This window comes from Phallusia mammillata, chromosome 3 (genome assembly GCF_965637545.1).
Source record: "Phallusia mammillata chromosome 3, kaPhaMamm4.hap1.1, whole genome shotgun sequence".
Taxonomy (NCBI): domain Eukaryota; kingdom Metazoa; phylum Chordata; class Ascidiacea; order Phlebobranchia; family Ascidiidae; genus Phallusia; species Phallusia mammillata.
In genome coordinates this window covers 4332809-4401094 of record NC_137254.1, presented here as the reverse complement: position 1 = coordinate 4401094, position 68286 = coordinate 4332809, and the positions used below count along the sequence as shown (strand labels likewise).

General features: G+C 36.6%; 4 protein-coding genes and 1 non-coding gene across 5 annotated transcripts; 4 read left to right on the top strand and 1 right to left on the bottom strand.

Moving 5' to 3' along the window:
- Window positions 1-7672: 7672 nt before the first annotated feature.
- Window positions 7673-56643, top strand: LOC145219285 (zona pellucida sperm-binding protein 2-like). Its single transcript, XM_080086668.1, has 11 exons — window positions 7673-7884; window positions 8232-8407; window positions 8803-8936; window positions 9379-9424; window positions 9758-9923; window positions 10177-10334; window positions 11426-11597; window positions 54768-54838; window positions 55048-55237; window positions 55478-55586; window positions 56241-56643. Exons 3-11 carry the CDS (start codon window positions 8822-8824, stop codon window positions 56402-56404), a joined length of 1191 nt encoding a protein of 396 aa, XP_079942794.1. The 5' UTR covers window positions 7673-7884; window positions 8232-8407; window positions 8803-8821; the 3' UTR covers window positions 56405-56643.
- On the top strand, window positions 11721-13782 carry LOC145220165 (uromodulin-like 1). Its single transcript, XM_080087446.1, has 4 exons — window positions 11721-11793; window positions 11980-12169; window positions 12840-12942; window positions 13502-13782. Exons 2-4 carry the CDS (start codon window positions 12023-12025, stop codon window positions 13645-13647), a joined length of 396 nt encoding a protein of 131 aa, XP_079943572.1. The 5' UTR covers window positions 11721-11793; window positions 11980-12022; the 3' UTR covers window positions 13648-13782.
- Window positions 23470-25047, top strand: LOC145219127 (acetyl-CoA acetyltransferase A, mitochondrial-like). Its single transcript, XM_080086512.1, has 2 exons — window positions 23470-23584; window positions 24473-25047. The coding sequence occupies exons 1-2, from the start codon at window positions 23527-23529 to the stop codon at window positions 25033-25035; spliced, it is 621 nt and encodes a 206-aa protein (XP_079942638.1). The 5' UTR covers window positions 23470-23526; the 3' UTR covers window positions 25036-25047.
- Trnas-gga (transfer RNA serine (anticodon GGA)) lies at window positions 52031-52104 on the bottom strand. Its single transcript has one exon. It is a non-coding gene; the product is annotated as a tRNA-Ser (tRNA).
- A 3206-nt stretch (window positions 56644-59849) lies between the features above and the next one.
- Window positions 59850-66827, top strand: LOC145219284 (CUB and zona pellucida-like domain-containing protein 1). The gene is made up of 13 exons (XM_080086666.1): window positions 59850-59910; window positions 60811-60977; window positions 61113-61263; window positions 61585-61760; window positions 62155-62293; window positions 62794-62839; window positions 63539-63704; window positions 63869-64026; window positions 64717-64888; window positions 65015-65085; window positions 65190-65379; window positions 66067-66169; window positions 66682-66827. The coding sequence occupies exons 1-13, from the start codon at window positions 59850-59852 to the stop codon at window positions 66825-66827; spliced, it is 1746 nt and encodes a 581-aa protein (XP_079942792.1).
- The last annotated feature ends 1459 nt before the right edge of the window (window positions 66828-68286 follow it).

The following is a 68286-nucleotide window of genomic DNA, read 5'->3' as shown; positions in this document are numbered from 1 at the left end:
TGAAACTTCTGCACATCACTTGTTGTAACCATAGGTTTGGAATCATTTCTTTGTCTACGTTACAGTGCAGCTGAATGGAATTAATGCATTTCAAAAAAGTTTGTGCGTAATTTAGTGTGTGTGCAAATGTATGTAGTAAAGTCCTGGTAACGTTTTGTTGAATGACGATATAAAGACTCCCTTAAATCACTTGCTTCTTTTTGTAAGTTTATCGACCGTATTGTTTGGTCGCATGACTGTTGTACTGTAGCACTTTTATGTTTGCTGAGAACCAATGCTGGTGTGCAGATAAGTGGTGTTTGTATAAAAAAGAGGAACTAGACAGTGTTGCGTACATGACCAAGTAGGAAAGTTGCGTACGTGACCGGTGCAAATACAGTCGGCACAGATTTTCTACAAAACTTTTGACGTTACCTAACTGACTTATATTTTAATATTTTGGTTTCCAACAGAGTTTTAAACCCAAAATCAAGAGACATAGGTGTTGTGGTATTTGAGGAAATCGGCAGCTTGGCCCGCAACAAACTTGTGGTGTTGACTTATTGCGATTTTGCTTTGCCTTATAACACACTTCAACAACTTTAGAAATAAGCATACTTAGTGATACACCTATCAATTTTACTGCTATTTAGGTTCATTTGCTGACAGTTGCGTAAAGGCTTACTCAGCTGATTCAAATTAGCCCTTTCTAACAATTACTCTAGGTTCAGAAATACCCTGCTTTAAAAGAAAACGGATTCAGCCTCCATTTCTAAACACGTCAACTGCGCCACAAAAATATTATTTGAAAGACCCTGTGGTCAAGAGCCGATATTACCGCTATGAAAATAAAATATATTTCGTAGTTAGACACAAGGGAAGAGTGGTGTATCGTTGGATTAATTATTGATTAACTAACGTTTAAAACAATTCGTTGCAAACCTGCAGAAATCATTTTAAAAGCAGTGCAGTGTTAACATATGTGAAAACCAAACTACTTTAGAACAAGTTAGATATATAATAAAAATAAGTCGTAAACTCATGATAAAACATCTGTGTAACAAAAACTTTCCCATTGATATACTTGATGACGTCATAAAACTCTGTAAACAATACACAAAGCAATCAAAACAAATCACGCATTACTCTTAGTTTTATTTAAACACAACCAGACCTTTAGACCAGATGTTTATTAAAGCTACATTAGAACAGACGAATGTAGTATGCGTCTTTGTTACACCCACTAAGAAATAATGGAACGAAGGCAATCTATCCCGATCGGTGTAGTCAGCCAGGTACAAGGTTTTAATCATTAGGTCCAACCATACCTTACACTAACTGCCCGCAGCAAAAAAATTGTTCTCATTCTGCCCTTTCCAAGATATATGTCGTAATAGAAACACGTGCTTGTGTTTAAGTTGCAATTTTACCTTTTCCCAAACATAAATATGTCATCGGGTTTTCCATTTGAATGCGCGCAGCTATTTGAAATTCTTTCAAGGTTCTTATAAACTCAACAGGAAAATAAATTTAATCTTTGTGGAACACAACGCCGTTAGTGCGTGAAAAGTTTGATCAGTACAAAGTTTGCTTTCGGTTCTGTTTCAAAGGTGGGTCTCAGATTGTTTTGGCAGTTTGACACATTTTGCTTGGATTTTGTGTAATAAAGTATGACTGTGTTTTATTGCGAGAATATTTCTGGTTAGTTTTCATTTGTGGGTTTAAATACCATGGCATTCTAACCCGAAAAATTGCCAATATATATATATGCTAGCCGTAATACTTGGGTTTTACTGCATTATTTAATTCAAATCAAATCAATAACTGCAACTTATTACACGTTGTGTTTGCTAAAATAGCCCTACCTTTCGTTATTACAACACGCATGACATAAACCACGTTAGTAACAACTACCAAATACGGTCTAATTAAACTAATCACGCGATCACTCACCCTTTATGTTTGATGATTCCCCTATATCCCACTTTTTTGAAGCACCAACATTCTATGGCGAAAAGTTGATAAACAAGCAGTAGTCAAAACTTTGAAACGAAACGGTTTATATCCAATAGACAATTGTTACACTATAAATGTAGGGATACTCTACAAAGTATGCCAAAGTCCGGAGTTCAAGCAAAAACATGATTTTACATCGGCCAGAATTCAACGCCACTTTTCCTGTGCGTTGTGTTGCGTCATTTAGAACGTCACTAAACCCACGTAAGTTACCGCGTTGCTGTGGTTTACGTGGTGTGTATAGAATATTATCATCAAAAACCGAATAACAATACATAACAATACATATAAATGTATATGTTTACATGACGGGAGCTTCATACATAAATATATGTTGACCACACACAATGATCAAATCTATCAGAAACATTTCTTATTCGTGCAACTGACATACGTAGTAATATCCGTTGCAACAAATCTAATCTACACCTCACTTGGTACCACAGGTGTGCTCCAGACCGTACAATATTGGAAAGCGTATTTGAAACTAATAAATGGAATTCAACTAAAACGACAAACTCAGTTTGATATCAATGACACAGTCAGATTAACCGAGACAAACGAAACCCATTCAACGTGGAGACTTAAACAAAAGGAAATTGATAAAGCAATCGATAAAATTGGTAAGGTCATGTTAAAGAAAATAAATCCACACCTTATTTCCTACGCATTGCCATTTTAAGACAGTAAGTTTGTGGCGCATTAACTAAGTTTTGCACCCCAACAACATAAATCCTGTAAAGATGGGTTTATAATTGCAATTGCTTTGTTGATGATAAGATGGTTTTATTTCATGTACGAAAAGACTGAACTGAAGTCCTGAAACTCCACGGAATGTTGGCACAAGTAACGAACATTTCGTAGCACATAGCTTAAAGTCACTGCTCCTAGATGTCATTATTATGACGTAAGTCAGTGGTTGACTGAATCAAACCTCTAAATGAAACAAAAATTAAGGCTTAAACAAAAGTAAAGATAACACAAAGCGAAACGCAATAAGCGAGTACATTTCATAGAAGAAAAGAAAGAAGGTAGCTGTCTAGTTTGCTGCAGGCGCATGGTAAACACAAAGCCAACACAGAGAACCCGCAGTCAACCATATGTGATTAGACCAGTGGTTCTTAAACTTTTTCCAAGCTGCACCCTTTATTACTTCCTCTTGCATCCTCTTTACTTCCTTTTGTTGCTGAGCTGTGCTGTGTCGTCATTGGCGTCGCGTAGCAAGTCGCGCTTGATAAATAAATGTCAGGCAATATTGAGAAGTTTCACGTTTTCTACCGGAGTCCCGCTATACCCTAATATGACACGTTTGTTGCAGCAGGCGCAGATATTAGGTAGTTAATGGTATTACTGTTTGTCATTTTTCAAGGTAAAAATGCCAAGTCGACTATTAAAAGTGACTCTTTTTGTCAGCGCTCTGAGCATGCTGCACCGAGGTTAGTGACTTTTGTTCTGATTTCAACTTAAGTGGTAAGCATAACAAATTGTGGCAGTACGACAAGGTTAAACTTTATAGTGCTGTTTTCTAGAAGACCACAGGTGTGTGCTCACTAGAAACTCCATCGAAAAGACATAAAGATTATTTTGCAAATATCACAGATCCTAATGTTATAAAAAGGGACTACGGATCCTAAAGGTGACTAAGGGGACTTCTGAAGGGGACCAAAAGAGGAAAGCGATATGAAAGGTTGGAAATCACTGTTTTAGTATATAGCAGTCTAGAGAGAAACACTAGCACAAAAATGCAGGCACCACATTTATTAGATATTGTTTAGTATTTGTTTGAATATTTTCTGCATTGGTATTAATGCGACATCTTTGAGTGAGCTGCTTTGTTTGCTAATACCTTTATATCCATCTTTGCACTTCCATTATTTTTCACGTTTTTTAGTTCTACACCAACCAAATAGCATCCCATAAACCCCTACGTCACATAACAATAGCTTGTCAAACACAACAAAAAAATTGTGCGTTATATTTGCGAATATCAAACGATCAGTTCAAATATGATGGCTTAAACAGCCCATCTGGGCGAAATACACTATCGTGGCAACACTAGTACAGGATGTATGGGAGCACACGCTTGATATATTATTTGACTTTTAAATGGGGCTTGTATTATTTAGTTTCAGAAACATTGTGTGCAGTGCATAATGTAAATTCTCGTTCATATTATTCAACAATTTCCCCCAACTCTAAGTCCTGGGTCCGACGATATGTTTCAACTGGAGTTTCCTCTCGGTTAATTGCCCTCTTCCGTTGCGACGTTAAAACGAAAACGTTTGTTGTAGTTGTTTCAAAACTTTTTTCCTGGTGTCAGATATAACACGCTATTTTAATAACTGTCAACGGTTATTCTCATTCATTACGTTTAATTATTACGACACCGCATTTATGCCGTGAATGATTTTCAGCATCATAAATTCCAGTAGTAAAACTTTTGTTTGTGAGTAACAATAGACAGTTATTTGTTGAATAAGTAAAAACAAACGGTTATTTGTTGAGTAAGCAACAACAAACAAACTAATACTGCATGACATGCGACACACAACAATAAGTTGAGATTGGATCGAAGAATAATAAACTGTCGACCAGGTTAAGTTCAAATCGTAATTCATTTACAAGAACTAATAATGATTAACCGCACACCCTTTGTTTATATTTAGCAATGTTTCACTTCACAAAATTTAATTTGTATATACTTTGTCTACACGCACACTTTGTCTATATTTAACTATAATTATGTTTTAATTTTTTGTATGATAACACTCCAATAACGTACCGCTACTTTCGTTCACTTAATTAACTGCTGTCTCGCACCAGTGATTTTGACGTCGACGAGTCGCGCCTGGACATCTGTGATTTGCCGGAAAGATCATGTGACTTTTGAGCTGCCATACTTTGTGCTATATTTAGTGCAGTTCTTGCCTGGGCCTCGTGGTGTTTGGAGCGTTCGCTTTGTAGTTGTGAAACGTGGTCGTGTTGTAACTTATTGAAACTTTGGAGATAGCCAATGTTCTAGCCATTTTATATTTATTATTCATCTTTAGCAGTAAGACGTCAGTGCATGGGAAATGTAGTAAGTTAAGGGCGGTGATCCGCTATAATAGTGGATAGTGTTGGGTATGCTTACTTTGTTCAGTGAAAGTTAACTACCTCGTCTTTTCCTAAAATCTTAAGCCGAATCCGATTTCACCTCACTAATTTCGTTGCAAATATAGTTACAATTATACCAATTTTTCACTAGTGGGAAACTTATTGTTTTCGGAAAAAAAAGTTGCTTTACTAAAAATTTTCTACAGCAACATGTAAGATTGATTTCTACAGCAACATGTAAGATTGAATTTTTAATATTTTTACCTGAATCCAATGGTATCTTGGTGGCGTTGTAGACAATGACAAATGACATAAGAACTCAGGATGTTTCGATACCCCAAAATTATATTTCGCGACCCACAGTTTGACAAGCCCTGTTATAGACTGTCACATCGCGGGCTTACAGTTCCATTCCAGTTAAAGCAGAGACATATTTTGCAGCAGATTTACAGGTTGTATGTTGCGAGGCAAATGGGTTACGTATGAGTTAAAACATTAAAACAGGCTTTGAAATGTTCATCGGTTGTGCAAAGGTACATGCCTTAAGACTCTGTAGCATACTGGAAAGTTTTAGAACACACTCATTGTGTTGCAGTAAATCACTGATTGTGACGTACCTAGATCAAATGGTATCTCGGTGGCGTTGTGAATGGACCAAAATGTCTGCTTGGGCTGGAAAAGTCTCTGGCAGGTTCGACCGAACGTCAATTCACCAGTTTGATTGCTTCCTCTTGTATTTGAGCTGTAATTCTGTCTTCATTGGCGTCGCGTCGCAAATCGGCGCTTAATAAATAAATATCAGGCAATATTAAGAAGTTTCAGGTGTCCAACCGGAGTGCCGCTATACCCTAATGTGGCAAGTTTTTTTGCAGGAGGCGCAGATTTTAGGTAGTTAGTGTTATTACTGTTCATCATTTTCCAAGGTAAAAATGTCAAGTCGACTATTAAAAGCGGCGCTTTTTGTCAGCACGCTGAGTATGCTGCACCGAGGTTAGTGACTTTTGTGATTTTTGTTCTGATTTCAACTTAAGTGGTATACATGATAAATCAAATTGTGGAGGTACGATAAAATTAAACTTTATGCTGCTGTTTTCTGGGGGACCACGGGTGTAGGCTCACTAGAAACATCATCCAAAAGACATTGAGATTATGTTGTATTTATCACAGATCCTAATGTTACAAAAATGGGACTACGTATTTTGATGGTTACTTAAAGGGGGGCTACGGGTCGTGAGGGTGACTTAAAGTGATATAAAAAGAAAGCGATATAAAATGTTGGAAATCACTGTTCTAGTATCTAGCTGTCTAGACCAGTGGTTCTTAACCAGTGGGGAATTTCCCACTAGTGGGAAATTTATTGTTTTCGGAGGGAAATTATGTAAGCTTGAAAGAAGCAAACTCGGGCTCGAGGGTCGAATCCGGCTTTGAATTAACCGTTGAAAGTTGCTTTACTAAAAATTTTCTACAGCAACAAGTAAGATTGATTTCACTAAGGTTTACAAGACACATACAAATCCAAAGGCCGTTTGTTACATCACAAGACTAAAACGATCAATGACTTTGCTATTGTGCGCGAATAAAAGCCTTTTCTTTGTTGATTGTGATGCAATAAATGAATAATGCAAGCAGAGCAGACTCTTCAGTATTCCAAAAAGTTTAATCTCTCACAGAAGCACTATTTAAACTAAATGAGATTGCATTATACCTTTAGGGTCCAGACCAAATCGCTCCACAAAATTATTTTATTTAATTTTTCGCGTAACAGTAGCATAAAAATTTAGACGCCACATTTATTAGATATAGTTTGATAGTTTTTTAAAATATATTTCCTATTTTAGGCGAGCTGCTTTCTTTGCTAATACGTTTATATCAAAAAAATATATTAGTTGTGGCCAGTATATGTATCGTTTTCAACTTAATATAGATTTTCGTTTATTTTTAATCATTTTTAAGAAAGTAAACTGATGTTTAGATGATATCTTATAATAGCGCTTTCTTGCAGCTGAAACTGTTTCCTGGCGTAAAAAAACAGAGTGTCAATATCCATATTTGCACCTCTTTTATTTTTTATGTTTTTTAGTTGTACACCAACCAAGTAGCATTCCATAAATCCTTTATGTCATAAGTTATAACAATACGTCGGCACAATGAGAGATTTTGCGTTATATTTTCGAACATTACAACATATATTGTCATAAATTGAACACTTTGGAACATGTTGGCTTAAACAAACAAATTGGGCGAAAATGCGCCATCGTGGCAACGCTGGTACAGGATGTATGGGAGCATAAGCTTGTTATATTATTTTACTTTTTAAATGGTGCTCGTATCATTTAGTTTCAGACACACTATGTGTGCAGAATGTAACCGGTACCTCACATGATACAGCAATTTCCCGTAACTGTAACACATGGGCCAGACGATTTGTTTCAACTGGAGTTTCCTCTCGGTTGATTGCCCATTTCCGTTCGGGGCAGCTTGCTGCAAACAACTTTTGTAACGTAAAACTCTACAAACTTTGTCTAAAAAGTTTTTTTTAGAAATTCGTCCGTTTTTTTCCTCGTAGGTTCGAATCTCATTTCTCACATTTTTAAAATTCCTGTTCCTAACCTTATGCGCTAACCGTAAATAGAAAAATCTAGATTTACGAGGGATCCGACGACCAAGGTAAATTGGCTGGAACGTTGGAAGGTGGAAGCTTATCTTTTCCGGTTATCGTTGAAAGCTCATCTGCTTATATATCTTGTGTCACAAACCTCACAACGGAATCTGTGTCGTTTCGCATAAGTTCATGTAAGTCAGGTTTACGATTCCTTTATAACCGAAACTTAAAGCATGCGGATGAAACATGTTTTCGGTTCGGTATCAACAAAATGATGTCAAATCTATTATTTTGCAAACAAAAGAAACAACTAATTGAATAAAAGTATAATTTGCAAACAATTGTTTGATGTACAATAAAAGCGTAGTTTATAAGCACTTCTTAAACAGTGGTGATATTCCACTGGTTATCGGATCGACAACTAGATATAAGCCACACAAAATTGACAACTCGATGGTCAAAACAACTTTTTGGAACTATTTTTACTAGCTGCACTGCCTCAAGCTAACTATTGTGTGGGGTTTTGTGGGGTTTTTAGTTACTTCGTGCGGGGAAGATGTTGCTGATATACCGTACAATCTACTCTCTCCAATGTTTCCTAGTAACTACCCAAACTATGCTGGTTGTGTTTGGAGATTTCAAATGAATAGCAGCACAACCTTAGAGTTCCAATTCTCCATTTTTAACACTGAGCTAAACTACGACATTCTATACGTAAGTGTCTTAACTAATATACACCTAAAATTCCGGGAGATATTGTCGACGCAAATAATCGAATGGAAACGGTATGTTATTTTTACGAAATTTTCCGCAATACGCTTGAAATTAATACATGTTTAAGTTTGTTTGTTTTTAATGAATTTTTGAGTAACATATTTATTATAAACTGATTTTCCAGTGGGGAAAAGTTTGCTTCTAATATTGAAAAAGCAATAACTTTGCTTAAGGTGGTAGAAATAATATTTTTGACAAGCGCCTAATTTAATCATGAAAAACTTGCGGCCTTAAGGAGGTATGCGACCGTTTTTAGGACAACAAGTGTGCCCCCTGCGGCTAAATGTTAGCATTTCTAAACATACTGAAAATAAAAAATACTTTATTGTTTTCAGTTCAAGAACGAAGAAGGTAATGTGGACAAATTTGTTGGGTCGCTTGGGTCGTTTGACGGTGACAGCAACATATCTCACTGTCTTGTTTGTGAGCGACGGTGACACGCAATACCCAGGATTTAATGCGACAGTAGGTGAGGCAAATCTGCTTTCGGGCACAAAATTCTGACATGCAAATGATAAAAACACACTCGAACTCAGCCAGCATGAGTTATAGGTTAAGGGTGGTCTGAAAATGTAATTTCAATATTTGTTTTGTCAATAACATAGCACTAAAAAATTTGAGTTCAAGACGGGTTGTTTTGACATCAAGTTCTTATTTTTGGTTTGGTCTTACCAACTTATATCGTTTTGTTAGTTTGCTGATGCCAAGCTGAAACATTTTATATAATAAAAATACTAAATAAAATCCATTAAATTATTGTCACAATATAAAAGCAATGAAATGTTTGAAATAACAAATTTAATAAAAGCAATGAAATAACAAATTTAATATGTAGAAGTAAATTTTAATCCATAAAAAGCAGAATAGTGCTCGGACCTTAATATCACGGTTGAAAAATGCTTTTTGTATAGGAATACAACCATCTGTTGAATGTAGGACTGAAAATTTGACCATCAGGTAGGTTAATATTTTCTTTTTGATTCTTTTTGAAAATTATTGCTAATTGTTGAAAGTCTGTAATAACTAGAAGATTATTAAAAAAATATAGTATTTCAAGGATTTTGGTGCGCTGCCTGTTTTTGCCATAGGCTTGTAATCTCTTGTTTTTAGTTTTTTATTGATTCAGACATTTTACTTATCAGTTTGCAATGGGTGTTCTAATCGGTTTTCGCGATAAATAGAGCAACATAGTATAAATGTTTGGAAAATTTAGTGCAAACATAGTATAAATGTTTGGAAGTTGTCTAGACTTTTATAATGTACAAAAACTTAACAGTCCAATATTCGCAGAGTAACAGCTGATCAACAGAACACATTAGATTACGAATTTGGCGAAACACTTTACATGGCATTAGACCGGGAAACCCGCCTTTCTCAACTCAATAACAGCTGCAAGGTCACGGGGTCAGACCCAGTGTTTACGTTTGACATTGACCAATGCAAAGGTGTTTTTAAGGTAAAATTGGATTTTTGTTCTGAACACATAGACAATACAATAAAACTGATTGTTTACAATAAAACTGCTGGATAAGCAATACTCATTTATACATAGACAATATGTCCTTATTATATTTTAGAAAACATTAGCTATTAGAACCAATAAACATTGTATAGTTATGGATAATAATAAAGTGTTTAATCTTTGTTTTGCTGCATAATGAAATGCCGCCTATTTTGAAATATAATGTAATTTTCCTGCTCTTGTACAGAATGAAAACGGTACGGTGTCGGTGTCTTTCCTGATCTGGAGATTCCTAGCTCCATCCCTTGCCGTGATCCAACGCGACGTTCAAAACAAGCTCAATGTGACTTGTCTATTTGACGCGGAAGTTCTTATCTCGTCATCCAAAATTTATACACAAATCGGGTAAAGAGACGAAAGACTCCTGTCGTGGGTTCGAATCCCATCGAATGCTAGCTTTTTCTAGCTGACGCCTTGCCATATCGATGTGAATGCTTGGTGCCCGTCTGTTTCGGTACACGCCGTTAATAGGCCTGAGGTACTATGATTTATCGATATGTATGTCGTGATCGCTGGTCTGCATCGACGCTTCAGGGCTGATCCCCGTATGAATATGTTCATCTTATCTGATACGGTCGAACTGGTGATCCCCTACTACGAAACTGACATGTGCAGCATACAAGGCATGGTGCTTGTGATTCGACTTTTGGCGATTTCTCCACTGAGCCTGTGTAGCTTAGTTGGTGGAGCGCGAGTACAGAAAAGACTCCTATCGTTGGTTCGAATCCCACCGCAGGCTATATTTTTCTAACCTGAGGTTTGCCTTGTGGGAATGCTTGGGATACCAACTGATTCGAATAGGCCCGGGGTACTATGAATGATATAACAGCTGTGGCACTCGGTACAAGACAACATGTACAAAACACACAGTAGGCGTGATAATACGTTACACAGTCTTTGGTTGACATCACTTTAAAACAATTTGACGAACGGAAAAAGAAATGTTGCACATGTCACAAAACATCCAACCAACCACACCATGAATGACATACAGCTGTACACATTCCACACGACACAGAACTCATCAATCTGCCCATGGCACAAGACACCTGGCATGCATGACACATTTGACAAAAAATAAGGCATAATTATACATCATGATGACACAAGACACTCAACAGCACTTGCCGCACTGTGTATCACACGCAGCACAGTTTATTTCTCCTTGCATGATTCGGTTGTTGTCCGGTACCTTAATTGTAGCCATTTCAGGTGGCAATTTATCCAACCGTTTAAAATTGCACAATTCTATTTAGACAAGGCCATAATATTGTGGAGAGTGTATTTACCAATGCTGCTCAACAAAATGCACGGTTTTAATGTAGTGCGTTAATTTGTATTTGATAATCTCGCGTACACACCAGGGCGTTAAAGATAGTAAGCTATTTGTCATATTGATTGCCATTTTTATTTCCGAAAATTTTTAAATATTGTAGATCTGAAGAAATTTCGGCGAAGAAAACAGGAACTTTGGATGTTGCCCTAAATCTCTTTAGCAACAAATTATATACCGAAAGCTTGCCCAGAGAAGTAACTGTACCTAACTACATTTTTGCTAAACTTAAACTTGATGAGATTTCTACAAACAACAATGACTTTATTGTCCAGGTGATGAAAACAAACAGCTTTTAGTGCAAGAAAACATTGCATTCTTTGATTTAATCTTCACTATTCTGGCATCTTTGGTCTAATTTGTAATTTATACTCTTAAAGTGGAACATCTTTTTGCACAGCTGGAAGCCTGTTGGGCGACACGCAATGAAAACTCCGATAGTTTGCCTAGTTACCAAATTGTACAAAGCGGGTAAGATATAGTTGCATTACCTCAACATATTATTTTCTTAATCGGGAGCTTGTTTGTTCAGTAATTAATTTTCCATCTGAATTTCACTCTGCCTTTTTATGGCTGTAAATGGGTCAGGCGAGCTGGACCATTCGGCCAAGTTCCTGCGCAATTTCACTCTGTGTAACTTAGCATTGAAATTATTAGGTGCGTTGCGCCACCCAGTGGGGGCGAGACTGCCGACGCAAAGATGATGATGCGCAATTACCGATCCAACTTTGCAACTTTCAAGGTGATGAGCTTTGTGTGGACAAACTTTACCGACGCAGATCAATTTATCTACATCCACTGCGACGTGACCGTCTGTCAAAATTCAACTGGACAATGCCCTGGACAGGTGAGTTGAAATAAGTGCATTTTGGACTTGTGATATATATATATATAAAAGTAGTGTTCGTCGAAAACTATAGAAAGATCGAGGATATTTGTTTTATCTGAACACAATTGCGGAGTATTGCTCACAAAAACTCGAAACAGTATGTGTCTAGATAAACTAAAGATTTTTTCTTGGCGTTCATTGAAAAGTTTTAGTGAGGCGCGGCTAATAGTCTGTTGCACACAACAAACTGGAGTGTCCTAGGTTCGCTTGTCAGTACGGTATACTTCCTGTCACAAGCTGCACTCATGCGATTTTATATGGCAAACCAGTACAATGGCCGAATGGTCCGGCGCGCCAGACCTACATCAAGACCTACAAAAACTTCATCGGGATTCGGCACCTATCCCCCCGTCTTGGGTCCGAACCTCATGGAAAATAACGATGTTTACTGTCCGTAGCATACACACAAACTAAAGAGTATTTAAACCCTCTTGTTTGGTTCAGCTGATAGAGTAATAGCACGGAAAATACGCCGTGCAGTGTAGCAATGCTTGGGAGACCGCCCTTTAATCGGCCTGACGCACTATGGTTTATATATATGTGTGCCGTGATCGCCTTGATTCGGTATGACGCCTTAATAGGAATGGATTGCCGTTAAATAGTAATATTAGTAAAATTGTTTTTGCAGTCCTGTTCTGGTAAGAAACGGCGATCTGTTGAAGACAATGGTCGCAATCAACGGCTTTCTGCAGGGCCAGTGCACATCGTTCAAGATACCGCTTTCCTGCTTGGTAGAACAATAAGAAAAAATTAATCTCTATTCTAGATAATATTGCTGATACACGTGCTTTTGCTAAGGAAATTTGTAGTTCTAGCCAGCAAGTCACACCTCTTGGGGCATAATAACTTAAGTTTTCACAACTTGGGGTCATAATAACTTAAGCTTTTTTCTCGATTTTATATACTGTGTCTTGGTGGTTACTTACGTAGATGTATATGTGATTAACTTGACCGGTAACAATCGCACCTTTTATTAAATTTCCATGACTTGTTTAAAAACAGACTTTGACTTGCATTAGAGAACATATAAAAGGTTCATAAAAAAAAACAATTACCTAAAAACATATTCCTTGGGTTCGAATCCCATCTCTAATTTTCTTTTTCTTGTATCCGTTGCTTTAACAACCAGACTGATTCGGTGGCCACTTGCAATCTTGACGTACACTGTGAATTTTATGATTATAACCAGCACATGCCCGTTTTAGTGCTGACTACATCAATAAATAAGCATCTATTTACCTATTTTTGTCTATTTTTGTTAAGCATGACATTTTATCTCATATACAACAGGAGAAAGAAGCGAAGCTATTGAAGGAGCCGGCAACAGCTACCAACTTGTGATGTTTGTTCTTCTGGCTGTAATTATTATCGGAGCTGGTTATATCGTATGGGGCAAAGTGACCCACGATCGCAATGCGAGACGGATTCGCCAGTAGATGAACTTTTTATTATTCTTATCATGGCATTGTTTGTGTGTATGCAAAAACTATTTAGGTTTGAAGATAAAAACAATTAACAAATTAAAGCTGTTTTTCATCAAGCTGTTTCTTAATTTTGTCATCAAATAAATACCATGCATCATTTCACTTATTACATGCTTCATTCATAGCTGACATGAAATTACTTTGTGAAAGTATTGTTGTGTTTCTGTTTAACTGTTATGTACAATATAATCACATATGGTCAAAACTGTGTCCTTTGTGTTATGTAATGAATCAGGAAATAACATTTTCAATTATTTTCGCGTGGTAGCCTGTATTGAGCGAGGTTATATTGACCTTTGAATCTCATCTATGGTAATTAATTTAATGTTTGTCTGGGGGTCACCAAACCTATGCCCGCTAGACTAATTCTTAAAAGACCCGGTTGTGCCTCTAGTTTACACAAAATGATACGCGTGGTACAAGACGTTATCTAGCCATTGGCACTTAATACTTAACCAAGCATTAGGTAACAATCATGACATTCGACTGTTACGTCATACGCGCTATAATAAATGACAGTTAGTAAACAAAGTGGTACCCGGAATGCCGTACGCTAAAATGTTGTGGACCAGGGGTCTCCAACACACGGGCCATATGCGACCCTCTATCAGTTTTTGTTTGTCCCTCAAAGCATTTAAAATTAAAGGTTGAGTTTGACTAGGAAGCAAGTGTAGATGTCGGACAAGTGACTAAATGTGATACCATCCATCAAATCAAAGTGTGAATTACTAAAACGAGTTTGACAGCAGTGCATTTTGAAACGACACAATTATTAAGCAGAAAAAGATGGCAAAGCTGCGGTGACTGTTTTTTTACAATACTTTTTTTGAATTCGAAATATCCCATAAATTAGTGTACTGAGTTGTCGAAATAACGGCAACCCAACGAAACCAACCAGCGACCAACCTTTTTCGTCGCGACCTAGTGTAGTACTGTCCAGGACCCCGTAAACAGATGCATTTTTAGTAGTAATAGTAATAATGTTTTGAGTTGAGTTGATTTTTTTCTTCGGCCAAAATCGTAGCAGCACAATTGCGCTAAAATATTCACCGGAAATAGCTGCGTAACGTTCAGACGTTAAAAAGTGTACAATTGGTCGAGGGATGATAGACGCGCTTAGATTGGAGGGTGAGGTTGGCGCATTGGGACATCAAGACTGGGGGCAACGTTGGTGGAACCAGTCAAGTTGAAAACTAGAAGCTAACCACCAGTGTTAGGGAAAGAGGGTGGTGTTCAACAGAAAAAGAAACCACCCAAAGAAACCCAGTTGAATAGTTTCAGGCGCCGGAAGAAAGGGTGCAGCACAAAACACAGTGACGATATTGAACAATATGTAGTTTTACTACATTACTCAAGAAATGGCACAAAAAATACAAGCAGAAATTGTAAAAGAGACTGGGCTCAGTTTTTGTTTGAATGAAAATCATGACATGTTAATTTGAACTATGTCACTTTGACAATGACACAAAACTATTCATATAAACACATTGCCTCAACACGTTTATACTTACGTTTGAACTGGTAGCCCTCGAGTCATTTGGTTATCTTTAGGTAGCCCTCGTCTTTCAAAATGTTGGTGACCCCTGGTCTAGAGATAGATGTAAATTACACGATAGTTTTGCAAGCCTGAAGGTAATTGCCAAACGATTTCGAGTAATAGATAGTGTTTGTTACATACAAGATATCGCAAGTGCTGAGCTGTTCATTAAGAATACGAATTGTCCTATCCAATATACGTTTTTGGTCGAGACGTGTGATTTTTCAACGTTGAAATTAGATGCGTTATTTGCTGCAGAATACAAACTTGCATCTACGTCTTTTTCGCGTACACTATCAACGTATATTAAACGTCATTAAATTGATTTTTGGTGTAAAATGCAAACATGCATCTACGTATATTTCGTGTATGTTATCAACGTTTAAACGTGAAAAATACAGGCAACAATCACATTGCAGTTAAGTGCGTTTACCATTAAATAAATGTATGTTCATCTTACGAAACCAATTACCGAACTACCAATCCTTTAAACTAAAATGTAACCAATTACAAACTAGCTATCACGAAACTAAAATGTACAGAATACGAGGCAGCCAACAGTGCTTACATTTCGACTTTCGACGGGCTCACCACTAGGTCTGTATAGCGAGATCCAATAGCTCGTATAGTGGGTTCGAATCCCACAGCTTGTTTCGGCTTACGTCCAGCCGTAAGGAAATTTTTTGGAGGCCGGCTTGTTTCGGTGAAGTTTTTAAAAGCGAGGCGCACAATATGAGCACCGATCGATATTTAACATGAACGCTAGAAATCGTATCGTATCGTATTTTACTTTGTTCTCGTGCACTTGAACGCGACAAGCATAGTAAATTATGACGATACAATGGCGCGACAAACACAGGACACAGCTGCGAAAACCTAGCGGTTGAAAATACGCTAAAATGATACTAACAGGTGGAGGGCAGCGGTAAAAAACGCAGCAGCTGTACCTGGTAAAAAAGCAGGCCTGAGAGGTATGAGAGGTAATAAAAGTATGTTTTATTTTTATTTTTGCTTTTCTGGCATTTACGTGAACACAGCTGTTAGAGCCTACAAAACAATCAAATTTAATGATTTGTTAAAACTGCCTGACATGTTGTAAAGCATACTTAAACAAAGTTTGTGTAATTCTGCATATTTATTCATAACTTTCTCGTTTCTGGCAATCGTTCCTATCCAGCAGATAAATAGTTGATCGCATATGCAAACAGTGTTGGTGCTGTTATAAATTCTGAGTTTAAACAGCACCCAGACTTACAACTACTTCTGTACACTACAACAGCTGTTCAAAGCGCGATGCTAGGACAAAAGGCTTCACTCAGTGTGGTATCGTATTTCTGCGAAAAAAATACATCGCGTAGAAAGGTACGTCACAAATATTTTGACATATATTCACATTGGTTAGCGAAACTAACGGAATTATCCGTATCATAAGCCTTGAGTTTAATACAAATTGTCAAGCAGACGATTAAATGCATTAGCAGTAAAAATTCAATTCTTTTTTATATGATATTTTGGCAATATTGCGCATTATTCGAAAATATCATTAGTCATCGTTAATTGGAGTCGAAAATTCCACTCTAAATTTGTTTGCATATAATTGCTTAGGGTGAATAAAAAGACATTAACTTCAAGATTATGATCAGCTTATTTTTCTTCTTTCAAGTTTGTGTATGTCTATGCTTTAATTAACAGATCAAAGAACCATTAAAACTTTCAATCTTGGCTTCGCAGTTAACTAAGTTGATGTCAAATTGTTTAAAAAGGTGTTCAGTGTTATGAAAAGAAGTAAATATCAATCACCTTTAACAAGCAAATAAGTTATAATATTACTTTTACTCACACGTGTCACAAATGTTTAAAAATTTATACATAACCATATTATTGATTATTAATTGGGTAACAGGCGAATTTTATACAACAAAATTTTGCTTGCGATATTTAGTTTTTAAGTTATTATTAAGAGACTCGTTTCATGTTTTGAAATTTATTTATCTTCTTAAATAACATAGAAATAAGCTTAAAATATTTTGTATGTAGCATTATACGCATGATGTGACTGCTTTCACTTTTTTACACATTTACACGTCCATAAATCTTTTTATTTACACATTAATATAAATACATTTTTATAGTGGATGTTTAACACAATAAAAAACACGATTTTATGTTTATAGAGCTCGTCTGGCAAATGTATTTTTATTCCGACGTTTTGACGTCTTATATAGGTCGTCTTCATCAGGGTAAATAACATTGAATGCCATTCAAGTTTACAGAGCAGAAGAGCTATATAAACTTGATACCATGCCTAGCAGCAATATCTCGTAAAACACGATTTTGTCTGTTTAGACTCGGACTTAACGCTGATTAGGTTTATGCTTATTTTAAACCGGATATTGTCGGAATTTAACATGTTCAGCGGATTAATGTTTTCAAGGTGCGTTTTTGGCAAATCCTTTTCTTTTAATTTAGCGGAAATGTACATTTTACAAACCTACGCTGTTGCAACCCAGATGACTTGAACCGTATTGGTATGCTGATGTCATATTGTATGACGCACAATTGCGTTTCCGCTTTTCTGTGACGTAACATTGCCCAAGGTACAGGTGTTGTTGTGTTTCGATTTGTTGTTTTGATTTATGTCCCTACCGAGTATTCTTTCTAATGTAAACTGAGACTATCTTGCGATTGCTTGTGTGTTTTCTCTTTATATCAGACATAGTTGACAGGTTCTGGTTTATATTTTGCATTGCAGCTGTATTTTCATTTTATTAGAGAACAATATGGGTGCATGTGCTTTACTATGTTTGCCAAGAAATCAAGAGTGTAATAAACCGCCACCAACGTAAGTTTTAAAATGCGTTTTAATTGACTTGTGAACAACATATCTATGCATAGCTTGACACAGGGGGATATACTAAAAGAAAGAATAGAAAAAAGACAACACGAAAAACAGTGACACTCTATCTGAGCAATAGTTTAGCAGAAACATAAATGTGTTTTCAGTATTAAATCACTGGTTGTGTTTTTACTTAACCAAACTAAAAACAAGTTAGGAAAAAACTGGTTTTCACCTAGCCGCATTTAACACGTATTTTTTTTGTTTAGTATACTTCGAATATAGGAAACAGTTCGTCACACGGTAAACTTTGATTGATTGTGAGAGTAATTGTTTGCCTCATATAGCTTTAATATTGTCGTTTTCAGCTTGCGTTACCTTTTATAGGGTTTCTTTGAGATGAGACATCAAGGATATCATAATAAATTCGACAGTCAAAAAAATGGTAGGAAGAATTCACATGAATATTGTCTGTGTATTTGAGTGAACATCATTGTTATGTTAAACTATTTATAGCCCGAAATGCGTTCTCCAATTTCGACCATAATATGAGCAGAACAACCAACACGTATAGATGGTGATGAGGGTCGAAACCAGTTCAACCAGTTACAACCACAACAAAACGACACTCAAACAACTAATGCTTGCTGTATTGCATTCAAACAAAACATAGCTTAATATTTAAAAAATCTAACTTTTTTAAGTTTTGTTCATTTCAAACAACCATATACACTAAGTTGTTATGTTAGAAAGACCGGATCCTACAATTAAATTTGATCAAAGAATACTAATGAAATGGTTTGCAATATTTCTTTTTTAACTTTTTTAAACAATATCCAGCATTTCTTCTTTTAATGCAATCTGAAGAACAAATGCATCATTGTGCACTGTATCGCGTGACTTGCTATCAAAAACCAGAGGCAATATTTATTTTTACACAAATAAATGCTATTTTTGTTTTCAATTTTGTCATCGAACATTTTTTATTTGCTGTAGATCATTTGCATGTATGTCTGGTCATCTGTACTTTCGGGTGATGTTTAACCGCATAATATTCCTTCCGTACAACGTTTATCATGTGTCATTTTGGGTTAAATAGGTACGCAAACATACAAAGTCTTTTGTAAATTTGTATAGTCATCCAGGCTTGTTTAAACTGCTTGAGGCAAAAGTGTAATCAAGAGTTTGTAGCAACATCTTTTATTATGTTGCACTTGAACCCGCAAAGAATCGAATAAATTGCCCTTTTTGTTTTGCTCTTTTAAGGTGAGCGCACTGCCATATAACGTATTGAAATGTTTCCTTCTGCATCTACAGCTGTGCCACATGTCAGCGGTTATTTTTAAACCTGCATTTGCTGTATATTTTGGTAAAAAAAAACAGAAGAAAATGTTTTAGCCCAGACGAATCTGAATTAAATAAATTTCTAGTATTATAAATATTATTGCACTAAAAAGATTAATTTGCAAGCCCACTTGGATGATCAAAACATGTTAAAGCAATATTCTACCTGATTAGGATAATATTGTATTATCCAGCAGTAATATTTTATACAGCCATTGCAAAGTATTTTGCAGACATAAGGGTGGGATATACAAATTTAAAATTGCCATGTTCAAAATGGCATTGCTTTCAGGTTGTAAATATTTTCTACATTTACTTTTCATTTGTACTTATTATGCAATGAATCTTGGCTGAGCAAAAACAAGAATGGTTGAGCTTTAAGTTTTTATGTTTGGTAATTTATCAACCTTTGTTTCTACGGAATTTTTTATCCATGTTGATTCATATTTGTCTTTAGGTGCAGGATCAAAAACAAGCACTCCGTGTTCAACAATCAACAAAGTCTGTGCATCTGGAATGAAATTAATTAGCGTCGCAATCAATCAAGTGTGGACACCAAGACGTCATGGTGGCGGGTGGCATGGAAAGCATGTCAAATGCTCCATTTGTGATGCCACGACTGCCACCAGCGTATGGCGGCGTAAAAATGATCGACCTTATTGTTCATGATGGCTTGACTGATGCTTACGGGAAATTTCACATGGGTATATGTGGATAGAATACTGCAAAAAACATTCAATATCTCGTCAAGAGCAAATGCATATGCCATTGAGTCATATACAAGAAGTGCAAAGGCTACTGAAGATGGGCAGTTTAAAGATGAAATTGTTGATGTTGTTATTTGTAGCGTCTCACTCACGCTTTGCGGGATTATACCAGATTTATTATGTTGCTGTCCAATACGCAGCACACCATCAGCACACGCTGGGTAGAATAACAATGCACACAACGGTTAAATCAACAGTCGACACACGATGGTAACCGGCACATTATAAAACACTACATCCCTCCCTTTTTACTTTAAACATCACAACAACGAAATTAAAACACATGTGCATAACAATGCTACACAAAATCACGAAACCACATTGGCGTTATAATTTGTCGTCCAGAGCGACTTCGCGTTCCATTTGTCACATCAGAATTTGGGGATGAGGCTTCCACATCGACCAATGGTGGTACATGGGGAACATCCTCTGATATACTTTCGTCATTGACATACTTTCGCAGAAATGATGAATTTCTTTTCATTTCCACCCCCTCCTTGTTCTGAATTGTAATTTCACCACTTTCTTCACCGACAACTTTTTTAGGTTCCGGATCAAAATTTGTAGAAAGCTTGTTGGTTTTGGGCTGCTTCACCAAAACTTGATCACCAACTTTTATTCCGGAGGAAATTGCTCTTCTTTTCTCATCAGTGTATAGTTTTCCTTTCAACTTGTTGCTCCAGTCTCTGTCATGAAACTCTTCTTCAGTCACATTTGGTTCTTGACAAAGCTCCGGAAGCTTTGTTCGCATTTCACGACCAAACATTAAATAATATGGAGAAGCTCCAGTTGTTGACTGTGGTGTTGATCTGTACGCCATTAAAAATTTGTTAATCTCAGCCTTCCAATCTTTGTGTTCTAAATGAGCCACACGGATTGCCTTCATTAGAGTTCTGTTCTGTCTCTCCACTTCCCCATTAGCTTGAGGCCAAAGTGGAGTTGTATGAACATGTTCAACACCATTTTCATTCAAAAAATCTTCAAATTCTTTAGAAATGAACTGTGGACCATTATCAGTCTGAAGTGAGTAAGGCATACCAAATCGTGCAAATATTTTGCTTAGCGTTTGTATTACACAGGAACTTGTAATTGACCTCATAATTACTACTTCATAGAACCTGCTATAGTAATCCACCAACACCAATATGTTGTCTCCACTTGGTAAAGGTCCCAGTATATCAGCTGCACAATCCTGCCATGGTTGACTTGGAGGTAGAACTCTTGCAATTGGTTCTGGCCTGCTGTACTCACTGGTTACTTGGCATCCATGACACCTCTTACACAGGGTTTCTGCATCTCTATCCATCTTTGGCCACCAAACTTTACAACGAAGCCTGTTCTTTGTTTTCACAATACCCTGGTGTCCCTCATGAGCAAGTTTCAACACAGCTTGGCGCAAACTACCCGGAATTACAAGTCGAGTGCCTCTAAGTATCAGGTTTCCATATATACTGAGTTCATTTTTCACATGTAGGTAGCTTGGATTCACACATTTTGACCAATCACCTGTTTTCACACAATGTCTGACCATTCTTAGTTCTTCATCATTTTCAGATTCTCTTTCCACTTCTTTTGATGACATAGCAACAGGTGTACTGTATTCCACAACTTGACCAATGAAGTCCTCAGAAACACTGTTGTCAATACAGCATGCTAAATTAAGTCTTGACAATGCATCGGCAATATTAGTTTTGCCTGGTCTGTAAACAACTTTAAAATCATACCCTTGCAGTCTCAGCACCCAACGTTCAATACGTGCTGGAGGTTTAGATGACTTTGAGTAAATAAACTGAAGTGGTTTATGGTCAGTCTCTAATTCAAACTTCTTTCCAAACAGGTACAAATTAAACCTCTCACAAGCCCAAACTAGAGCCAATGCCTCTCGTTCTGTTTGGCTGTATCTTCTTTCAACATCAGTAAGACGCCTTGATGCATAAGATATAACTCTCCATTGACCACATTGCCACTGAGTCAGAACTGCACCCAATCCGTATGGAGAAGCATCTGCGATTACTCTTGTTGTGCAGTCATTACGAAAATAGGCAAGTGTATCTGCTTTCACAATTAAATCCTTCAGTCTTACAAATGCAATGTCCTGGGCCTTGCCCCATGTAAACTTGACAGTTTTCTTTGTTAAATCCAAAATGGGTCTTGCAATTGAAGACAAATTGGGAATAAACCTTGCAGAATACTGCACCAATCCCATAAAAGATCTTGCTTCACTGGATTGCTGCTATTTTCTCTTCACTTGGATTAATCCCTTGCTTGCTCAAATCATGTCCAAAAAAGGTAAGTTTAGCCATACGAAATTTGCACTTTTTAGCATTCAGTGTCAGAGCACACTGAGACATTTTATCCAACACAGCAAACAACCTCTGATCATGCTCTTTCCTTGTACGCCCATGTACAATCACATCATCTGCAATGTTTGCAGTTCCTTGACATCCTTTCAAAACATCCCATATAATCTTCTGGTATTTCTCTGGGGCAGAGTTTAGACCAAACATTAGTCTAGTATACCTGTACAATCCCTTGTGTGTGTTAAATGTAGTGATATGCCTGCTGTGTTTATCAAGTAAAATTTGATGAAATCCCCACTTTAAGTCCAATTTACTGAAAACAGTACTTCCGTTAAGCTCATAAAGCAACTCTTCCACTGTGGGTATTGGATGTCTTTCCCTCACGATAGCTGTATTAGCCTGTCGCATATCCAGACAATTACTTGATCACGAATTTGGTCATCTGCTTCATTTCCGAAATTGCAAGTAGCTGCACTTTGTCTTAATCGACATACAAACTGATCAACTGATTCGTCATTTGTTTGATGCAATTGACGAAACAAATGTCTTTCAAAAGGTATGTTGCACTTTGGTATAAAATACTCATTGAAAACAGTTAAAGTTTCATCATAGGTCTTGTTGTCATCTTCCTCGTTTACTAGTGTATAGTAAATTTCCTGCACATTCATACCTGCAGTATGTAGCAACAGTGCCATTTTCTGAACGCTACTCGTGATTCCCTTTCCCACCAAGAATAGATTGAAAGCTCGTTTCCAACGTTTCCAGCGTTGAGATAAACCATGTGCACCGTCTTGAACATCAAATGGTTTCGGTGCACCGACATCACTGTTTGACATTCCCACGAGGTCAGGATTTCCTTCCATTACCTTCAGGAAGATCCACAATCAACCCAAATGTTGATAAAACAAATGTAAAACAGATCCTCGTCGCCAAATATAGCGTCTCACTCACGCTTTGCGGGATTATACCAGATTTTTTATGTTACTGTCCAATACGCAGCACACCATCAGCACACGCTAGGTAGAATAACAATGCACACAACGGTTCATGCAACAGACGACACACGATGGTAACCGGCACATTATAAAACACTACATTATTGAAGGTAAATTGTAAAGTATATTTTACAAATATTGGATAAAACTTCCTGTACAATTTGATTGCATATGAAACATGTTTGATAAATCAAGTTTATAGAGCTCTTCTTGCAAATGTATTTTTATTCCGACATTTGATTTTCGAATTCATGAATTTTCCTTTGTTATTGTGCTCTGTACTAGTCGCATTCAGTGTTATTTACCCTGATGAAGACGACCTGCATAGGACATTGAAATGTCAGAATAAAAATACATTTGCCAGAAGAGCTCTATAAACTTGCTATATGCCTGGCAGCAATAGCTTATATATGCATATGAAACATGATTGATATATATGCTCTATTAAACACTTTGGTGACAAGACATTGCTTGTACAAGCTAGCATAGCCATATACACCATGCCAGATTGTTACAGAAGTAAAAGGCTTTAAACCCATACCCTACCAAAATCTGCTGTATTGATAAGACATTTTGTGTTAAAACAGCATGTACTGTCTGCAGCTTACTTAAATGTCAATTAATGGCTTTTATTTCTGTTGTGTACTGTTTCATGTTTAAACTGATAACTAGTAAGGTCACATTTCCAGTCGTTACTTAATGGTAAAAAATAATGGCCCAAATAGACAAAAAAAGCAACATGCTTTATTTTTTCAAATGTTTCAGCAAATGCTCATGCCATCATTTGTGATATAAAGTGTATATAAACGGGTGTAACTGATGTGACCTTCATATTACTGATGATTGCATGAGCATTTGCCGAAACATTTCAAAAATAAAGCATGTTGCTTTTCTATTCGGGCCATTATTTTTACCATTAAATTATGAACAGATCCGTATATAGTGTTCAAAATTTATTATTTGATCATGATTAATTAATGTGAATTTATCTTTTTTAGGAAAGCGTGGGAAACCCGACATCACAGTGTCAGAAGACCAGGATTTCAAAACAGTGAATTTCGACAAAATTCCAAAACTCAACGCAGTTTTTCAAGCTGAGAATGGAACTGTTACTGCTGGCAACGCAAGCACATTAAACGATGGGGCAGCTGCATTATGCCTCATGTCAGCGCAAGCAGCTAATAATTTTGGTCTGAAACCATTGGCTCGAATCGTCGGCTTTGCAGATGCCGCTGTAGAACCAAAAGACTTTTCAGTGGCCCCTGCATTCGCTATACCGAAAGCGCTTAAGATGGCTGGGGTCCGACAAGACCAAATTGCATTATGGGAAATAAATGAGGCATTTAGTGTTGTGGCATTGGCGAATATTAAACTTTTGGGCATCGACCCAGCAAAGATTAATGCCGACGGCGGTGCTGTGTCACTCGGGCACCCCATTGGCATGTCGGGTGCCAGAATTGTGGCCCATTTGGCACATAGATTAAAAGCAGGTGAATTTGGTTGTGCTGGTATTTGTAATGGTGGTGGTGGTGCTAGTGCTTTGGTGGTTGAAAAACTTTAATGTGTTTGACCTATTTAAAGATGTTATCTTTCTATCATGTACAGTAATGTTTTGAAATAGTTCCTTTATGTGATTTTTACATAACCTCTTAACTTTATGGTTTTTAGGCTTCGTATATTTAAAATTTAAATTTTGGTATGCCTTGTATGTTCAAAAGCCAGTCACAATCAACCATAGCATTTGTTACATATATTTTTCACTAAAATGGTTAATTAGGTACTTTAATGAGCTTATAAATGCATTGTTTTAGCAAGCTTTTGCAAAATCTTTGCCAAACAAATAGCTTAACCAATTTTTTGCCCACCTATATAAACCAATCTTCATTAAATAATGTTATTCATGTTACCACGCAAACTATTTTAAAGTGGTACATACTTTGATATTATTTTTTGCCTTACCTAAAGTGTGTCTGTTCTGTTTAAAAGATGTGTGGAACAAAATTATATAAAAGTTTTTCGATTATTTTGTGCTGTCTAACAATTACACAGAAATGCTATTCAGTTTGAATGCAGATATTCGAAGTTGAAACATCAATCTTGGATTGTATGAGTTTAGAACAGGATTTTTACATTAGAGGCCCAGCAGACATACGCGTTTAAGTGCTGTTTTTTTATTTACTCTTATTGTACACATAATCATTTTTTCGGCCAAGACCTCTGGAATAAGACCAAAAAGGTCGATTCTGGCCGGAAACGGGCCAACCTGGCAACCCTGAACACATTGTCGGCCGTTATTGAAACATAGACCTGTGATGCGGCCGTCAATAGCGAAAGCCAAAAAACGTCCCCTTTTATCTACGGCAAAGAATGTACTTTGGATGGCACCGTAATAGTTAGTTAGCATGTGGACTTTTTCTTTTGAAAAAGACAATCTAAATCTACTACGTCTAATCTACTGCATGTAACATTTGTTTTGAAACATGAACGACTTTGCACGCTTTAAGCGGGTTTCCTAACGAGCTTCGTGCAGTCAACCGCAGCGCTAGTTACATACATGGCCTTGCAAGCCTAAACGCGGGTTTCCTAACGAGCTTCGTGCATTTAAACATAGCGCTTGTTACATGCATAATTTGGCCCACTTGAATCCGGTTTCCTAACGTGCTTCGTGCAATCAACCATGGCGCTTGTTACATCTATGACTTTGCGAACTTAAACGAGTTTTCTTTCGAGCTTCGTGCAGTCAAACACAACGTTTGTTACATGCGTGACTTTGTACGGTTAAAGTGGGTTTCTTAACGAGTTTCGTGCATTCAACCATGGCGCTTGTTACATGCCCGATTTTGCAGGCTTAAATCGGATTTCCTAACGAGCTTCGTGCAGTCAACCACAGTGCTTGTTACAAGAACGACTTTGCACGCCTAAAGCGGGTTTCCAAACGGGCTTCGTGCAGTCAACCATGGCGCTTGTTACATCTATGACTTTACAAGCTTAAAGCGGGTTTTCTATCAAGCTTCGTGCAGTCACCCATTGCGCTTGTTGCATGCACGACTTTGGAAGCTTAATAGTTTGCTAACGAGCTTCCGGTTTCCTGGCGAGCTTCGTGCAGTGAAACATGACGCTTGTTTTAAGTATGACTTTGTACGCTTAAAGCGGGTTCCTAACTGGCTTCGTGCAGTCAACCATAGCGCTTGTTACATGCACGACTTTGCAAGCTAAAAGCGGGTTTCTTAACGAGCTTCGTTTAGTCAACCATGACGCTTGTTATATACACGACTTTGTAAACCAAAACCGGGTTTCTTAACGAGCTTCGTTTATAGTCAACCATGGCGCTTGTTACATGCACGACATTGCAAGCTAAAACGGGGTTTCCTAACGAGCATCGTGCAGTCAACCACAGCGCTTGTTGTATGCATGACTTTTTACGCTTAAATGGTTTCCTAACGAGCTTTATACAATCAACTATGGCCTTTGCAGTATGCACGAATTTGCAAGCTTAATGCGGGTTTCCTAACGAGCTTTGTTTAGTCAACCACAGCGCTTGTTATATGCATGACTTTGATCGCTTAAATCCGGTTTCCTGGCGAGCTTCGTGCAGTCAAACATGACGCTTGTTTTAAGTATGACTTTGTAGCGGGTTCCTAACTGGCTTCGTGCAGTCAACCATTGCGCTTGTTACATACACGACTTTACAAGCTTAAACGGGTTTCCTAACGAGCTTGGTGCAGTCAACCGTAGCGCTTGTTGCATGCACGACTTTGCAAGCTTACGAATTCCCCTCGAGCTTAATGCAGTATTCTTTTCAATTAATCAAAGTTCCCCTTTTTATAACTTCACGTTGTTGTGCAACTTTCAATTGTGTCTTATCGCTCATGCCATGAATATCCTGTTTGGAAGTTTTCATGTGAGGGGTTGATTGTATCAAGCAACCTACAATATAGATGAAGTAATAGATTGTGCTTTAGTTATTGTCTGCAAAGTCCATTGTAAGTTTCAACTTCCTTATTTAAGTCAATAGACTTCATCATCTGTCTATTGTCTGTTGCGCACGCTTAGGGGAATCTTATATATCCGTCTTTATAACTTACTGGTTTCGATAGGAATTTCCCTTCTTGGTACTTCCGTGCTATACAAATCATAGAGCTATAAATATACCGTAAGAACCCTGAGCTTTCTGATATGCTGGCTAGAGTAGGAAGATGCAAGGTAAGGATTAGATATTGAGTTTCAAACTTTTTATACAGCAGCGGTTTTCAAACTAGGCTCCGCGGTCCTTTAGGGGTCCACTACATGAATTCAGAAAGATCGCGAAACTGAACTAAATTCAACCATCATATTGTTATTGGAATAATTTTGCAAGGCATAAATTAACGCCTATAGTTGTTATAACTGTAGGTTTTGTTTCGCTTAGGTATGTTTAGTTTCATAAATAAATTTATCCTGGACCGCGAGTGCTCGAGAAAATTGCGAAGGGACCAGTAAGGCACAAAATGAGTACCACAGTGCTAGAAAAAGAAATTGCTGGTTTGTAGCATATTCGCACTGTCCAAAAAAATACAGGCACAAGACCCCGGTTGATCCGGACTCGTTGAAATAAAACATTGTCGGGATAGGCGAACTTTCGAATTTACATTAAAAATCATTTGTACCTCAAGTTTTGTACGAATTAGGCGAAAATTCGGATTAATCGAATTCGGTTTGACCGAATAGTACTGTATAAGTTATCTGTTATTTGTATGGCATGCGTAAAAACGAAGTTTTAAAGGGAAATAAGTGCATAAACGGTACCTAAACTTGGGAGTAAGGACCACCTCTTAGGTTTTCAAAGATACAAGAAAGTGCTCATCAAATTAAAATGTATAAGAACACACTGCATGAATTACAAAGTTTAGCCCTGCTTGTTGTTTTATAGTTGCTACGGCCGATCAAACTTAAAACAGCTCGTTTTCTACTAGCCTAGCCTATTTATAGTTTCTAAAACGTAAATAGAAAGGTTTGTTGTTAAAATTAAAACATGTCGAGACACCTCAGTAAATGGGCCATTACAGTTTATTTAGGGCAGTGGTTCTCAAAATGTAGTACACGAATCACTAGTGGTACGTCAAGGCGTTTCAGGTGGTACGCGAGTAGCTTTCTTCTAAACTTACTTCAAGCCACATCATGAATTGTTGCTCAACTGACCCAACTGATCAGCCATGATTTGGCACAACCACTGTCTTGGACGTTTGTTAGGCACTGCTAACATGTTAGTTTTATAAATTAGCTAGTGTAGTCAAGAAAAACTCTTGGTCTACCCATTCAAACAAGATTTAGGTGGTACACAGCATTAGAAATATCCGATCAGTAGAAGTTTGAGAACCACTGATGTAAAGAATTATTCATTTGAAAAAAAAATTATTTTTTTATCCTAGCAGAATTTATTGCGATTTTGTATGTCAGCAAATGGTTGCATTTAGGTCCAAGCAATTGTTGTCATTTTCTCCATGAATTAAAGTGTGAGATTTCAGTTAGCTTTTCGTTAATGATGCACTGTGAAGCGGTTGTTAATTCGTTGTTCTTAGTGCTTTCACTAACAAATACTAACTCAGTCAAACAAAATACATTTAGTAATACTAATTCAGTCAACTAAAATACAGTAACTAACAATAATTCAGTGAAACGAAATACATAAAATAATGCTAATATCAATTTAATATCTAGTCAAAAAAAAAACGATTATCAACTCAGTTAACCAAACTGCAGCAACCAATACTAATTCAATGAAACAGAATTACAGTAATTAATACTTATTCAGTCACACAAAATACCTCAAATAATACTAATTCAGTCAAACACAATACAGTAACTAATACTTATTTTAGTCACAGAAAAAACACAAAATAATATTAATTTAGTCAAACAGAATACATATAATCACACTAATTCATTAAATCAAAATACAGTAACTAACACTAATTTAGTCACACAAAAACACTAAATAATACTAATTTAGTCAAACAGAACACATTAACTAAATCTAATTCAGTCAAAAAAGGACATTTAATGATACTAATTCAGTCAACCAAATACAGTAACTAATACTAATGCAGCCACACAAAAAACACTAAAGATTATTAATTCAGTCAATCAAAATGAAGTAACTAATATTAATTCAGTTATTCAAAATATAATAACTAATACTAATTTAGTCAAACAAAAACACTAACCAATATGAATTTACCCATACAAAATACACTAACTATAACACTAATTTAGTCAATCCAAATACAATAACTAATACTAATTCAAGTAATTGCAGCAAGTAATAGAAAACTAATCAAACAACATACACTAACTAATATCAATTTAGTCAAACAAAAAACGAACTAATATTAATTGAGTTAACCAAAATACAGTAACTAACACTGATTCAACCAAACATAATACATTTACAAATACTAGCTCAGTGAAAACACATCTTACATTAATTTAGTCACCCAAAATAATATAAATAATACTAATTCAGTCAATTAAAATACGCCAAGTAATACTTAATTTAGTCAAACAAATGACAGTAACTGTACCACTAATTCAGTTAATCAAAATACACTAACTAATACGAATTCAGTCAAACATTAGACAGTAACTCTAACACTAATTCAGTCAATCAAAATACACTAACTAAGACTAATTCAGTCAAACAAAGTGCACTAACTAATACTAATTCAGTGATACAAAATACAGTAACCAAAACTGATTCAGTCAAACACAATATACAAAATAATACTAATCCAGTTAAACAAAATATGCTTAACTCAGTCAAAGAAAAGACACTAGCAATGACACTAATTCGGTCAAACAAAAGACAGTAACTGTAACACTAATCCAGTTAATCAAAATACACCAAATAATCCCAATTTAGTCAAACGGAATACACTAAATAATACCAATTTAGTCAAACAGAATACACGAAATAATACTTATTCAGTCAGTTAATCAAAATACACCAAATAATACCAATTTAGTCAAACGGAATACACTAAACTCATAATACTAATTCAGTCAAACAAAATATGCCAAGTAATACTTAATTCAGTCAAAGAAAAGACAGGAACTATAACACTAATTCAGTGTAGCTCCTTCTTCTCTGAACCGGGAGTTGTTCTTGGACGGGGTGCAATGAACAACCAAATCCATGACGGTTGCTTGCTCTCCTTGTTGTGGGAAAAAAGACAGCGATGGGCGCAGCTCGACGTAATGCGATCCAACCAGATGACCATCATCAACTCTCTGCAGGAAACGCAGAGCTTCTGTTACAATTAGAACGCCTTTCCTGGCTTGCAGGTTGTCGAAATTGTTGCTCGAAATTGTGTTCTTGTGGACTAGTTCTCTGTTCTGCTTCAGTTGTTTGTACACTACTCGAATTAGGTCGTGCGACTTTGGTCTAACGAACTCGTCTGCAGCAATCGCGTTGTTCAGAGAACACTTCAAATAGTACTCATTAATACTCTCCGTTTATTCGTTATCCCAAGCAATCGTGGGAGTACAAGCATCAAAGGAACGTCAATGTCATATCTCCAGGCAAACTAGGTCAGACAACGGTATTGACTAACTTACGTGTGCAGCAGTTATTAGGTCAGTCTGAGTGCTGCTATCGGTAAAAACTCCTAGAATTCGAAATGGTTTAAACCGTACTGTAATTCTTGCTGTCTTTTTGACTTGAACTGCAGCGTCATTAACTAGAGACATTTCTGATATCAGTCAAACAGAATACACTAAATATAATACTAATTCAGTCAAATAGAATACACTAAGTAATACTAATTCAGTCAAACAAAATATGCCAAGTAATACTTAATTCAGTCAAACAAAAGACAGTAACTCTAACACTAATTCAATTAATTAAAATACCATAACTAATCCTAATTTAGTCAAACGAAATACAATTACTAATTTTGATTTAGTGCTGCAAAATACAGTAACTAATGCTAATTCAGTCAAACATAATACATTTAATAATACTAATTCAGTGAACCAAAACAGGGTAACTAACACTAACCCTGTAACACAAAATACTTTAAACAATACTACTTCAGTCAACCAAAATACGCAAAGTAATACATAAATGAGTCAAACAAATGACAGTAACTGTAACACTAATTCAGTTAATCAAAATACACTAACTAAGAGTAATTCAGTCAAACAAAATACAATAACTAATACTAATTCAGTGATACAAAATACAGTAACCAATACTGATTCAGTCAAACACAATATACAAAATAATACTAATCCAGTTACACAAAATATGCCAAGTAATACTTCATTCAGTCAAAGAAAAGACACTAGCTATAACACTAATTCAGTCAAACAAAAGACAGTAACTGTAACACTAATTCAGTTAATCAAAATACACCAAATAATACCAATTTAGTCAAACGGAATGCACTAACTAATAGCAATTTAGTCAAACACAACACACAACCTAATACTAATTCAGTCAGTTAATCAAAATACACCAAATAATACCAATTTAGTCAAACGGAATACACTAACTAATACAATTTTAGTCAAACAGAATACACGAACTAATACTAATTTAGTCAGTCTATCAAAATACACCAAATAATGTCAATTTTGTCAAACGGAATACAGTAACTAATACCAATCTTGTCAAACATAATATACCAACTAATAATAATTCAGTCAAACAAAATATGCCAAGTAATACTTAATTCAGTCAAAGAAAAGACAGGAACTATAACACTAACTCAGTGTAGCTCCTTCTTTTCTGAACCGGGAGTTGTTCTTGGACGTGGTGCAATGGACAACCAAATCTATGACGGTTGCTTGCTCTCCTCGTTGCAAGGACCAAAAACCAACGGGGGGCGCAGCTCGACGTAATGCGATCCAACCAGATCGCAATGATCAACTCTCTGATGGAAACTTGGAGCTTCTCTTAAAATTGAAACGCCTTCCCTGGCTTGCAGGTTGTCTTGTTGCTCAAGATTGTGTTCTTGTGGACTAGATCTTTGGTCTGCTTCAGTCGTTCGTACACTACTCGAATTAGGTCTTGAGACTCTGGTTTAAGGAACTCGTCTGCAGCAATCGCGTTGTTCAGCGAACACTTTAAATGGTACTCGTTGATATAATCTTTGTTTATTCGTTATCCCGAGCAATCGTGGGAGTACAAGCATCAAAGGAACGCCAATGTCATATCTCTAGGCGTACTAGGTAAAAACATCTCGGTAAAAGCACCTAGAATTCGAAATGGTTCAAACCTTGCTGTAATTCTTGCTGCCTTCTTGACGTGAGCTGCAGCGTCATTAACTACAGACATTTCGGATATCAGTCAAACAGAAAACACTAAATATAATACTAATTCAGTCAAACAAAATACAACAACTATTACTAATTCAGTCAAATAGAATACACTAACTAATACTAATTCAATCAAAATTTAGTAACTGATACTAATTCAGTCAACTAAAATACAACAATTAATACTAATTCAGTCAACCAAAAGGCAGTTACTAATACTAATTCAATTACACAAAAACACTAAATAATATTAATTAGGTGAACAGAATATGCCAACTATTACTAATTCAGTAACACAAAATGCATTTAATGATATTAATTCTGTCATACAAAAAACACTATTTAATGCAATTTAATCATACAAATTATACTAACTATAATACTAACTGAGTTAATCTAAATACAACAACTAGTACTAACCTAACAAAATACACTATTAGTTTAGTTGAAGCTATTGGCCAGCGGTTATTAAACTAGAGGCCACAGACCTTTTGGGGTTCACAAAGCGAGTTACGTAGGACCACCAAGAGCTCATGACTCTACAGTCTTACTTTATGTCAGATTCATGCTCAATTTTACCATTAGAGGTCTCCCAAGCAATCCCACATGGCAAGGCACAGGCTGGTAGTGGTGGGATTCGAACCCACGACAGAAGTATTTCTGGAATTCGGGCTCTACCAACTGAGATACACAGGCCCAGTGAAAAAAACGTCGAAAATCACAAGCCCCGTTGCCTGCTATGTATGGTGCACATGTCAACTTCGTAGTAGGATTCGGTATAACGCCTGTAATAGCCAGGCCTGGTGTACTATGTCTTTTCGATAAGTATGCCGTGATCGCTTGCCTGCATCAACGCTTCAGGGCTGATCCCAGTAAGAATATATTCATCTTAGCTTGAATAGTTAAGGTTTCGTTTTGCCTAATTTTTTTTATGTGCTTTTAACATTGTAATAAGTTTTGACCTGGAATTGGACAAATTTTGTTTTGTGGTTTATCGCGACCAATGAGCATGAATTTCTACTATTTTGGTTGTATTTTTGTCTGCATTATTCGTTGCGACCCATAGGTTGGAAAATACTGTCCTATATGACATGCAAAAGTTGTATGTTTTTATAGATCAATCAAGGATACGTCTTTTTGATAGCTGTTGCATAGAAATCTTATACATCATGTGGTTATTGTTTCTATTGTTTTTCGTCGGATGCGTGGAAGGTGAATGTCCGGGTGAGGATCTCAGTCTCGCTCCACGACCTTATACAAGTAAGAAATCATTTTATTTGATACACCTTCAATGTTAGGCTTTAGTCTTTAATATCGCGGTTCGAACAAAAACTGAAATCTATTACACGAAAAAACGACACCATTTATACAATGAAAACAAATGTACGTGTTTTTCATCATTTTGCAAACTATAAATACATATGAATATATTCATTACCTACTGAGAACTTATTAATCGGGCCAAAACACATTTCCATTTCTGCTTTACTTCTTTTCCTTTGATTAGTATTATTACTATTTATTCAAAGCTTATTTTATTCCCAGAACCAAAAAATCTCTCGGTTTGCGAGGAACCGTATAGTGGTCCCAACTGCACCTGCCCTTCTTCAATGTTCGAATGTACATGTCACAAGTTTGGTAGGTGTGGGGACAAACCAGGATGCATTGAGATGTGGTGGGTAAACAACTGGAATAACCAGTGTGGTGATTGGAGTGATGAGTTTGGTGATTATTGTCCTGAAGGCAGGTTTCAGTGTGACTGCTTCAACACATCTTGTAAAGGTGTAATTGGGTGTGGGCCATATTGGGCAGTGCAATGTAATGGAAACACAGAATGTATAGATGGCAGTGATGAAGTTAATTGCTCTTGTCCAGCTCATAAGTTTGAATGTGGTTGTTTCAAAACTAACAATTGTACAGAAGGTCATGGTTGCATCGAAATTGATTACGTTTGCGATGGAAGAAATCTCTGTGGAGATTGGGGTGATGAAGTTAATTGCACTTGCCCAGCTGATACGTTTGAATGCCCCTGTTACAAAACAAAGAACTGCACAACTGTAAACGGTGGTTGCATAAAAAACAAATGGCATTGTAATGGAATTAATGACTGTGGAGATTGGGGTGATGAAGTTAATTGCACTTGCCCAGCTGATACGTTTGAATGCCCCTGTTACAAAACAAGGAACTGCACAACTTTAAATGGTGGTTGCATAAAAAACAAATGGCAATGCAATGGGCGGAATGACTGTGGAGATTGGAGTGATGAAGTTAATTGCACTTGCCCAGCTGATACGTTTGAATGTGATTGTTACAAAACAAAGAACTGCACAACTAATAATGGTTGCATCTACAAAAAATATCAATGTGATGGAGATAAAGACTGTGGAGATTGGAGTGATGAAGTTAATTGCACTTGTCCAGCTGATAGTTTTGAATGTGATTGTTACAAAACAAAGAACTGCACAACTAATCATGGTTGCATCGACAAAAAATATCAATGTGATGGAGGTAATGACTGTGGAGATCGGAGTGATGAAGTTAATTGCACCTGCCCCGCCGAAAAGTTTCAATGTGCATGTGTTGCCACGAAGCAATGCATCGGAACAAAGGGTAGTTGTATTGACCGATCTTTGTTATGTAATGGAAATGGTGACTGTTTTGATGGTAGTGATGAGACACATTACACATGCAACTGCTCTGGAGTTCACGCAAGATGTCCGCGCGATCCTGGTAACCAACTTCGCACATCTACTGGCAGATGTTTACCTGTAAACTGGATTGGTGATGGATTTAAGGATTGCTTTGATGGAAGTGACGAACTGTGTTCAATCACAAACTTTACATGTCAATCTTGCACAATGTTTGCCACTACTTGTAAGAGTGAGCAGCTTGTCAGGTATCTTGTACATTCTCCAGTCCCACAAGAGTGCAACACGGTAATCCAACCGTCGTGTGTTGATGACATCGACCGTTGTGAAAACAAGAATGTGATTTGTGTCTCATCAAACTGCAACGAAAGGAAAAATAAATTTTGCCAGAAGGTTTTTATTTGTGAAAATGAAGAAATAATAGCTGGTAACAACTTCTGTGACAGAGTTAGTAGTTGCAGTGACAAAAGCGATGAAATCAACTCAGGATTTGGATTTAAATGCTCTGGATCATCGAGACAAGGTGTTTGCGTTTTGCCTCAAGTTAACGTTTACGATTCAGTGGCTCAATGTTCTGATAGGTATGATCTTTGTTTCGTCAACGGACAGTTTAAATGTTTTCAGTGCCTGGATAAAAAGTTAATCATATCACCAAAGCAAGTTTGTGACGGTATCGTGGATTGTTTTGATATGTCTGATGAGTGTTTATGTTTGAATCAAAGTTTGTGTAAAGATATAAGGGGTTCTTGTCCGTCAAATCAGATGCATTGTCAAAATAAATCTGTTTGTTCGGATCAAAGTGGAAAGTTGTGCAATTCAAGTGTGCAATGTGTTAACCAAATGAACACGAAATACTGCTCGGTTACTAATAACTTGAAACAAACTCAGTGTTTGCCAGAATACACCAAACACCTTAGACTTGACGAAGTGTTTAGGTGTGCAAAAACTGACAACCCACCATTAAGGTATTGGTTTCAGTATTGGTTCAAAAAGGGCGATGAATTTGACCTTTTGTTTAACTCAATATGCGATGGAATAGTGGATAAGCTTGGGGTGTTTGGGGAAGTGAATTGCCCAAACAGATTTTATTGTTTATCCAAAGAAAAAATCAGCATAGACATCTCGCAGGCTTGCGACGGAAAAATTGATTGCGATGATAGTTCAGATGAATTTTCAGGACTTTGTCACAATGTTCGCTTTTATTGCAAAAGCAAAAATAAGATTTCCATTGACAGAAAAACTCTTTGTGATGGAATTATCGATTGTGACAATGAATCTGATGAAAGCAGATGCCGTTGTGAAAAAGTGAGGTTTTATTGCACAAATAAACAACCTTTGTCGGTTGAATGGAAACTGGTGCAGAATGGAATTCGCGATTGTTCAGACGGAAGTGACGAATGTGTAAACTTGGCTGGAGACGCATTTGCAGATGTCAACGAAATGATTGCTAATTCAATTTACAGAGCAATTTTTTGGATAACAGCTGTGTTAGCCTTGGGTGGAAATTTGTTTGTGTTCATTGCAACTGCCTACAGCTTATGGAATGTAGACAGGAACAAACATGTTTTTATTAACACCAGTATTTTTATTCTTAACCTCTGTTGCTCAGATTTCCTCATGGGAATTTATCTGCTTGCAGTTATAGTGCAAGCCACACAATTTTCGGGCTCGTATTGTCTATTTGATAAGCAATGGAGATCAAATAGTTTGTGTTCAGGACTTGGAGCACTTGCAATTATTTCCTCAGAGGCTTCAGCGTTTACGATGACGGCCATGACAACCTTTCGCCTTGCATCAGCCTTCAAACCGTTTACAATTCGAAATATGGGTGCTCTTAAAGTTTTACTTACTGAATTGTTTTGCTGGATTTCAGCTGCGGTTTTGGCAATCATTCCCTTACTTCAAGTCAATTCAGAATATTTTACAACTGATATCTGGTTTCCAAACAACATTTTCGGAAATGACTTTGTTTCCAGGGAAAACATATCACTTCTTGCACAAAGAATTACCAGTAGAGAACCGGAGAGTTGGGACCAAGTGAAACAAACAATTAAGGAAACATTTCCCCGCAACCCAATCAAGGGGGAGTTTGGATATTATGGAGAAACAAGCGTATGTATGCCACGTTTGTTCGCCACAACCAGTGAATTTGCTTGGGAATATTCAACTTTCCTCATCACAATCAACTTTCTTATGTTCATCTACATGGTGGTTGGATATATTCTCATCTACAAACAAAGCAATCGGATGAAAGAAGCCAGAAGCAATGACGTCAGCTCCAAGATGCAGAAGAGAATCTCGAGGTTGATTCTGACCGACTTCTGTTGCTGGATTCCGATTTGCGTCTTGGGATATTTGAGTATTGGAGGAATCAAGATGCCACCAGATGCTTATGTGTTGAGTGCTTGTCTGTTGCTTCCAATCAACAGCGCTCTCAATCCATTGCTTTACTCAAAAGCAATAGAAGATCAACTTACTAGGGCCAAAAAATATGTGAGACAAAATGTATCTTCTATCGGGGCAATTACAAGTCCCCCAACGGAATTGACTGTGACCTACAATGCTGGTGCCGTTCAGGAAGGCGACAGAGTAATTGAAGTGCTTGGATAAAGTTTCATCCTTGAACACAAAAACGTATACGATATTTTGCTTTAAAATCGTTGCATTTTTTGAGGGATTAATCATGATAGCTTTTATCTGATTTTCTTACGATTTACAAATGTTTTCGATAAAGTGTTAACTATTTGAGCATTTTGAGACTTGAAATTTAAATGCATTGTACTCAAAGTTTGTGCCTGGCGTACTTTGATTTATGTATATATTCGCCTTGATGGTTGGTGTGCATGGACGCTTCAGCGCTGATACCGTTTATGAATTTATCTTAACTTCTTACAATTGACGAAATAATTCTTTGCTTACTGTGAACAATTCGAAAATGGTAGTCGTTTGTAACATGTCGAATTCTTTGATGGAATAGCATATCTAATCATATTGTTATGTTTGTATTAATGCCATAAAGTTTAAACCGTAAACTGCCAGTTTATTTGAAACAGAATGCTAAGTATTTGTTGCGCAACCACAGTTAAAAAACATTCATTTATTTGTAACTTAGCTTGATGTGTTTTATTTAATGTGATTATTTTATTTGTTGTGTAACTTGAATGTTGTAAGAACTGCGTTGTATGCTTCGTAATCAAGATTAAAATGCAAAAAGCTGATCAGCATATGTACAATGTAGTTTTTACAAAGCAAGTTTACATATTTTGATAGACTATCGCAACTTCAAATCCAAGTGTCGAAAAACGTTTATAATCAAAGATGTTTGGGGGAATTACCTATAATGGTTAAAATTGGAATGCAAGGAAAAAACAGGACTGTTATAGTTATGTTTCGTTTTGAATTATTATTAAATGTTAAACAAGACCAGATATTTCTAAGAATTGTGAAAAACATGTTTAATTCAAAGTAAAAGCATCCAGCCAATAAATGATAAGCTGCCGACACAGCACACTGTTTTAACCTATAAGGTCTCCCAACAAACTAAAGTGTCGTTGGATAGCTACACCAGCCAATACGACCGATCTCTCGTCACCAGCTGCACTAATGATACCGTATAGGTGCACTGTCTGCAGCTTATGTTTAATGCTTCTAAAATACTTGTTTGACATTGATTTTATGATAAGAAAATCTGGACTGCTTGCCAATTGTGGGCCTGGTGGGAACGGTATATTTGTACTTATAAAGCATACAGAAATCCAACAAAGGGTCACACAGCTTCTTGTTCACTACAAAAAAGCAAACCGTCTCAGTAAGAAGTCAACCACAATTACTGGGCTTTAATACGATTAAACGTAAACGGCTATAGGGGCATCCTTAAAGTCACTAAAAATGTTAATGATTTTGCGCAATTTGTGACGATGGGATCGCAATGTGTTTACGAACTAATATATAATCGGGGGAATTAAACTAAGAGCAGTGTACCCCGGGAGTACTTGCATTGATTTATTATATCGAATAAAACACTATTTGTCTTATTTATTTATATAGAGTTGTATACGGGCCTGACATTGGAGCCCCAACCCGGCCCGAACCCGAATCGTTTCTGAGTAGCTCGTTTAGGCCCGAAAGTTTGATTGACGTGTCTATACATTGAAGCCTCAGGAAAGACCAAGACAAGAAACTCAATGGATAATTAGTCTTAAACAAGGCGTTTTAGGCCTGTTCGACATTAGGTCAGTTTTAGCAACTGGCTAGTTTAATTAATTTAACTTAGCTAGTTAAATTAGTTCAATAAATACTAACATAGAGTGTAAAGTGAAGCCCGAAAAAAGCCTTTTTTTAATAAACCCTAAGCCCGAACCGGAACTCGACTTACAACTCTGTGTCATTAAACGCTATTTGTACAATTGTTTGTTAACATTTTACCAAAGGCACCGAATTAAAAAAAATTGAGATTTCAAAATGACGTCATGTGCTTGGTTTTGGTGGTACTTTATATCATAAATTGATAAAAAAATATATTTGAAAAAATATAAATTGAAAAAAATCGAAACAATATTTTAATCAATAACAGACGCAAAACGTCGGTTGAAACGATGCAGTTGCCAGAAGGGATTTAGGTAATATAACTAAGTTAAGCTACTTGCACTGGTCGGTTTAGGGAGTAAATAAATGTCTTTGAATTGGATTACTTTGCTTGACTACACATTACCTATTGTGCCTTCAAAACACATTGATTTTGGCCACAACGTGGTTTTTATTGAATGGATGATATGTCCTCAAACTGTCACCGATAATGATGTAGTATATTTAGATACAACAATACGCAATATCACAAAACCATGCAAATCATCGAAAACGCAAATTCACGATAAACATTATGTCCGTATATGTAGATGTGCACCGCACTAAGTATTAGGTACCAACAGGTCGGTTTTGTTCTGGTTGCAGATGGTTGTTTGGGTTTCTATTCGTATTACTATCCATTTGAGCTGGTTCATTTGCTGGTGGTCCGAAAGGTGGTGGCGGTATGACTAATTCCTCTTTATATGCAAACTTATAAACAAAACGTATTCCTTTTTTAACATTTTTTGCCAAATTAGCAAATATTTAGTTTGCTAGATCCCGTATTTGTTACGAATTGCAAATAAATTTATAGTTTAATGGTGAAAATAACGGCCAAATAAACTATAACGGCCAAGTAACAAATACCGGCCAAATAAAAAATAGTGACATGCTTTTTTACAGCAACAAGTGTGTAACTCATGTGGCCTTCATATCGCTGATGATAGTATGAGCATTTACTGAAACGTTTAAACACTTAACCATGTCGTTTTTTACGTTTATTAAAGCCGTTATTTTCACAATATAATTTATGAACAGATCTCTATATCGTTTTCCAAAATTCATAGTTATATTTGAAATTATGAAAGGATTACGAATAAAATAGTTCTTGCCTGTACATGTTTACCTTGGACATGTATCGCAATGTATTACCACATATTAAAGTTGTACCCTTGGGGAATGCATTGCCTGGTGCCCGTGGTGCTGGCATTGCTTGTAAACATGACTGCGATGGCAATGGCGGTGGTGTTGGTATTGGTTGTGTATATAATGGAGGTGGTGATGGCTGTAGATGTAGTGGAGAAGTCAGATTCTGAAAAACATTCGATTCAAAACATTTCGATTCTAAGAACAAAAGCAAAACTGATACACATGACAGCGCTGACAAACTGTAATGTTTATATTAATCTACTTCAAAGATCTAAAAACATCAACATAAACACATGTTACCACTTAGCAGGATAAACACATGTTTCATTTCGCATTAATCCTACATACTTCATGTGTATGTAGTGAATGCTCCATTTCTTTCTGTGCCATTGTTGTAGTCGACAACTTTTTTTTCGATGAATCAAATCAGAAAAATGCTTAGATTTTAAACGATTTGCTAGAAACCCATGTTAACTATAACAAAAACGTTTTTTTTTCTAAATGATTTTTGGTTTGCAAACAGTTTTTTTGTCATATCTTTTTTCTTTTATTGATAAACATAAATTGTAACTCTGATTCGGAAACTTTGATTTCAAATTACAAAACCCTATTTGTAAAGTTTGTCAATTCCATGTGAACAAAATCATAAAATTCCCAAAATCATAAAATACTACATTGCAGAGTTCAAACACAAGTTTTAAATTAGGTTTAATTTACAGCGATTCAAGCAACCGGTAGGAAAAGTTCTGGTCGTTGTGTAACAAAGTCCTCTAAAAAGTGAAAGAATGAATTTACTGCGCAATATGTATGGTTTCCCTAATACTTACGTTTACACAAAGTGACTTGTCAAGTCACTAATGCTAAAACAGTCAGATGTAGAATAAAAAGTCTTCAATTCTCAGGTAACATTTAAACACAATTGAAAATGGTTTAAAAGCTTATTCATCTTTGGCAAAAAGTTTAATTATATATGTGGTCCTCTTTTACATGTTTAATTATATATATCGTCCTCTTTTATCCAACTTCGAACACAGTTACCCACTGTGTACAAAGGGTGTCATATTTGACTCATATACTTGCTTTAGTATTGCAAATGATTTGATTGTTAACTTCTAAACCTTGTTAAATATCTAAAACCCCTTGTTTATAACACTTAGCACATTGGTCCATATTGGTCTTGTCCAAAAAATATCCATGATGTCGTATTTAGTGTTATAAACAACTTAGACAAATCACATTTGTTAGCCATTTTAGAAAGTTTTAATGTCAGCATTCCTACAGTTCAAGTCCCGTGCAGTTGCAGTACGTCTTTATACATGTTATAGCTTTCAACATGAGCAATATGAAATTTTTCGTAGCCATCTCATATAACTCCTCAGTTCATCCTGAACTTTTAAAAAGCACATTTAGTTTCTTCCTGGTCTCTGTAGAACTGATCATTTGCCCATCTAGAACTGTAGACAAAGTGCTGCAAAGGCTTTAACCACGAGAAATATGCAGACGTACAAGAAACAAAATCAAAACATTGGCCACGTCATGTCACATTTTGACGCGCTGCTTCCAGGATGTGACGTAAAACAATCTCAAAAAGGAGTGTAAACGATTTAATGGCACTTTCACCAGGCGCTTATGCCGGATAAGCTGCACATGTAGCATGGTTGTCTGCTTGGTAACCTATGTTTTGCATTTTTGATTGAGATGAATAGTTTAAAAACTACGCTTCAAGGTTTTAATGGCCACTTGTTAGATAAAACATATATAGGTTGAGTATAACCTAGATACATGCATTACATGTCAAATACATACAGTTCTACGTAAGTGAGAGTTTAATCTCAACATTCCCTTGTCACATTTAACACAACAAAAGCTTTGCAAAATAGTAACAAATACTGCTAAAGTGTATTCCAAACTAATCCATTTGCATTAGTGAAGAAACCAACAGTATTCTGAGCCTATGGCAAATAAACGAATAACCATTGTTTTTAATGTACATTTAGCCAAGCAATGGTTTCTACGAGGCTAGTTTTGGTCAGTTTGCAACTGATTATCAGGGTTTCGACCCTCATCGCCATCCGCATGTGCTGGTTCTTCTGCTGGGGTTCCATTAGGGTCGAAGTTGTCAAATGCAATTCGAGCTGAAATGATTATTTGGTAAATTAAAAAAAGTGTCCAACGACGACAGAAAGAGTTTTTTTTTAAAAAAACTCTACTTACATTGGTTTACAGGTGGTGGTGTTGGAATGTTTGGATTAAATTCTCTCATCTCAACTTTATCGAAAATCTATCGAAGTAATTTTGAGCTTAACTTGGTGCCAACGATATTTAACAGTTTTAATTTAGTTTGTTTGTACCTGCTAAACATTAAGTTGTTAAATGGGATTCAAAAACACATTTCAAACCAAGTTGATAGCATAGTGTTAAATTTTCTGAAGTAATGCGGTCTCCATTTTTGGCTAAAATTTATTTAGAAGAATAGATTGTAGTAAATACTATTTTTATTATTCTTACTTGGCGTGGCTGAACTGCTGGACAACCCACTATCTAGAAAACAAAAAGGCAACAAAATTGCAAACTGAAGTTTATGGTTCACTTGCGACGACTACTCACGCACTCACGCACGCACTCACACACCCACGCACTCATGCACTTGCGCCCTCCCGCCCTCACGCCCTCACGCACCCACTCACCCACTCACCCACTCACCCACTCACCCACTCACCCACTCACCCACTCACCCACTCACCCACTCACCCACTCACCCACTCACCCACTCACCCACTCACCCACTCACCCACTCACCCAGTAATCCTGTTCAACATAGGTGCATACATTGTAGGTATTTGCTGATTTGTTTAACAATCGAGCACCAATTTTAGACCCGCATCAAATCTTTTTCTATAATCCAAACTAAAACCCGAAAATAATAAAGGTATACAACGATTAAATTGATGTGCCATTGTTGGAATTATATAAATGATTTTGGAAGTTGAGATGGCAAAAAGATAATAGAGATAATACAATTAAGCAAACAAATGAATACATGAAAAGTAACTCTCCTAGAACTAATAATACAAAAAATTTTAATATACAGGATTGCTACGCTCCGGTATGTGGCACACTCAAACATTTTAAAAGCAGTTTGTGTAAAAAGTGCTGAGAGTTAAGATCACTACGTTTAGTCTATGGTTCCATAATATTAATAACAATAAAATCAAGTCAAAAACTCAGTTTTTTTGTTTAATTTAGTCCCCAAATCTATTCTAGTCTTACTGTAAATTTAAATAACTGCGCTCTTTACGTCATTTATCGGTATTTGTTAGTAGCTTTGAAATGAGCTTTAGGATTTTCTACCCATTTTTCTGTAATGATTAAACAATCATCAGTTTTGAAATCCAATTTTAAACTTTATTGATTTTTCTAACTGTGCTGAATACCACTGTCTTTGAAATGCCACATTTGCACTTTTACAAATAAGACATATTGTACAATACCCTGCATTACTACGATACTTTTTGTATCATATTGGTCATTAGGACATTTTTTTTATTTATATTTAATTATGTAGTTTTTTTGCACTTTTGAATATGAATGGTGACATATTACAACAGTATGATTTGTTACTTTAGTTCGCTCGTTGTTATATATCACGTCGAAACGAGGTGTTATATCTTAAAAAGGATAAGCACATTTTTGAACAAAATTTTGTAATAAATGTTTTGATGTTAACCTGCGACGACTTTTGCAATCCAGTTCGCGACGACTTTTGCAAATCCAAGTATTTCATAGTAGTGTAAAAGACTATTCCCCTGGGGGTTTGAAAAGACAACGAAATAAAAATAACTATCTAACCTGCGTGGGTGTATGTTGTGTATCCTTTGGGATTTGATCCTCATTGCCATCCGATTGCTCCGGTGGGTCTGGGATTCCGTTTGGGTCAAAGCTGTCAAATGCTATTCGATCTGGTAAAAGTGACCCATTACGTACAAAAATTTTTGCAATGTTTATCGTTTTTTAACCTTGGTTTGGTGGTGGTCGATTAAAGGTAATGTCATATTCTTCACATGTAATCTTGTTAGAAACCTGAAAAATAAAAAGTTAAGTTGTTTTTTCAATGACAACAGTGTGTTGTGTACTTAGCAGGAAAAAAATAAAAACAATATAACGTCACCTAATAAATACCCCTCATCTTCAGTGGTTGGAACAATATTTTGGAAGCATTTTTAATGCAAACTATAAAACTATTCATTTACACATATAACTTTGGACAATATTTCTTTAGAAATCAAGTTATTGCTGTCGGTACCTCTTTGCAACTGCAGATAGTACGGCCGATATCTCCAAAATGCTGTTAATTATAACCTAATTAAATTAAATAGGAATTAAATTTCGCAAAACATTTGCACTTTACCGGCATTTTGGTATTTTGCTGTTCATCCCTCACCGAACTTTGTGGTTCTTTTTCCGACGTGTTGAATGACATTTGTTTATTTGCTTAAGTAATTAAATGTTCTCTATTTTCGTGTATCAATTGGCTGCAGGCATACAGGAGGGCATAGATCGCAATAAAGTAATGATAAAGCGAGGGGACGCATTAACAGGACTGTAATCAAATTCCATTTATGCTGCCGCTATTGGTTTAATTATAGATTCATAATTTAGCAAGCTATGGTGTGACAACTTATTCAAATCATTGTTCAGCAAATTCTAAAACTGCTTTTAATAAGTTTGAAGCGTGCTTTTTGTTATATCCTAAAGAATTTTTTGACATTATTATAAAACTATGCAATTTTACTTTGCTGAACAAATCATCGATTAAATAGTTTATTGCCTTACAATTTTGAATGATTCAGCCACACGCTTTAACGATTTATTTTACAAAGTTTGAGGAACAGATGCATTCATTTTCACCACTCAACAGCAAAATTATTGTACAGCCATCACACACAACACAACTGTTTAATACACCACCTACAAAAAGCGATGGTACACACGAACATTACTGCATTTACACTGCTTACTAGAAGTCATAATAAATGACCTCAACAAAAGAAATGAATATATCTAAACTAAATAGTTCAAAGTATATCATTGCCATTCGAACCAACCTTCACAACTTAATTAATGTGCATATTTACACAAATTAATAAAACCTTTCTGAAAAGTTAACCGTACATAGATCCTTAGAATTCATATAACTGCACATAAACTTGCACTATAAAGTTTGTCATAAAATATCTTCTTTTAAATAATTTCACTGCCATGTTGACTATACTTAATAACTTACTAGATGATGATAAATGATAAATGATCTTAAGATAATAAATGAATATCCATCTAAACCAATAAGTTATAATCATTGCCATGCCGTCGCAACGTATAAATGTACAAATTTACACAATTTAGCATTACCTTCTTTGAAGCAAAGCTTCACAGATCGTTAGTATTCATTAAGTTGCACATATACTTGCACCATAAAGTTTTTCACAAAGTATCTCTAAGAAACAATAACTGTACAGACTCACTTCAACAGAAACGTCAAAGCATTGAATACGTCATGTCACACTTTTCTGACTAATTGGAAGTGACGTGTCATAATCGTGAAAAGGAAGAGAGTGAGTGCAAGAAGTTTTACCTAATGTTCGAGAAATGACACAAATAGAGAGGATCTTTCACTTATGAAATCAAAAAGGTAGTTGTTTACCTGAGTCATAGTAAACCGGGCATATGAAAAGCGTCATATCGAATCAGTCGAAGTATTACAACATATGCGAGACGTAGTCTTAAAAAACAAGCCTGCAGTGGGATTTGAACCCACGTTAGGTGCCTTTACGGGACTTGCGCTCTACCAACTGATCTCAATTGCTGATTGGGTATGATTTTTTACTGGCCTTGCTTACTAAGATTTATATATGAGTGTGCTGTGTTGCAACAAAATGTTAATTAAAATAAATGATATAGAGACTCGAGTCGGTGACTGGACTCCAATGCAACTTGATTCGTTTCTTTTACTGACTTGACGTAACTTAAGTCTCAGCTGTGAAAAGACTTGGCCTCGTTGCACTAGAAGGAAATTTCTTAACAGATAACCTGTTCAGTTGGTTTAAACCAAACAACAACCAAACTGCATTTTGGGCTTACAAACGATCTAGCGCATGCGCTAAAAATTGAAACTTTAGAATTATGAAAAAATTCTAAGGGTTGACGCTTTTTAATGAGTGTCATTTAACCATTTACGCTTTATAATACTGTGTAGCTGCAGCGCGTTTAGCCATTATCCACCAATTCTGCCCTCCACTTTTTTGCGTCCCATAAAGTCTCAACGTTGCGCAGCTATTTCCGGCTTGGTGATTGTTTCTAGTGCAATTGTGTCGCTATGTTTTATTTCACCGAGCGAAATAAACTCAACTCAACTCAACTCAACTCAACCCGTTTTAAGTTGACTCTACTTAAAGGCAGGGACACAAATGATGGATCATGTCTACTGCAATGAAGTACTGTCTGATTTATGGTAACAAAGTAGCAATAAACCAACACAAAACTGAACTTTAAAAAACTTGTCTTGAAGAACTAACTAAGACGTATTTTAAGTCTCAAACTGCTGCACAATACATGCAAACTGACAGCATAGTCCTTTTCCCTTCGGTATGATGACAGGAAGCTGGCTTATTGCAACATGTACACACCGCTTTGTTCTGTATGTTCTGCACAGAGACGGGCTCTTAAAAGATAAATCGTATTTCTAGCACCGTACGTTGCTCCTTTGGCTGCACACCAAACGGTATAGCAGGGAGAAACATAATCAACTTAATAACTGTAGATCCGCATTTAAATAACAAATAAGAAGTTTTCACAAATGTATCTCACAACATTTTACATACATTAAACATTTTATGGAATGAGTTAGGGTTGAAACGGGGTGTGCTTTAAGTGTAGATTTGTGAATTGATTTTTAATAAATCAGGCCTGACTTTATAATTGGAATCATCATTTTTTGATGTGGGTAGTAACTAAGCAATAGAGATATATTAGGTTTTAAATTGAACAAGGCATTGAATGGGAGATAGTTTATTTAAAAAAGAACAGCAAATACTGAAATATTATGCTTTTTTGCTGAATGTTTTGGAGGATTTAAGTACAAACGTAACGTTTTATTTTCAGTAATAAAACCAAAACGGTTAGAAATGTAACGAAATAATTGAACACAGGTTCCATAATACAGTCGAACCACATGAGTTATGTATTACGCATTAAATCCAGTTGTTTTAAGCGGCATCGTTACCGCATAGGCGCCGAAACTGTATTGTTCCGGTTTGAGTCACCTGCATTGTGTTACGAGGTTTGTGATGGTTTGCGCTGGCAATCTCTAAGTAGGCCGCAGTGTGTTCGGGGTATATGAGGAAACATGAAGCATACAAAGCATTTTAGCTGAGATGTAGCATTATGATACTGGCATAGCTGAAACGATTTAAACAAAGCTTTTGCAACACTTGACTCAGCAATTCAGTCACTGACCGATTGATTCAACTGTAAGAACTGGTATTGGACAAAGTTTGCTAAATACCGATAGATGGCACAAAGAGCATTTGTAAATTGTCAAGGAAGATTGTATGAAAACCCTGACGGTTTATGCGATTACAGTTGAGGTGAGGTTTTATAATGAAAATAATTTTAACCTGCAAACTTAGTTCTCGTGTTAAATTTAGCCCCTAACTCTATCCCAGACGATCTGTAGTTAAATAATTGTGCTCTTTACGCCATCTATCGGAACTTAATAAACTTTATCTGTCGCAAGTTTATTAATAGCTCTACCCTCGTATACACCCTTGTATAGCAAACGATTTCAAGGTGTAAGTAAAAGAGGGGGTGGCCAGTCGTGGGGAGCCCTGCAAGCTAACCAACCGTGTTAGGTAAGGGGTGGGGCTTTGATCTTGCTCATTTCAATTTTAAACTTGGGCGCCAAAGGACTTGTGAGTTTTTTTGTATACTGACCAGGGAAAAAATGCTGTCTTGCCAAATAAAATTAAAAATCGTGCAAACTGCTGTAAACACTAAAACGTGTTCTACGAAACTTACTATTAAACTTTTACTATGAGTTTCAGTACATATAGATGGTTAAAATCTTAAATGGTACACTTTATATCAGACTGTTACTCCCAACAAACTCGAGTGGCGTTACAAAAAAACAGCAGCTGCAATGACGGGACTTGTGGATTAAAACAATGGGCACTGTGTGCAGCTTGCTTCCGCGGAGTTTGAAAAAAGAACGACGACTCACGTGAACAACGTAATACGCGTTTTAACCCAGTTAGATGTAGCGGCATCGATACAGGGTAAGCGTCGCAACTGTATTGATCCGGTTTGAATCACCTGCGTTGTGTTGCGGGGCTTGCGGTGTGTACGACTGTTTATTAGACCACAGTGTGTTATAATGTCGAAAAGGAAATTGGCGCATACGAAGAGTTGCAGCTGAGAGGTAGCATTATAAGACTTGTATTGCTAAAATGATTTAGGCAAAGTTGTTGCCACACTTGACTAAACAAGTTCAAATAAAACATGTTTAAATATAGAAAAGCAAAAATATGCGTACGTAGTATATGTGCAAATATATATAGTTGTAGGTTATATTGGTAGTAGTAACTTAGTATGTTTAATGATTTATATGTATTGTATATTAGCAGGTATAGTTGATGTATCAAACAGTTGTGTTTTGTCAAACAAAACGTCCAAAATGTCAATTTTGCTGGTAAAGTTTGCTCTTTTCGTGGGCCTAATGACTTTATTGCATCGAGGTAAGTAAGTTTTGGCAACTATAGCAATAAAACATAGCCATTCAAAAAAAATTGTACTCGCGGCATATAAATTTACAAACTAAATATTGCAATTTATCAAATAAAACCATTGAACAATGTGTAAGTTTATTTCTAATGGTAAATCTCATGTTCAGTGTCGGACGGTCAGTGTCACGAAGCGGAAATAACTACAAGTTCGCTAGGAGTGAACATTTTACCTCAATGTACCACATATACTCGACGTGTCATCCACTCACTGGGGGCCACAAGAATGATTACTTATTTTGGAAGTGGAGAGCTAGCTGCAGACAACTTTTGTAAGGTAAAGTCTTATGAGTATAACCTTTAACTTCGGTACACAAAATGCTGTTGGTGCATTTCTTTTTAAACTGTAGGGCGGACAGTTTGCACACTTTCGATCTTTCTACATCTTATTGCAAGCCGTTGATTATTATTTTTTCGATGTTTTAACCAGAAAAAAAAAACAGTTTGTATGACACACGTGCGCATATAACACATTTATCTCAACTAGACGATTAAAGTAACGAACCAAAATCACTTCTTTTTTAATACTTTAACTCGATTTCTGGCTTGTTTCATATTGCCTGCTTGAAAAAAAAATTGTCGTAGACTTGATTTGGAGTTTTAATTGAAACAAAGTGGTTTTCGGAAAACGTTCGAAATTTGGTTTTGAACAAAACAGGCTGAAATTAGCCTTGACTTTTTACTCGGCCACATTTCTGTCGTATTTGTTTGACTTGGTTTAAACTGACGTGTTTTACACAATAGTTCGTTCAAGCTCGGTAAGAAGTCTTAACGAAACAAATTGTCATGAATGTGTAAATTTTAACCTTTAGCCTCATTGTGTTTAACCTAGATTTACGAGGGACCCAACGAGGAAGGTACATTGGCTGGAACGTTGGAAGGTGGAGGTTTATCTTTTCCGGTTTTTATTGAAAGCTCTACTGTTTATATAGCTTGTGTCACAAACCTCACAACGGGAACAGTAAAAATCGTATTGCACGCTGGTAAGTCAAATTTAACACGTTTTCCAAAAAGGTTTCATTTTGTGCAATTCTGAAAAGTCACTTCGTGAACTTGGCCATCCTCTTAAGTTTATCAATTCGGAGTCAAGAGAATATGTTTATTGTGTGTTATTTTAAGGTTAATACAGGCAAAGACTTTCATTCTGTTAAGTCTCATCAGTGAAACGGGTGAACATTAAGGGTAGAGGTTTGCGCAGCCAGGCCAAACAAGTCTCATGTTTTTTGAGTAACAGTTTAAATACATGTGGTTAAGTAACTAAGTAACTGTTCAGGATTCACAGTTGTTTTTATCGGCTGTAATGTGTGCAGTTGAACTATCAAACAACTTACGCTTATTGTGCATCAGCACGAAAGCTCCTATGGAGTTTTACATTACTGTTTTCTATGTATTTTAGCTACTTTGTGCGGAGAAGATGCTACCGGCCCGGTTTATAACTTACAGTCTCCAAACTTTCCGAGTAACTACCCAGCTACGTCTGGTTGTGTTTGGAGATTTCGCATGGAAAGCAGCACGTCCTTGGTGTTTCAATTCTCCACTTTTACCATCGAAAATAACTTTGACCTTTTATACGTAAGTGAGTGGTTATTTATTTTTAAATTACATTGCAGAACCAAAACGGACCGAACCAGGTTTTAATCAAGCCTCAGTTTGTTCCGAGTTTGGATTTTTTTTCAAACATGTTTTATTGACACAAGAGCCGAACCTATTTTGAAACGCCTGGCTCCAAACAAAACTTTTATTTAAATCACAACTAAGATGAACATCAATTCATAACTGGGATCAGCCCTGAAGCGTCTATGCAGACCAGCCATCACGGCACACTCATGTATAAATCACAGTACGCCAGGCCCATTGAAGGCGCTATACCGAATCAGCCGGTCACCAAGCATTCACCACCATATGGCAAGGCGTAGGCTAGAAAAATCTAGCCTGCGGTGGGATTCGAACCCACGACAGGAGTCTTTCCGGGACTCGCGCTCTACCAACTGAGCTAAACAGGCCCAGTGGAGAATCCGCCGAAAGTCGAATCACAAGCACCGTTGCCTGCCTCGTATGCTGCACATGTCAGCTTCGTAGTAGGGGATCGCCAGATTGACCAGTATCAGTTAAGATGAACATAAATTCATAACTGGGATCAGCCCTGAAGCGTCTATGCAGACCAGCGATCACGGCACACTCATATATAAATCACAGTACGCCAGGCCCATTGAAGGCGCTATACCGAATCACCCGGTCACCAAGCATTCACCACCATATGGCAAGGCGTAGGCTAGAAAAATCTAGCCTGCGGTGGGATTCGAACCCACGACAGGAGTCTTTCCGGGACTCGCGCTCTACCAACTGAGCTACACAGGCCCAGTGGAGAATCCGCCGAACGTCGAATCACAAGCACCGTTGCCTGCCTCGTATGCTGCACATGCCAGCTTCGTAGTAGGGGATCGCCAGATTGACCAGTATCAGTTAAGATGAACATAAATTCATAACTGGGATCAGCCCTGAAGCGTATATAGAATACATCGTTCAGACGTTTTAATAATCTCTGTTGTCATCATCAGTGGAGGTTGTCAATCAAGCTGTAGAACGCGGTATATAAAGCACTAAGAAAAAAAGGTAAATGCCAGGTGTGTGAAGTGACGTCACAGGCGATAACAGGGAACTGGCGTTTAGAACGGTGACGTAGAAAAAAGATAAGAACCGAAGAAATAGGTCAGGTGTTGAACAGACGCAAGGGCATGGAAACTGTGTCGATGTTGAGCTCGGAGTCATGCTTTTTGAATAGAAAGCGATTCGAGAAACAACAGTTTTACGCGGTCTTGGCTCGGCAAAATTAACTTTATGTGTGGGATTCGAAAAAATGTGCCGACACACTTCTGATTTTTGGTCCATGCGATGTTCTTAGAGTCCTACAGCCAGATTTTGTCGCGTTTCCCCAATATATGAAGCGCCGCAGTTGCAAACCAACCGGTAAACAACGTTAGTTCTCTCGATATGTTCCTGGTGCTTTTTTATAGGAAAATACTGTGAAAGTTTGTTCGTTTCATGGATAAGACGCAAGCGGATGTTGGCCCTGGTTCGACAAATAAAACGCTCCAATTTCCTATTGACTCTCACATCACAGATCGCCATTTTACCAACAGCATTTTTGTTTTGATTTTCTAACTAAACCACTCAAAGAAATCCATTTTACCGTTGCCTAAAAATCTAGAAAATTTGTTTTATTCTTTCACTCGTAGATAGAGATTATTTTGAGTGCAATCACGTCCTGACTGTTGTTTATTTAGTATTTTTTCCCAATGGTTACTAAGCCGCTAACAAACTCTCCAGGCACTCGAAACCCAGTCAGAGCGGTTATTACACCCAAATTTCTGTGAAAAACAGTTTTATTCCATTGACCAACCCCAGACATGTTTTTGCGGCGTCATAACTTCCCTTTTTTCTCCCGCGCCTTATGCACCCCCGATTTAAACCAGAGTTTTTCCACTAGATCAATGGAGCGAAATTATTTTCAGTTTAAAGACGACCAAGGAAATGTAGAAAGATTGACTGGGCATTATGGTGGAGGATTGAATCACACAGTTACTGCGACAAATCTTACTCTTATCTTTATCAGCGACGTTTCCGGTACTCAGCAGGGATTTAATGCGACGGTTAACCTTCCCTCAGGTTAGTGCTATTTGGTTTTAGAAAGCAAAAGACAAAAAACAAATCGGACAATGAATGTTTTAGGTACATTTTCAAAGGTTGATACTGATGGAAAAAATTAAACTTTCCGAATTACCCGTAAAGTAAATGAGATTATATTAAATTGATTTGCACCATATCATGTTCATTATTTGACATTTTGTCAATTCAGTGGCATCGAGCTGTAATTTTTTAGGTTGTGAAAAAGGGAAAACAAAACCCATTAGGTTCTTCTTGTAGAAAACTACAAAAATAGTTTTGAAACGCAAGTTTAGTGAAATGTGCTGAAGCAAAATTTTATCTATGCAATGCGGAAATGCAGATAATTTAATCAATCTTGTTATTTGGTTCAAAAACTTTATCTATCCAATGCAGCAAGGTGCCTGTTATTTAGTTCAAAAGGGGTAACCTAACTAAAAGTAATGTAATGTTTTCTGTAGGAACGGAACAATCAATGAGCGTGTGCCAGACTGAAAGTTTGACCATCCCGTAAGTTCTTCTTTTTTTTTCTTTTTGATTGATGTAACATTAATAAACCTTAAGAGATTAGTAATGATTGGGTTACTTTAGATATTTGATTTTTGGCATAGTGTTTTTAGACATCGCACAAAAACTTCGATTGTACAAATAAAATATAAGCTTTAAAGGTATAAAGAAGGAAGAATTGGATTCAAAGTTTCCAACCAAATAGTTCAAAAACCAGTTACGTTACGCATTGAGCAAAACGCAAAAAAGCTTGCCTGGGGAAGTCACTGTGCCCAAATACATTTTTGCTGAAGTTAAACTTGAAGAAATTTCTCCAAGCAACGATGACTTCATTGTCCAGGTAAAAAGTAAAACAAACTTATTGGAGCAAAATGGATAACAAACTCACATGATACACTTGTGTTTTTAGTTAAACAGAATTGTGTTACCTGTAGTCATTGTTTTGCTTTGTATGCAACATAGTTGAGATCTGACCCGAAATTCAAGCCCGAACCCGAATCGTTTTGAATAAGCCGGTTAAGGCCCAAAAGTTTGTTTGACAGACATATACATCAAAGCCTGCAAAAGTACAGAATATGTAATTACAATGGTTACGGTCATACAATGTGAAGTCAGGTCCGAATTAACCCAGTTGGTAAAAAATAACATCCGAATCGACCCAAAATGTCCGGTCCGTACTCTGGTGTGTAACTTGGTTTTGTATTTTAAACATAACTCCATCTTTAAGCCTTCCTTTAAATAAAAAATTTGAAACCTATCTAAAACAAACCTTATTCCGTGATTTAATATTGAACATCCAAACAATATATAATATACTGTTCATATGAATTTGGTACACTGTTTGTGCACAGCTTGAAGAATGTTGGGCGACACGAGTTGAAAACGCCAGTGGTTTGCCGAACTACCTTGTTGTAGCAAGCGGGTAAGCAGTAGTTGTGTTTGACATGCTCTTGCTTTTCGAACGGTGCATTATATTTCAACTTTTTTTTTCACGGGGTTCGAACCCAGGACTCTCCCGGGGACGAATCCCGATCAGGTTTTTTATGTCTGTATATGGGTCAGGCGCGCCAGACCGTTCGGCCAAGTTCCTGCCCTATTTCTACTTGCTTACATTGATGTGAATATTATTAGATGTATTGCGCCACCCAGTGGAGGCGAGGCAGCCGATGCAAAGATGTTAATGCGGAATTACAAATCCAACTTTGCGACGTTCAAGCTGATGAGCTTTGTGTGGACAAACTTTACCGACGCAGAACAATTTATCTACATCCACTGCGACGTGACCATCTGTCAAAACTCAACTGGACAATGTCCTGGACAGGTGAGTTGAGTTTGTTTGTTGTGTTATGCTCATAATAAGTACTTCGTCCAGCTGCTTACATCATTGCAAGTAAAGTGGATTATATTTGATTTACTTATTTGTCAATAAGTTTGCTTTAATTGAAATGAACATAGAAAAAACAAGATGTTTGAGTTTTTTCAGATTACATTTAGCTGCTTTATTTATCCTTAATAATACTTATATACATAAAAAAATTATAAATATTATACTGATTTGCAGATGTGTGGTGGGAAAAAAAGACGATCTGTTGACAACAATGGACGCAGCCATCGAGTTTCTGCAGGGCCAGTGCACATCTTACAAACTACCAAGTATTTGCTTATGCAAGGTACCAACACAATAATTAAACTCTTCTACATATTAACTTAGTTCAGGACAAATTACTGCAGTTGCCTATGTTTCAAGTTATCAAATTGTTGTATTTATCAACTAAAACCATTGGGGACATATTTACTACAGCTATATTAGGCCTCAATTATTAAATATTTCTCCTGTTTCTATGACAGTGAATTTGTTTGTTTGTTTTAATTTCATCCTCGATGGGCCGGCAACGCCTAAATGCGTTAACTAATAGTCATTAGAACTCACAAACTATTGAACACAAGTCGGTTGTACTAAACCACTCGGCCAACTTGGCTAACTTATGCATCGCTTTTTTGAAGTTTTATATAGGAAACATTCTCGGCCTTGAGTTGACCAGAAAACAAAAAAGTTACTTTAAAAACGAAATACTTAGTACTGAATAATGGTATGCGATGGGTTCGAATCCCACCATCAACTGAATGTTTAATCTACGACTTCTGGTCGCACTGAAATGCATTGATAATCAGCTTGACTCGGCATTAAGTTTCTTGGTCTCGTTCGATGTATATATAAGAATAGTATTATTTTTAGTCTGCATGAAGTGTTAAGCTCTAGTTCCCGTAACAAATGCTTTCGCATGCACATATGTTTATCTAAGTTAAACCTTCTTTTTCTGCAGACACTCTAGGAGACAGAAATGAAGCTAATGAAGCTAATGAAGCAGCTTATAACATCTTCCAACTTGGGATGTTTGTTCTTCTGGCTGCTGTAATTTTTGCAGCCGGTTACCTCGTATGGGGCATAATTGCCCAAGATCCAAAATCTAAACAAAGTAGTCTGTAGATAACATTTCGCAATAACTTTTCACAGATAACATTGTACTGTTTCTGACGACATAAAAACTCTTACAATTTTCCCCCAAACAACAACTAAACTTAGATTTCAAACTAGAGGGTTCAAAGCTAGTCATTACAGTACATGGAATATTTACTGCTTATATTTACTATTGTTGTCTGAAAAAATACCTTGTCGAAGTGTTTATGTTTCTATGACTGAAAAACAATATAATCGGATGCAATTGATACTGTGTGCGTATTGGTTATATGGCCACCAAAGTCACATTTTTGCTTTTCACGTTTCAATTAGCCATTTTAGAGTAGCATGTATCTCTTAATTAAATTGTGAGAGGAACTACTACGAAGTTTGTAACATTATAAGCAAATTGCTGTTTTTTAATAGTTGCTACATTTGCATGATTCATAGGAACCACTAAGTAAAACTAGAATGGAAGTTTAGAAATGGCAGTCACAGCCAGAATAAAGTTTTATGGTCAAAACATTTACTGGTTAAGTATTAAACAAGTTTTTGGATGTCGAGAGGAAATATGCTTAACAAGCTTATTTGTGGTGGATTTGGTTTGCAAGTTGGGATTGTTTCTTATGGTGACTGAATACGATTTTATTTTTAACTTAATGCCTCCACCTAGTGTATTGATTGTTTCCAACGTTACATTTAGTTTCGGATACAAACCAACCTACGACAAACATGTATAATCTGTTGAATCAAATCTTCACAAACAAATACACATTTTACATATTTATGTTTGAAAGAAAATCCAAATGAGTTTCGTTGCTCTATTAGACTGGTATTTTAACGGTTTAGATTTGGTTGGTCTTATCTATTTTTACATTTTTATCCATTAAATGTTTTGAACAGTGGAAACACATATGTTTATATTTCACTTTGATTTTTTAATAATTTGGGTTACACCTTATTTTTTATAATGCCACTTTTAAAACGTACCGCTTGTTTGCCATATTTATTACCTACTGTCACGCACCAATGATTTTGACATCGGCGTGTCGCGCCTGCACATTTGTAATTGGCCGCTGATGTTATGTGACTTTTGGTCTGCCATAATTCGTGCTATATTTAGGGCAGTTCTTGCCTGGGCCTCATGGGGTTTGGAGCGTTTGCATTGTAGTTACAAAACGTGGTCGGGTTGTGTTGTAACTTATTAAAACTTCAGAGATGGCCAATGTTCTTGCCATTCTATATTTATTATTCATATTAAACCTGTTTTAGTTGTTCGGTGTGAACATTACACCTTTGTCTTTAGCAGTAAGCCTTCAGTGCAGGAGAAATCCAGGGCCTACTATATTCGTGGATATGGTTGGTTAAGCTTACTCTGTTCAGTGAAAGTTAACCACCTCGCCTATTCATAAAATCCTAAGCGAAATCTTGGATCAACTGGCTAATTTCGGTCACAATTATCCGATTTTTAATAGTGTCACATGAATCTAATGGTATCTCGGAGGCGTTGTAGATGACCAAAGTGTCTGGTTGTGCTGGAAAAGTCTCTGGCAGGTTCGGCCGAACGTCAATTCACCAGTTTGATTGCTTCCTCTTGTTGTTGAGCTGCAATTGTGTCGTCATTGGCGTCGCTTCGCAAATAGAAATGTCAGGCAATATTGAGAAGCTGCAGCTTATCATTTAAAGGCTCGATGCTTTTACATTGATACTGTGACACTGAGCCGACTTCGCTTTGGTTCCCAAGCAGTTGCTTGGCCATTGTGAGCCAGTTTCCTCTGTGGTGTATGCCCAGTTGTGGCATCACATAGACTAGGTGAGGCATGGGATTTTACCCTATTGCTTCCAGGTTTTTGCCCTGTTCCTCCCAAGGTCCGTTAAATGGCTACACTAGGCAATGCAGCCGATCGCTCGTCACCAGCTGCACTGATAAGACCTTATAGGTCGAAACAGAGTGTACTATCGGCAGCTTATCATTTAATGGCTCGATTCTTTTACAATATTGAGAAGATTCAGGTTTCCAACAGGAGTGCCGCCATACCCTAATGTGATATGTTTTGCGGATTTTAGGTAGTTAATGACATTACTCTTTATCATTTTCCAAGGTAAAAATGTCAAGTCAACTTATAAAAGCGGCTCTTTTGTCAGCACGCTGAGTATGTTCCACCGAGGTTAGTGACTTTATAGAGGACCACGGGCGTAGGCTCACTAGAAACATAGTACAAAAACATTGAGTTTGCGTTGCAAATATTACAGACCCTAATGTTACAAAAATCGGACTACGGGTTTTGATGGTTACTTAAAGGTGGCTACGGGTCCCGAGGGTGACTTAAAGGAGAAAGCGATATAAAAGTTTGGAAATCACTGTTCTAGTATTAACAACAAACGGTTATTTTTTGAGTAAGTAACAACAAACAAACTAATACTGACGTGCGACATACAACAATAAGTTCCGTATGAGATTGGATCAAAGAATAATAAACTTTTGGCCGGTGGAAACACGTTAATGGAAGATTAAATTGAAATGGAAAATCATTTCATGAACTAACAAACATTTCCCTCATACTTTTTGTTTATATTTAACAACGTTTCACTACATAATATTTAATTTGTTTTTACTTTGTCTACAAGCACACTTTGTCTATATTTAACTTTTCCCAAAACTACTTTTGTTTACTTAATTAACTACTCTCTCGCACCAGTGATTTTGACGTCGACGAGTCGCGCCTGCACGTTTGTGATTGGCCGGAAAGATCATGTTACTTTTGACCTGCCATATTGTGTGCTATACTTAGGGCAGTTCTTGCCTGGGCCTTGTGGTGTTTAGAGCGTTCGCATTGCAGCTGCAAAGCATGACGGTGTTGTGTTGTAACTTATTGAAACTTTGGAGATAGCCAACGTTCTTTCAATTTTATATTTATTATTTATATTAAACTTACATTAGTTGTTCAGTGTGAACATTACACCTTTGTCTTTAGCAGTCAGCCGTAAGTGCAGGGGAAATCTAGAAAGTTAAGGGCGGTGATCCGCTATAATAGGGGATTGGGTTGGGTAAGCTTACTTTGTTCAGTGAAAGTTAACCACCTCGCCTTTCCCTAAATTCCTAGGCCAAATCCTGGTTCACCTAACTAATTTCGCTTACAATTGTACCGTTTTTTAATATTTTTACCTGAATGAAATGGTATTTCGGTGGCGTTGTAAATGACCAAAATGTCTGCTTGTGCTGGGAAAGTCTCTGGCAGGTTGACCGAACGTCAATTTACCAGTTTGATTGCTTCCTCTTGTATTTGAGCTGTAATTCAGTCGTCATTGGCCCGCGTCGCAAGCTTGGCGCTTGGTAAATAAATGTCAGGAAATATTGAGAAGTTTCATGTTTCCAACCTAAGTGCCACTATACCCAAATATGAAATGTTTGTTGTAGGGTCTTCAGATTTTAGGCAGTCAGTGGTATTATTGTTTATTATTTTCAAAGGGAAAAATGACAAGTCGACTATTAAAAGCGGCGCTTTTTGTCAGCACGCTCAGTACGCTGCACCGAGGTTAGTGACTTTGTGATTTTATTTGTGATTTCAACTTGAGTGGTATGTATAATAAATAAGATTAAACTTTATAGTGCTGTTTTCTTGAGGACCACAGGTATAGACTCACTAGAAACATCATCCAAAAGAAATTGAGAATGTGTTGCAAGTATCACAGATCCTAATGCTACAAAAATAGGACTACGGATTTTGATGGTTACTTAATGGGTCTACGGGTCCCAAAGGTGACTTAAAGGGAAAAGCGATAAAGGTTGGAAATCACTGTTTTAGCACTGGCACAAAAATTCAGGCACCACATTTATGATATTTTGTTTAGTATTTGTTTAAATATTTTCTACATTGGTATTAATGCAAAAAAGTACTTTCTTTGCTAATACGTTCGTATCCATGAAAATATTGGTTGTGGTTAGGAGAAGTCGTGCAAAGCATCGTTTTCAACTTGATATAGATTTTCAATAACAATATAAAGATCCACGCTAACATCTCTAAAATCAATCTAAAACTAACACCACATGGCAAATGATTCGATACTGCAAGGAAGGGCATACGAGTTACTGTTACGTCACAAATTTGTAACGAAAATATTGGTACATAAACATTTTATGTTTTTTTGTGCTATGTTGTATACTATTCTTTAACAAATTGTGACAACCGGGCCGCAGTACACCAACCAAGTAGCATCCCATAAACCCTTTGTGTCACATAACAATAGCTTGCCATACGACACAATGAGAGATTTTGCGTTATATTTGCCGACATTAAAAGATACATATTTTCATAAATTGAAAGCTTTGGAATATACTGGCTTAACCAACCAAATTGGGCGAAAGACGCCATCATGCCAAACGTGATACAGGATGTAAGGGAGCATAAGCTTGTTATACTGTTTTACTTTTTTAGTTTCGGACACACAGTGTGCAGTGCAAAATGTAAGCGCTGCTTATTATAATGCAGCAATTTCCGCTAACTGTAACACATGGGCCATACGATTTGTTTCAACTGGAGATTCCTCTCGGTTAATTGCGCATTTCCGCTTGGGACAGCTTGCTGCAAACAACTTTTGCAAGGTAAAACTTTACAAACTTTGTCCTTGCAATGAGCTCAGTTCAAAATTCATCTGTTTGTTCCCCGATAATTTCGAATTTCATTTCTTACAATTTTATATACCTGTTTTTAATTCTACGCTTTTTAAAAAATTCTAGATTTACGAGGGATCTGACGACCAAGGTAAATTGGCAGGAACGTTGGAAGGTGGAGGCTTATCTTTTCCGGTTTTCGTTGAAAGCTCGTCTGCTTATATATCTTGTGTCACAAACCTCACATCGGAACCTGTGTGGTTTATGATACACCTATGTAAGTCTGCCACACGATTCAATTTACAACCGAGACTTTAGGCATGTAGATAAAACATGTTTTCGGGTCGGTATCAAGAACAAATAAAATGATGTCAAATCTATTCTTTTGCTGACGGAAATGTTTGTATATTAATAATTAATTGGTAAAAGGATAATTTTTAAACACAGTTTCAATGTACAATAAATCGTAGTTTATGAGCACTTTTAATCGACAACTAGATATAAGTCACAGAAAATTGACAACACGATGGTCAAAACAACTGCTGGAACTATTTTTACTAGTTGCACCGTCTCAAGCTAAACTTTTTGTGTTTTATAGTTACTTCGTGCGGGGAAGATGTTGCTGATATACCGTACAATTTACTCTCTCCGATGTTTCCTGGTAACTACCCCAACCTTGCTGGTTGTATTTGGAGACTTCAAATGAATAGCAGCACAACCTTATTGTTCCAATTTTCCTCATTTGACACTGAAACCAACTACGACATTCTATACGTAAGTGTCTTAACTTATAATATAACCTAAAAATCCAGGAGATATTGACAACGCATATAATCGAGTGGAAACGGTTTGTTATCTGTGGGACATTTCCTGCCGCACGCACTGAAAGTAATACATGATTAAGTTTTTTTTTTAAATGTATTTTAGAGTAACATATTTATTATAAACTGATTTTGCAGTGCGAAAAAGTTCACTTCTAATATTGAGGAAAGCAATAAATTTGTTTAAAGTGAAATCCTATTTTTGTTAAGCGCCTAACTAAATGATGAAAAACTTGCGGCTTTAAGAAGGTATGCGGCCTTTTATGACAAAAAGTGCGCCCCCCCTGCGGCATAATGTTAACATTCCTGAACATACGAAAAGTAACTAAATGGAGTATTGTTTTCAGTTCAAGAACGAAGAGGGTATTGTGGACAGATTTTCTGGGACGCTTCGATCATCTGATTACACGATGACAGCAACAAATCTTACTGTTGTGTTTTTGACCGACGGTAGCGGGCAATACAGAGGATTTAATGCGACAGTAGGTGAGGCAAATCTTCTTTCAGGCACACAATTTTGACATGCAAATAATAATAATACACTTGATCTCAGCTAGCATGGGTTGTGGTACGATGTAAAAAAACTTCAATATTTATTTTAAAAACTAAGATCTAGTCAATAAGATAACACCGAATAATTGCGACAAGTGCTATAGATTTCCTTTTGGTTTAGCTAATTACATTCTAGAGAGTTCCCCACGGGCTCTTTTGACATCAAGTTCTTATTTTTGGTTCTGTCTCACCAAATTACATCATTTTGTTAGTTCGCTGATGCCAAGCTGTACCATTTTATATGATAAAAATGCGGGGTAAATAAAATCCATTAATTTATTATCACAATACAAAAGCCATGAAATGTTTGAAATAACAAATTTAATAAAAGCAATGAAATAACTAATTTAATATGTAGCAGTAAATTTTCATCCATAAAAAGTGGACTAGTGCTCGAACTTTATTATCACGGTTTAAAAATGCTTTTTGTGCAGAAATACAACCAACTGTTGAATGTAGGACTGAAAATTTGATCATAAGGTAGGTTAATACTTTCTTTTTGATTCTTTTGTGAAATTTATTGATAATTGTTGAAAGTAATAATCAGAAGATTGTTGAAAAAATTTGAAGTATTTCAAGCATTTTGTTGTGCTGCCTGTTTTGTCATAAGCGTGCAATTGCTTGTTTTTTATTGATTGAGACATCTTTTACTGATTAGCAATGGGTCTTCTAATGGGATGCCGCTAGAAAAACTGCAACATAGTATAGATGTTTGAAAAATGAAAAAAATAAGTGGTTGTCTAAACGGGTGACACTAAAACGCTGAATGGGCGGGATGGGCGGGAGGAGTGGGCAACCGCTAAATATCGGGTAAATTGCTGACGGTTAGTGCTATTAGGGTTGGGTTGAGGTTTTATAATAGTATATGAATCAAAAAAATGTCCCTGCCTAAAACTTATTCAGCTATTTCCTGACATTCGGCAAAAATGCTATGGCGGGGGATTGCTTGACGTCTCAGGCGCATGTTTAACTCGGTTGCGGAATGTATCCGGCGGAATTATTTTTAATGATTTTCTATTACAAAACCTTATCCCAACTTTAATAGCTCTAACCGTCAGCAATTTAACCCGATATTCAGCAGTTATCACGACGTCCCGCCCGTCGCGCCCATTCAGCGTTTTAGTGTCACCTGTCTAGACTTATAAAATGTACATAAACTTAACAATCTAATATTCGCAGAGTAACAGCTTATCAACAGAACACATTAGATTACGAACTCGACGACACTCTTTACATCGCATTGGACAGGGAAACCTCCCTTTCTCAACTCAATGACAGCTGCAAGGTCACGGGGTCAAACCCAGTGTTTACGTTTGACATTGGCCAATGCAAAGGTGTTTTTAAGGTAAAATTGGATTTTGTTCTGAACTCATAGATCATATGTCCTTATTATTTTTTAAGACAACATTATCCGTTAGGGGTAATAATAAAGTGTAATAGGCTTTTATTGCTGCATAATAAAAAGCTGCCAATTTTGGAACATGATGTAAATTTCGTGCTCATATACAGAATGAAAACGGCATGGTGTCGGTGTCTTTCCTGATCTGGAGATTCCTTGCTCCATCCCCTGCAGTGATCCAGCGTGACGTTCAAAACAAGCTCAATGTGACTTGTTTATTTGACGCAGACCTTCTTATCTCGTCATCCAAAATTAGTACACAAATCGGGTAAGGAAAAGAAAAACAAACCATTATATAACAGCTATGGAGTGGCATTCGGCACAAGACAACATGTACAAGACACACAGTAGGCGTCATAAAACGTAACACGTCGTCTTTTGTTGACAACACTTGGAAACAAATTGACAAAAGGAAAACAGGATGTTGCACATGACAAAAACATCCGACCACTCCACGAATGACATACGGCTGTGAACACATTACACACGACACAGAACACATAAATCTACCCTTGGCACAATACACCTGGCCCCCACGACGTGAAATACGGTAAAACTATATCACATCTGCAACATGTCACAAAGCATGCACCCAACAGCACCTGTCACACTATGTATGACACAGATCACAGTTTGTCTGTCCTTCCTTTTTTCGGTAATTTCGGTTGTTATGTGCACTTTGCCATATTAGGGGGCAAAATCGTTACGGGGTGGCTTAGTACTTCTCAGATAATGCCAAAATGTTGTGGAGAGTGTGTTTGTATTGCTTTCTTTTGTAGATACAATTTCCGATACAATCAAAGCACAACATGATGATACAAAACAAGGACAGAATTGATTCTGTACGTTTCTAAAGACATGGTTTTAATGAAGTTTGTTATTTTGCTTTTAAAAACCCCGCGAGCACCTAAGGGAGTTTAAAACAGTGAGCTGTTTGTTAAACTTTTATATGTTTTAGATTTGACGAAATTTTTGCAAAGAAAGCAGGAACGTTGGATGTCGCCCTAAATCTATTTAGCAACGAATACTTAAACGAGAGCTTGCCCAGAGAAGTAACTGTACCCAACTACATTTTTGCTAAACTTAAACTTGATGAGATCTCTGCAGCCGATGATTACTTTATTGTCCAGGTGAATTGAAAATAAACTGCTTTTAGTGCAAGAAAACCTTGCATTCTTTGATTTAATATACATTATTCTGGCATCTTTGGTCTAGTTTGCAATTCATACTTTAAAGTGGAATACCTTTTTGCACAGCTGGAAGCCTGTTGGGCGACACGCAATGAAAACTCCGATAGTTTGCCGAGTTACCAAATTGTACAAAGCGGGTAAGATTTACCTGCATTACCTCAACAAATGTTTTTCTTATTTGTTTAGTGATTAATTTTGTATCTGTATTTCACTACGATTAACCCAGCTTCGAAACTATTAGATGCGTTGCGCCACCCAGTGGAGAAGAGGCTGCCGACGCGAAGACGTTGTTACGAAATTACAAATCCAACTTTGCAACGTTCAAGCTGATGAGCTTTGTGTGGACAAACTTTACCGACGCAGAACAATTTATCTACATCCACTGCGACGTGACCGTCTGTCATAATTCAACTGGACAATGCCCTGGACAGGTGACTTGATTAGAGTAGATTTTAGACTTGCAACAGAGAATAAAGTTTAGCAAAATAGTGTTGGTCGAAAAACAAAAGGTCAAGGAGAATGATATGTTGTTTTTTTTCAGAACAAAATTCCTGGGTATTGCTCTAAAACAATCGAGACAGTATGTCTCTAAATAACTTAAGAATTTCTTTGGCGTTTATGTCCAGTTGTACCATTAAAAATATTGGGGTGGAATGGCTTTATATTCTGTTGCTTCCATACCAAAGTTTTCTAGGTTCGCTTGCCAATACTTTATATTTCCTGTCACCAGCTGATTTTATGTGGCTAATCAGCAAAAAGGCTGAATGGTACGGCGCGCCTGAATCATAACATAACCTTGATAGGAATTCGACCCCCATCCACCTATATTTTATTTTAATCCGAAACACAACAAAAATACGACGTTTACTGTGTGTAGTTTACATACAAATTTAAAAATAATTTTAACCCTCTTATTTGGTTGGAGTGCGAGCAACGGTAAATATTCCGCCACAGGCTACGCTGTCCTATGTTGAAATCGCTAGGGAGACCGGCCCTTAATCGGCCTGGAGAACTATGATGTAAATATATGTGTGCCGTGATGGGCTTAATTCTGTATGACGCCTTCAATAAAACTGGTGTACAATGAAATATCAATATTTGTATAATTCTTTTTGCAGTCTTGTTCTGGTAAGAAACGGCGATCTGTTGAAGACAATGGTCGCAATCAATTGCTTTCTGCAGGGCCAGTGCACATTGTTCAAGGTACCGGTTACGTGCTTGGTAAGACAATGAGGAAAATTCAATTAATATCTATTCTAGATAATATTGCTGATACATGTGTTTTCGTAGCAAATTTGTAGTTCTATCAAGCAAGTGACACATATTGGGGCATAATAACTTAAGTATGCTGTGTTTTGGTGATTGCTTACTTACGTATATGTGATAAACCTGACTGGTAACAACCGCAGCTTTTATTCGATTTCCATGAGTTGTTTCAAAAATAAGAATGTGACTAGCACTAAAAGACACATATAAAAAGGTAAATAAAATAAGACAATTATCATAAAATATATTTCATGGGTTCGATTCCCATCACTAATTTTCATTTTCTTGTATCCGTTGCTTTGACAACCAAACTGATTCGATGGCCTCTTGTAATCTTGACATATACTGTGATTTTTATCAGTGTAGCGAACACATGTCCGTTTCAAGGTTGGCTAAAGCAATAAATAAACAATTCTTCACACATTTTGTTTTTGTTAAGCATGACTTTTTTATCGTTTATACAACAGGAAAAAGAAACGAAGCTATTGAAGGTGCTGGCAACAGCTACCAACTTGTGATGTTTGTTCTTCTGGCTGTAATTATTATCGGAGCTGGTTACATCGTATGGGGCAAACTGACCCGGGATCGCAATGCGAGACAGATTCGCCAGTAGAAGAATTTTCTATTATTCTTAACATGGCATTGTTTGTGTGTATGTAAAAATATTTCTTTTTGAAGATAAAAACAAATAACAAATTAAAGCTGTTTTTCAGAAAAGCTGTTTGTTAATTTTGTTATCAAACAAATATTATGCATCATTTCACTTATTACATGCATCATTCATAGCCGACATGAAATTACTTTGTCAAAGTATTGTTGTGTTTATATTTAACTGTTATATACAATATAATCACATACGGTCAAACTTGTGTTTTTTGATTTAGCTTATAATATGAATCAGGACAAAAACAACAAATTCAGTTTACACTTACAAAACATAATAACATCCCTCTATAAATCATACAACGCATTAGGTGACAAACCGGAATATGATACGCTATGCTGTACAACAGATGGCTTTGGTAAACATAATATTTGTTGATTAAGTTTGCATGACTGTATTGCAAAAACTACTGTTTCTCTTTTTCCACGCCTACGACAGAATTTACGTGTGACTGTAAAGGCAATCTTGTTGCTTTACTGAAATTTTTGTATTTACATGATTTTTTTCTAGGTCGACTTAAATTTTAGTCTTGAATAATTATTATTATTACAATGACAGAATGTAGACAGAATGAACATAGTTGCTTATTACTTTTTCTACAAAAGTTCGCTTTTTTCAAAGTGTTTTGAACTTTCGTGCGTGCTTTGTTGTCGGCATAACAGTAGGATAAGTGAGATTTTCTGGTTGGTGTGTCACAAGAAAGTACCGTGAAAATGGCCTTACACAAAAAAGGCCTGTATTAAGGCAACGAAATTAATAATTAAATCGTATATTACACTGCAGTTCACTACGATTTGCTTGGACCAACAAACACATTCTAATTTGGCAAAGATTAGTTTATCCGTGGCTGTAAAAAATATAGTTTCTATTTGCCAGTTGACCGACCTCAAATGATATTTTGGCATTTGGTGGATGACAACAAATTGATGTATTTGACGTAATAAATACTTTATGCTTATACATCAGTAGAAAGGCAACAATTTTGTTCTGCTAAAAAGTCACAAAAATGCGACTTCTGTTTAATGAGATATAATCTAAACATAATCTAATAATAATTGTAAATGGTTTCGTAAAACAAGCAAAAACATTTAATATTTTCAAATGTTAAATATGTGTATCTTAAAAACTAACTATCGCTTTATTGATTTAACCTTGCTGCACTAGCGACTTTTGTACAACAAAACTGTTACAACAATGGTAGAAAATCTGATTGGACTCTAATTGGAAAGTTGATAAGTTTTATCCTGCATCATCAACAAGCCGTATGTCAAAACATGAAAAAAAATTATTTTAGCATTTGAAAGCTACGGCCATGATACGTAAAACAGTTTGATTTAGTTTTACATTCTATGCTATGAAATTAACGATAGTTTGCAGAACGCCCATGTCTGCTACGTTGCAACTGATT

Excerpts from the sequence above, each read along its gene's own strand:
- LOC145219285 (XM_080086668.1), top strand. The coding sequence starts at position 8,822 with ATGTGGACAAATTTGTTGGGTCGCTTGGGTCGTTTGACGGTGACAGCA. Across the intron at positions 8,937-9,378 it reads AGGATTTAATGCGACAGTAG|GAATACAACCATCTGTTGAA; the intron begins GTGAGGCAAATC and ends CTTTTTGTATAG. Across the intron at positions 10,335-11,425 it reads AAAATTTATACACAAATCGG|ATCTGAAGAAATTTCGGCGA; the intron begins GTAAAGAGACGA and ends TAAATATTGTAG.
- LOC145220165 (XM_080087446.1), top strand. The coding sequence starts at position 12,023 with ATGATGATGCGCAATTACCGATCCAACTTTGCAACTTTCAAGGTGATG. Across the intron at positions 12,170-12,839 it reads CTGGACAATGCCCTGGACAG|TCCTGTTCTGGTAAGAAACG; the intron begins GTGAGTTGAAAT and ends TTGTTTTTGCAG. Across the intron at positions 12,943-13,501 it reads AGATACCGCTTTCCTGCTTG|GAGAAAGAAGCGAAGCTATT; the intron begins GTAGAACAATAA and ends CATATACAACAG.
- LOC145219127 (XM_080086512.1), top strand. The coding sequence starts at position 23,527 with ATGCAACAGACGACACACGATGGTAACCGGCACATTATAAAACACTAC. Across the intron at positions 23,585-24,472 it reads AAAACACTACATTATTGAAG|GAAAGCGTGGGAAACCCGAC; the intron begins GTAAATTGTAAA and ends TATCTTTTTTAG.
- LOC145219284 (XM_080086666.1), top strand. The coding sequence starts at position 59,850 with ATGACAAGTCGACTATTAAAAGCGGCGCTTTTTGTCAGCACGCTCAGT. Across the intron at positions 60,978-61,112 it reads CTGCAAACAACTTTTGCAAG|ATTTACGAGGGATCTGACGA; the intron begins GTAAAACTTTAC and ends AAAAAATTCTAG. Across the intron at positions 61,264-61,584 it reads GTGGTTTATGATACACCTAT|TTACTTCGTGCGGGGAAGAT; the intron begins GTAAGTCTGCCA and ends TGTGTTTTATAG.